Source organism: Lampris incognitus, chromosome 2, assembly GCF_029633865.1.
Source record: "Lampris incognitus isolate fLamInc1 chromosome 2, fLamInc1.hap2, whole genome shotgun sequence".
NCBI classification, from domain to species: Eukaryota; Metazoa; Chordata; class Actinopteri; order Lampriformes; family Lampridae; genus Lampris; species Lampris incognitus.
Genome location: NC_079212.1, coordinates 99950111 through 100022199, shown reverse-complemented (window position 1 = coordinate 100022199; position 72089 = coordinate 99950111).

Here is a 72089-nt window from a genome sequence, read left to right as displayed (position 1 = left end):
CAAGTAAATGTTCTTTGAAAAAAATCTGGTGTCTGGCTGCTCCTGGAGCTGGATTCTGATTTGAAAAAGAGCCATTCGGTTTGAATGAAACAACCAATCACCAGTAAAAGAGCGTCCCTAACTCAATGCTAATCATGTTGTGTGCTCATGCAGGAGAGACGCCCCCTCCCCAAATATACAAAATCTACTCCTGATCGAAAAAGGGATTCTTTTGTGAACATTGTGGGGGTAGCAAAGACATATGTAAAAAAAAAAAAAAAAAAATTACATACAAAAATTATCAACTGTACCCCCCCCCCAGTTCCGTATTTTATTTTATTTTCAACCTACAATAGTCCTAATATGCTGCCGTACTACTGTGATATGTTTTGCTGTCTTCATGGCATTAATATGGATCTTGGACAGAATCCCAGAAAGCTGAATCTGTCCAGATGAACTAACAACTTTCTGAGATTTCCTCACCTGGATTATTCATCATGCATCAAGAGATCTTGAACAGAGGTTATCACAGATGGTGTCAATGCTTTGGAAAAAGCAAGCTTTATAAATACTTCACCTCTACGTAAAACAATGATTTACAACAACAGTGTCGGTGTGACTAAGATTTGCTGAAAAAAAGTTTCTACATTCATAAATGATAAAGGACAATAAAAATTTTGCAAGTTGCAACAGCCATGCACACACATAAAGATGGTTTGGAGGGAGGGTGTTATGGGAGAGAAGGAGAAAGCTGTGTGTGTGTGGGGGGGATTTTTTGGGTTGTGTTATGTCAAAATTGCTCACCTCTCCAAAGTTACCAACAGCAGCTTCAAGTGCAGTTCTGATCAGGAGGGACTGACTTCATCAGTGCCAATGAAATGTTCATGGAAAGGTAGCTTAAATTAAAATCACAAACTATTAGTACTGTCCCACAGAAACTCGCATAAGGACAAAAACTAAAGTAATACTGAAGCCACATTCATTTCTAACCTAACCACCCTCATGAGGATAAAAACTGTCATGATGTCACTCAGTCCAGGTCAGTCAGCTCATAACTTCAGTCAGTGTCTCCCATTGCCTCAGTCATTCTCCCAGTTCAGTCAATTAACTCATCATAACCTTAATCTTTGTCTATTGTCTTCCCTGTTTTATTTTTACGTATTTACCTGTCTTGTCGTTTTAGTTCCTGACCTTGTTTTTGCCATCAGTCAACCCCGTGTATAGCACACCTGTTTCCCATTTCCTGATTAGCTCCCCAGCACTTTAGCCCTGCTCAGACTGCAGGCAAATTGGATTTATTTCCCAAATCAGATCTTTAAGACAGACAGCCCGCACTCTTATTTGCAAAGTGATCAGATCGGATTTGTGTGTCCAGACATCACCAACCTATCTGCATGGGTTGCTGTGGTAACGACGTAGGCGTGAGAAACTACATTAGCTGGTGACGCAGTTTACCAACGCGGAAGCGTGAGAAATGGAGATCCACCATCTCCCCCTCCAAACAATCGTGCTCTTAAGTCACAGTGCAGAACTCCTCCATCACACCAGACAAACTCAGTGATGGAGGAGGCTGGTATACATTGCAATGTTCCATGCTGCAGCCATGGCGGGATTCATTGTGTAGTGGTGCACAGTGCTAGATACAGTTTGAAATCCAATTTGGGCGACCAGAGCATCCGGACCGAGACACCTGTAGAAATCCGGTTACGTATCATCAAATTTTTTTGCTGTCCAGCCTTTCTAAAATCAGTCTGGATACAGTCAAGATATGCCAAAAACAGATTTGGTCTGACCATCTGAACAAGGCCTTATTCTCCCATGGTTTCCCTGTTCCCCTGCCAGACTTTCTTGGGTCTTTTATGTACAGCCAAGCTATCCATTGTCCATTAGCCCATGTTCTGCCTGTCTACCCTTGTTTGATTTCTTTTACCGGTTTCTGGACCTTGTTTTTCTTTCCTGCCCCTCGTCGGATCTGATCGCCTGTTTGGATTGAAAACCCCGGTAACTAGAACTTGAGCTTTGAGCCTGTCTACCTGCCCCTTGTCTATCTGGTCACCTATTGGACCAATTTCCTGTGTACTGACCCCTGCCTGTGTAATGACCACAGATGAATAGACTCGCTAGCCCTTGGCTAATGGGTCGGACCCTTTAGTTGACTGGTTAGCGCAGTTGCACATGGTGCAACATTGGTGTCAGAAGTGGTATGGTGAGGCCATTGGAAGCGCGTGCGCCCAGAGGCATGAGGGAGTTGGTATGCTGAAGCGTGGTGACACACTTCCTGAAGGAGGGCGGTAGTGTAACGACCACGGATGACTAGACTCGCTAGCCCTTGGCTAACGCGTCACACCCTTTAGTCGACTGGTTAATGTAGTCGTCTGTGGTGCGGGAGACCCGGGTTCGCGTCCCTGCTGGGGCAGATTCCTGGCTGCCCCCTGAATTCACTACACCTGCCTTGACCATTAAACTGAATGTTACTGTAACTGTAACTAGCTGCGAGTTGTGCATTTGGGTTCTCATCTGCCAGTTGCCCTGGGAAACATTACAAAAAATAACCATACAAGTTTTTACTGTAACAACAGTTTTTAGAAGAGAGGAAGAACAGCACTACTTTCCAAAGCTCGTGCAGGTAGCTGTAGCACACAGTCTGGTCCAGCGGGTCAAGAGACACTTGATCAGCCTGTCAGGCTTGGGGCTAGCCCCTTTTGGAAGGGTATGCTGACACAAGGACTTAGCTTGGACCAAGTCAGGCCAAATGTATATTGCTTTTCATGAAGATCAAAACATTAAGTGGTACAGTAAAAATGTAAAAGAGAAAGACAAACTGAAAGGTGGACTGAAATGTCACTCAGCCGAGCAAAATAAATACTGAATAATGATAAAACAATAATTTGTTTAAAGGAAGATTTGGCTAAATTAGCATTGAGGAACCTGATCGGCAGAATTATATTATTCAGAAGCCAAGAAATAAAATCAAAGCAATTAGCAGCAGGTGAAATTATGTGTCAGTGTTGTTGTGTTTGTCTACATAAATGTTGTTTGTTTGTGTGTACACATGGGCATATGCATTTTAACGTGTGAGAGATTATCTATGTATACACAATATATTTGTATTGTGTATTGATTTGTACAATGATGTTTGTATATAGTCTGTCTGCATGTATATATGTGCATGTCTGTGATCATCCGTGCATCCCCGATACTGTCATTAAGTTTTCAATTGTGTAAGTCAGCCAGCAGCATGTGATCTGAGGCCTGTTGTTCAGTTTTCTTCTGCTTCTGCTGACTTTATGCCTCTGTTCAGCTAAAATGTGAGGAAGAAGAGATGCAGAAAACATGGCCGGAATCGCACAATTTGATAATGAAAATGAACTCAACTGTAAAATGCAGAATATCTGTGAATTTGTCAAAATGTGGATGCAATTTATAAAAATCAGGGTTTCCCCTACCATTATAAACATTTCTTCCAAGGTCTTAAGCCAAAATGAACTGAAAAAAAAATATGCTGAGATTATGTCTCCACCGTGTTTTGGTGTCATTTACAGGCACACTGCTGCAGCTTCTTTTCTGTCCTCTGACACACACACACACACACACACACACACACACACACACACACACACACACACAAACACACACACACACACACACACACGCACACACAAGGATAGCTAAACATGTACACACACACACACAGTCATGTAAAAGAGGCCCACTGAGATGGCTAAGTCATCAAAAAAACAGAGGAAGTCGACACTAACATAAATTTAGAGCACAGCAATACTAAACTACTATGAGTCAGGAGAACTATTCTGTAAGTTCTGCCAACTGACTGGACCTGTAAGAGCCATTAAAAACAGAGCAGCGCACTAGCAAGAAGAGCTCATCACTTCACCAAACTCTCAGCAGTGCAGCCACATCGGCAGATGCAAGACGCTGGTTCATTGAAGACTTAGTGGCTGTATGCACGCAGTGAGATTTTGCTGGAAAAAATTAAAATACTACATCCGTTTCTAAACAAGGAAGCATTTTCACTGATAAAAAAATACTGTAATGTTGTGTAACAAATTCACTGATGTTCATTAAATTTTAAATATTTTTTTCATTGAATTGCTGAACTTTTTTTTTTTCATCCACGACATCATTAGACACTTTCTGGTGCCAAAATGTGCTTAAAACATAACAAAGATTTCAGAAAAACTAAAACAGAAATTTGGGAAAAAGTAAGATGGAATCTGGAAAAAATTAAGTGACATACATTTGTCACATAGACTGAGGTTATCCCACACTGTTGTTGCTAATTAGGTTAGCGGTAGCCTAAAGACCTAGGAAGCAACTTTACACAAGGCAATAAATAAACAGTTATGACTACACTAAGTAGATTGTAAACCTCATTTCAATGCCATATTTCTTCCTACGTTAAGCCTTGATTCACTATGTATAACTACACTGAGAGGCTGAACAGAATGAAACAAATCATCAAAATGCTGGATAAGCCAAAAGCTATCCAAAGGCTGGTTGACATACCTGGCTAGGTCTATTATGGATCCGGCTATCATATGAAGGTCCTTATTTATTCTAAAACATGTAACTGGTTGGTATGCTTGTCTTTTCTACCAGTCAGTTTGCACATAACCAGCTATTAGTTTGAGGACCTCTACCAAATCTAGTTCAGCTAGGAGAGACAAAACCTGATCTGCTATAATAAAATCTAAAAGGGTGAATAACTCAAGCTTTGCTGTGATCCTGTCACAGAATGTAAATTCAAGAGGGACGGCATGGCTAAATTAGCATAGAGGTGAAGAAATACAAACGCAGCAAATAGCACTTCACAAATTTAGATGTGGGAATCCCCTTGAAGGCATCATACTCTGTAAAACATGACTCTGGTGGTGTTGGGGCAGGGAAGCACGCGGAATTGAAATGTTATTAATTACAAATCATTTGATTTTCAATTTGACAGGTAAGAGCACAGTATTAACTGAATATAAGATAATGGGGCGGGGCAGGGCAGGACAGGTGAGCAGGAGGTCTCCCATATTAAACCTGTACTAAGGCGTGTCCGGGTAGCGTAGCGGTCTATCCCATTGCCTACCAACATGGGAATCGCCGATTTGAATCCCCGCGTTACCTCCGGCTTGGTCGGGTGTCCCTAGAGACATAATTGGCAGTGTCTGCAGGTGGGAAGCCAGATGTGGGTACGTGTCCTGGTCGCTGCACTCCTCTGGTCGGTCAGGGCGCCTGTTCAGGGGGAAGGAGGAACTAGGGGAATAGCATTATCCTCCCACGTGCTACGTCCCCCTGGTGAAACTCCTGTCAGGTGAAAAGAAGCAGTTGGCAACTCCACATGTATCGGAGGAGGCATGGTAGTCTGAAGCCCTCTCCAGATCAGCAGAGGGGGTGGAGCAGAGATCAGGACGGCTTGGAAGTGGGGTAATTGGCCCGATACTATCGGGGAGAAAAAAAAAAGGGGGGGGCTGTTCTAACATCTTCATTTGGCTGGTATAAGAAGAAAGAAAGAAAGGCACTCTATTTTGTCATTGTATTGTTACAACAAATGTGTTCTCTGCATTTAGCCCATCCTATTGTATAGGAGCAGTGGGCAGCTGCAGCAACCAGGGACCAACTCCAGTTCTTCTTTCCATTGCCTTGCTCAGGGGCACAGACAGGAGTATAAACCCTAACATGCATATCTTTTTGATGGTAGGAGGAAACTGGAGCACCTATAGCAAACCCACGCAGACAAGGGGAGAACATGCAAACCCCACACAGAAAGGACCTGGGATGGCCTGGGGTTCGAACCCAGGACCTTCTTGCTGTGAGGCAACAGTTCTAACCACTGGGCAACTGTGCCGCCAGTAAAAGAATAACATGGGTGAGGAATTAAAGTGATGATTCAGGTTTACCTTAAGGGGATATATACACACAAATGAGGAGCTTGTGTGTATGTTTCTCTACAATGAAGCATGGGTCAGCTCAGGAGCCACCTAAGTCAACCTGCAGCTTTAATAGACCCACCTGCAACCCAACCTGCAGTTGACAAACGGACATCAATGGATCCTCAACCAGCTAATTCAGTAGACCAGTGAAGTTTGGTTATGGGAGCGTTGGGAATGGAAGCACTTACATGGATGTAAATAAGCAAAGAAATGCTGGCGTGTATTGAAAATAGAAATGGGAATGGTACCATGTAAATGAACTCAATAAAAAATTAAATACAGTTACCATAAAAATGATAAAACCACAGTAATGTTCAATGAGGTAATAACCTTGTATCAAGGAATAAAATCCTTTGTAAGTAACCTTTAAGCTCCTTAAAGTTGTACCTTTAAAGGCTATGACTTAGGGTCTATGGGCTTTAAATCCTACGGGTTTAGTTCTACAGTCGCTGCCAGTATCTGTATCTATATACCAGTCAACTCAAGTTATCAAATACAGGTTAAAGTTACAATCATCCATCCATCCATTGTCTTAACCGCTTATCCTGCTCTCAGGGTCGCTGGAGCCTTTTCCAGCAGTCATTGGGCGGCAGGCGGGGAGACACCCCGGACAGGCCGCCAAGCCATCACAGGGCCAACACACACACACACACATTCATTCCTAGGGACAATTTAGTGCGGCCAATTCACCTGACCTACATGTCTTTGGACTGTGGGAGGAAACCGGAGCCCCTGGAGGAAACCCACACAGACACGGGGAGAACAAGCAACCTCCACACAGAGGACAACCCGGGACGACCCACCAAGGTTGGACTACCCCGGAGCTCGAACCCAGGACCTTCTTGCTGTGAGGCGACCGCGCTAACCATTGAGCCACCATGCCGCGAAGTTACAATCAATAAAATTAAATCTTCATACTGAAAATAATAAACACATTTGTATCAATTCATAATAACCCTAATCAGTAGAGCCAACATGAACCCCAGGTGAGTGGAACATGTGTGAGAGTCTGGCTCCACCATGAGGTTTAGTGCAGGTGTATGTGAACTATCCTACTACACTGGTAGAAACCAATGAACTTGAGGTCAAGTGAGGCTCCAAGGACAACAAAAAGGGATGTCTCTGCATGCAAATCTTCTGGCTCAGTGGCGCACCATGCTTGGTAGATCTAGACCATGGTTTCATCAAAACAACCTGACCAAATACTATGTCCAATTGCCACATGTGCATCTTACCACCACAAAATGGTGGTACAGAACACACAGAGTGCAGTGAAATCTTGCTTGAAACAAGCACTCAAGGCAGAAGCAGGTGAAAGTGTGAGGTTGTCGGTTTCTTCTGGTCATAATTTATTCGATTTTTTTTTTGGGGTGGGTAATTACTCCACTCTTCCGAGTCGTCCTGGTTGCTGCTCCACCCCCTCTGCCGATCTGGGGACGCCTGCAGACTACCACATCTCCTCCGATACATGTGGAGTCACCAGCCGCTTCTTTTCACCTGACAGTGAGGAGTTTCGCCAGGGGGACGTAGCACGTGGGAGGATCACGCTATTCCCTCCAGTTCCCCTAACCCCCGAACAGGTGCCCCAACTGACCAGAGGAGGTGCAAGTGCAGCGACCAGGACACATACCCACATCCGGCTTCCTATCCGCAGACACGGCCAATTGTGTCTGTAGGGACGCCCGACCAAGCCGAAGGTAACACGGGGATTCGAACCCACAATTTCCGTGTTGGTAGGCAATGGAATAGACCGCCATGCTACCCGGATGCTCTCGATTTTTTTTAACTTGTATTTCCAGCTTTGCAGTAGTTTTCTGACTCAGCTGAAGCTTCAATTAGTGCTGCTCTCTTCCAAAGGCTCGAAGAAGAAAAAGGGAGTCTGGAATGAGTCATCATCTGACTGACTAGAAGTGAGCCGTAAGTCTTCATGCTTGGTGCTTGCAATTGGCCAGCTACAGATGTTATGTTCTGAGCAAAGTTAGAAAGTCTTGAACTCATGATAGATATTGCTTGGCAGAATATCTTCTTTACATTGCTTTACATTCTCTAGTGTACATGGCGCTGGGTTACACCATGCTCATTTGATAAGGTATTGGGCTATAAAGAGACTAAACCTTTAACGAAAAGAAGAATTGTCAAAGCCTGGAGAAGTGTTTATTGAATTTTCTTGTTTGTTGTTTGTTGCTCTCAAATGCGATTTAGTATGTCCTCCACAAGTAATGAAATTGATCAAAATCAGTGTGTCTGAGCAGTGCATCCGAAGCAAGATGACTGCAAATTTGTTTTGACCATTGCAAAGTTAGGCTGATATCGTCAATGTATTGTGGAACTGTGAATAACTGTGAAATCAAATGAGCTGAAAGAATGGAAAAGGCACCTCAGTCCGTTGCCATTTTTGCAACAGACCGTGCACACGTTGTGCATGCATAGGTTACTTAGGCAGGTCTACACAGGTCAGGACAAATTACACAAATGAAAACAGTGCAGGTAGCTTAGGGATATTAACTACAGATTCATTATTTCTCTCTCTCTCTCTCTCTCTCTCTCACTATACGTATCTACTCATATATTTTCGTAATGTGTGTGTGTGTGTGGTGTTAGTGTAGATAGCGGGACCGAAAACTAAAGCACTTATGATCCTAATTCTTTTTGGAGGTGGTAGGTATTGTCTCAGAGAGTAAGGGAAACATCCCAGAAAATTAAAATTATGCATAATTACGCATAATTATGCAAAATATGCATTTTTCTAAAAGTGGCTAAAAACCACTTTTCTCGGCATTTCAGATGATTCTGAGCATCTTTGATTTTTTTCACCTATATAAAAAAAATTTCTGGGACTTAGAAATATTTTGGCATTATGCAAAATATATGCATTTTTGCAAAAATGCACTTATGATCCTAATTTTTTTTGGAGGTGGTAGGTATTGTTCCAGAGAGGACCAGAAAAACAGCAGAACATTTAAATATAATTATAATAATTATGCATAATTATGCAAAATATGCATTTTCTAAAAACCACTTTTTTCGGCATTCCGGGTGATTCTGAGCATTCTGGGGGAGGGAGTTGGAGTGTGGGGGGGGTAAGGGGCAGGGGGAAGGCGGTTAGCTGGCAGGATAAAGAGGAGAGAGATTTAGACGGGTGGATAACCAAACCGCTACATTGTAGCGGGGTTCTTTTAGTATATAGTATATATACACTACCGTTCAAAAGTTTGGGATCACATTGAAATGTCCATATTTTTGAAGGAAAAGCACTGTACTTTTCAATGAAGATAACTTTAAACTAGTCTTAACTTTAAAGAAATACACTCTATACATTGCTAATGTGGTAAATGACTATTCTAGCTGCAAATGTCTGGTTTTTGGTGCAATATCTACATAGGTGTATAGAGGCCCATTTCAAGCAAGTATCACTCCAGTGTTCTAATGGTACAATGTGTTTGCTCATTGGCTCAGAAGGCTAATTGATGATTAGAAAACCCTTGTGCAATCATGTTCACACATCTGAAAACAGTTTAGCTCGTTACAGAAGCTACAAAACTGACCTTCCTTTGAGCAGATTGAGTTTCTGGAGCATCACATTTGTGGGGTCAATTAAACGCTCAAAATGGCCAGAAAAAGAGAACTTTCATCTGAAACTCGACAGTCTATTCTTGTTCTTAGAAATGAAGGCTATTCCATGCGAGAAATTGCTAAGAAATTGAAGATTTCCTACACCGGTGTGTACTACTCCCTTCAGAGGACAGCACAAACAGGCTCTAACCAGAGTAGAAAAAGAAGTGGGAGGCCGCGTTGCACAACTGAGCAAGAAGATAAGTACATTAGAGTCTCTAGTTTGAGAAACAGACGCCTCACAGGTCCCCAACTGGCATCTTCATTAAATAGTACCCGCAAAACACCAGTGTCAACATCTACAGTGAAGAGGCGGCTGCGGGATTCTGGGCTTCAGGGCAGAGTGGCAAAGAAAAAGCCATATCTGAGACTGACCAATAAAAGAAAAAGATTAAGATGGGCAAAAGAACACAGACATTGGACAGAGGAAGACTGGAAAAAAGTGTTGTGGACGGATGAATCCAAGTTTGAGGTGTTTGGATCACAAAGAAGAACGTTTGTGAGATGCAGAACAAATGAAAAGATGCTGGAAGAATGCCTGACGCCATCTGTTAAGCATGGTGGAGGTAATGTGATGGTCTGGGGTTGCTTTGGTGCTGGTAAGGTGGGAGATTTGTACAGGGTAAAAGGGATTCTGAATAAGGAAGGCTATCACTCCATTTTGCAACGCCATGCCATACCCAGTGGACAGCGCTTGATTGGAGCCAATTTCATCCTACAACAGGACAATGACCCTAAACACACCTCCAAATTGTGCAAGAACTATTTAGAGCAGAAGCAGGCAGCTGGTATTCTATCGGTAATGGAGTGGCCAGCGCAGTCACCAGATCTGAACCCCATTGAGCTGTTGTGGGAGCAGCTTGACCGTATGGTACGCAAGAAGTGCCCATCCAACCAATCCAACTTGTGGGAGCTGCTTCTGGAAGCGTGGGGTGCAATTTCTCCAGATTACCTCAACAAATTAACAGCTAGAATGCCAAAGGTCTGCAATGCTGTAATTGCTGCAAATGGAGGATTCTTTGACGAAAGCAAAGTTTGATGTAAAAAAAATCTTATTTCAAATACAAATCATTATTTCTAACCTTGTCAATGTCTTGACTCTATTTTCTATTCATTTCACAACATATGGTGGTGAATAAGTGTGACTTTTCATGGAAAACACAAAATTGTTTGGGTGATCCCAAACTTTTGAACGGTAGTGTATATATATAGTGTGAGTGTGTGTGTAACAAGGACTCTCTCTCTCTCTCTCTCTCTCTCTCTCTCTCTCTCTCTCTCTCTCTCTCTCTCTCTCTCTCTATATATATATATATATATAGTGTGTGTGTGTGTGTGTGTAACAAGGACTCTCTCTCTCTCTCTCTCTCTCTCTCTCTCTCTATATATATATATATATATGTGTGTGTGTGTGTGTGTGTGTGTGTGTGTGTGTGTGTGTGTGTGTGTGTGTAACGAGGACTCTCTCTCTCTCTCTCTCTCTCTCTCCATCTCGAGAATTTCAGCAGCGATAAGTATGCAGAGCCTTTTCGTATACTAATTGGGTCTGCAAAGAGGCTTTCTATTCACCTCACATAAAGGTGCCCGATTGACATTAACCAGACTGGAAACTCACCAGGGAGACTGTGCCTTTGACATGGTTATCAGGTTCACAGCAGGACATGAAACCACTTAACGACCTTTCTTTATCATCACTGCTGATCACTGGAAGAAGATTTAAGCTCATCTCCCAAGAAGACAAGAACTCTTTCACACCAGAGTAAAAACTTTCTCACCTCACCATATGGTGGAAACTGAAATTGTGTGCTCGAGGTTAAATGCATTTCTTTTGTCATGACAATGACTTGAATTGATCAATCCAAGTCTCACGCCATCCCCCCCCCCTCTCTCTCTCTCTCACACACACACACACACACACACACTTGCTTGCTTGCTGGTTGTCCATCGTGCCCGATGATGACCATCTTCTTCTATTTGTGGGTCCTTTGGTGGCTGAATAGTCCGATCCTGGATGCACAGTTGCGGTTGCAGACCGGGCATGTAAAAGTGGTGCTGGAGGGGGTAGTGGTAGCTTTGCGAGCATGCCTCTTTGCATGCCTTGCTACACGGTGTTGTGTGCGCTGGTTTTCCATGTACTTCACTCCCTCTGAGATGTGAGAGCGCCAGGTTGTGCGGCAGAAAGCAAGTTCCTCCAAAGAAGAGAGGTTGATCTGACATCTTTTTAGTGTGGTCTTCATTTGGTCTTTGAACTGCTTCTTCTGCCCACCAGCAGTGCGTTGACCAAGGTGTAGTTGGCCGTAGAGGACTTTTCGTGGGAGTCGTTCGCTGGGCATGCGAATAACATGCCCAAGCCACCTGAGTTGATGGTGTTTTAGGGTAGACTCCACGCTGCAGCTGCCTGCCCGCTCCAACACCTCTGTGTGTGGCACTCTGTCCTCCCAAGTAATGCCAAGGATCCTTGGGAGACATTTTACATGGAAGGCCTCCAGGCTTCTGAGATGGTGGCTGTAGATGGTCCATGCCTCACATCCATAGAGTAGTGTGGAGATGCACACTGCTCTGTAAACAAGCACTTTAGTGTGGAGATTGAGGTTGCTGTTTTGGAAAACCCTTCTCCTTAGACGGCCAAAAGATGTTGAGGCTTGTTTGAGGCGGTGCTGAATCTTATCGTCTATTTTGCAGGTGTCGGATAGCATACTTCCCAGATATTTGAAGGCAGGAACAGTGGCCAGTTGTTGCCCTTCTGCTGTGAAGGTTGTTGGGTGGTTTGGGAGGCCGGCAGTCAACTGACAGATTACCTGTCTTTTGGGTGTTGATGATCAGTCCCATTCTCCTGTATGCAGTTACAACTGCCGACAGAGTGTTTTGTAGAGCTTCTGGTGTGTGAGCTACCAGGGCACAATCGTCGGCATACTGTAGCTCAATAATGGTCTCAGAGGTCAACTTGGTGATTGCCTGAAACCTCCTGATGTTAAATAGGTTACCATCAAGCCTGAAGTCAATGGTGACTCCAGCCTGCTTCTCCAGCCTCCATCGCAACAGTGTTGTAACAGAGACTAAGAAGATATTGAACAGGACTGGGGCTAGCACACAGCCTTGTCAGACTCCAGTCTGCACACCAAAGGGCTCAGAACTGCGGTTCCCCACTACCATTCGGGCCATCATTCCTGAGTGAAACTGTCCAAGAATGGTAAGAAACTTGGGTGGACACCCAAATTTCTTCAGGACTTACCACAGCAGGGCCCTGTTAACTGTATCAAATGCCTTTCAGAAGTCTATGAATGCTATGTATAGATCCTTGTGCTGTTCTCTGCATTTCTCCTGGAGCTGGCGTGTCACAAAGATCATGTCAATGGTCCCTCTATCCTTTCGGAAGCCGCATTGCGACTCTGGTATGACCTGTTCGGCTATTGCGAGTGTTAGTCTGCGGAGCATGATCTTGGCTAGAACCTTTCCTGCAATGGCCAGCAGTGAAATACCCCTACTGTTGGAGCAGATGGATTTGTCTCCTTTGTTTTTATAAATGGCCACAATGTTGGCATCTTTCCACTGTCGGGGGACACACTCGCGACTCCACACCTCAAGGATATAGAGATACAGTGTCCTCGTACAGAGGTAGCCTCCTTCCTTGAGGATTTCAGCTGGAATATTATCAGGTCCAGGGGTTTTGTTGTTTTTTAGGGTCTTGACTCCATGTAGGATTTCTTTAAAAGATGGTGGGAGGTCTAGGTCTTGCAAGGTAGGCTGTTGAGGGAGTTCTGCCAGTACAGTTGAGTCCACTGGGGTGGGCTGGTTGAGCACGGTGTTAAAATGCTTGGCCCACCGCTCCACTAACAGGGCCTGATCCTTGATGAGAGTTGTTCCATCAGCAGACCTAACGGGTGTCAGGGAGCAGTTTCTGGGGCCATAGATGGCCTTAACTGCATCATAGAAACCATGCATGTCGTTCCTGTCTGCATGAGCCTGGATTTCGTTGGCTTTCAAAATCCACCACTCATTTTGCAGTTTCCGCAGAGTTGCTTGGGCCTCAGAGCGGAGGTCTTGCCATTTTTTCTTGAGAGGTTGGGATAGTGGGTTGCTGAGGGCAGCTCTGTGTGCCTTATGCATGTTGTCCAGGAGGGTGGAGATCGTTCCGGCATTGTCATCAAACCAGTCCTGATGTTTCTTGGTTTTGAAGCCAATGGATTGGGCTGCATTGTCAAAGAGGGTGGTGCTCAGAGAGGTCCACTTTTCATCCATCCCAGACTCTGAGTTGATCAGCTGTTCAATGTCAACTAAGCTGTCGGCTAGAGAACGACGGAAGGTGTTTCGGGTGTCGCTGTTGGATAGTCTGGCACAGTGGAGTGGTTTCTTTTTTGGCCCAGATTGGCGTCTCAAGGGTCGGACACGTACTCTGACTTTTGTCAGGATCATACGGTGGTCTGTCCAGCAGTCTGCTCGTCGGGGACTCAGATAGCAGAAGATACCTGCGCAGAGATGGTTTTTAAAGTGGCATGGGGGGTGCGCTTCTCCCAACGCCACATGACTTGATTGTAGAGGAGATGGTTCCGATGGCAAGGGGGATCCCTAGACGACCGGCACCTCCACACAACTGCAGGGGGCTGCCGTAAATCCAGTTTTTCGGGAACCGCCTCGAAGCGTGCCGCCACAGCTTGCTTTTCTGTTGGGGTAAGCTCCCTTAGCCTTATGTCTTCCAGACTCACCCACAAGGCAGCGGGGGAGTGGTTGATAGGTGCCAGGGTGTGTCCACCAGGGTGGGCCTGCACACCATATCTCTGGGGCCCACTGCTGCTCCGAGATCCCCTGCCAAGTTAGCCTGGGGCCGCAAGACCCCAGTTACCATGTGTGGCCACGGGGAGGCCTGGCAGGAGTCTTGGTGAAGGAGAAGCTATGTACTGGCAAGGGAAGGCTTACACGCTAGGATGCTTCCCTATTCGCCACAAAGGCTAGCCAGCGGCAGCAAGCTAAGGGCAGGAGGGACACAAGCGGGTTGGAAGAACACATGCACCTTCCCTCCAACTACACGCTGCTGCACTAGACGCATCACAACACCCTGTGTGTACCTACACACACACACACACACACACACACACACACACACACACACACACTTGCTTGCTTGCTGGTTGTCCATCGTGCCCGATGATGACCATCTTCTTCTATTTGTGGGTCCTTTGAGGACTCAGATAGCAGAAGATACCTGCGCAGAGATGGTTTTTAAAGTGGCATGGGGGGTGCGCTTCTCCCAACGCCACATGACTTGATTGTAGAGGAGATGGTTCCGATGGCAAGGGGGATCCCTAGACGACCGGCACCTCCACACAACTGCAGGGGGCTGCCGGAAATCCAGTTTTTCGGAAACCGCCTCGAAGCGTGCCGCCACAGCTTGCTTTTCTGTTGGGGTGAGCTCCCTTAGCCTTATGTCTTCCAGACTCACCCACAAGGCAGCGGGGCAGTGGTTGATAGGTGCCAGGGCGTGTCCACCAGGGTGGGCCTGCACACCATATCTCTGGGGCCCACTGCTGCTCCGAGATCCCCTGCCAAGTTAGCCTGGGGCCGCAAAACCCCAGTTACCATGTGTGGCCACGGGGAGGCCTGGCAGGAGTCTTGGTGAAGGAGAGGCTATGTACTGGCAAGGGAAGGCTTACACGCTAGGATGCTTCCCTATTCGCCACAAAGGCTAGCCAGCGGCAGCAAGCTAAGGGCAGGAAGGACACAAGCGGGTTGGAAGAACACATGCACCTTCCCTCCAACTACACACTGCTGCACTAGACGCATCACAACACCCTGTGTGTATGTACACACACACACACACACACACACACACACACACACACACACACACACACACACACACACACACACACACACACAAACCTCCTCTCCAGACTTTGCCAAGTGCTGGTAATCTTAAATCATGAATTCTAACATTCCCTGGAGGGCTTCAAAGTAACACTCCTCGTCTCCTTGTTTCTGTACATGTCTGAATTAACACGAATTAACCGTCTGCCCATCTAGAAAGCCAGTTAATATTACTCAGCAAAAAAAAAAAAAAAAAATGAACGATCTAACTCCCATGACTGCATTAGTTAAATTGACTGAGATATTAATTTAAGATTCTAAATGCATTTCTGCCATGTAGTTATACTGCCATCTAGTGACAGTAGGTGGTTTGGCATCTCTGATCAAATTATATTTTGTTAATTGTATTACATTATTTTACTTTACTATTTTATTCTTTTTATTTTATTGAAGTTATTCACGTTAGTCATCCCACATAAGACTGTATTTTTATCATATGATAAACAATGCATTGTTAATTAACTTCTGCTCATCTACTAATAGTCAAGTAAATTTTATTTGTATAGCCCAATATCACAAATTACAAATTTGCCTCAAGGGGCTTTACAGGAATACAAAATCCTGTCCTTAGACCCTCACATCAGATAAGGAACAACTCCCAAAAAAACCTTTTAACAGGGAGAAAAAATAGGAAGAAACCTCAGGGAGAACAACAGAGGAGAGGCCTATCTCTCCCAAGATGGACAGACATGCAATGGATGTTGTGCTTACACAATTTACAGAATACAACATTGGAAGAGGATAACAAGCGTTATAATGGAATTATGAGGGATAGTATAGGAATAGTATAGGAACTCCTCTTGCTAGATTAGTCAGATATGAATATAATTTTGGATGAGTATTTGATGTGATATGATAATTACTGTTTAATCATATGGTCTCCCGGTGTTTTATGCAATACATTGTAATATACTGTGTTGCATGTTTGTTGCCAAGAAGAACTCCAGGCAACCTTGCCCAGGAGATGCTACCTTCAACTGGTAGCGAGACATTAGCCGAGAACTTGCTGCAGCTTGACACTGTTGCTGAGCAACCATGGCTTCCCTGTGGGTGCATCCTCGCACAAAAGTTGTAAGCCTACGTTGACCACAGCTCGGCCTCCAGCTCAACCGAATCATCCCTGCATTGACGCTTCATCTAACGTAGCCTCACATACGCTACTTTTGATAAGAGGTCGAGCAGGAATCTCAAATCTTAGTTTTAAGCCTTGGAGAAATTTTAATGATTTCATAGCATCTCACCTTCGCTGGTAGGTCTGAAAATCACATACAAACACACCATTGCCAAACTAAGTCATACACTCTATTTTGCCAGTTGAAAGGGTCATTCCATTCATCCATTTGATTATGATATTACATTTATGTGTTTATTATCATTGCCTCATTTATTCATTCATTTATTCTATTGTTGTTAGACATGTAGCCATTGATAAACGTCTCTATTATTGAAAGTCGTATGTATGTTTCTCTCAAGAAAAGACAGAAATTCTTGTAATCAACCATTTACAACTTCAGCTCTGAAACTGCTTAATTTGGTTTGTCTTAATTTCCTACATTGTATGCAGTGACCCAAACTATAATTTGCCAAAATATGATAATAATAATAATTATTATTATTGTCATTATTATTATTATCAATAATAATGACATATAATTATGTGAGAACAATTATATTGTGGCGATGTATATGATATTATATATTATATTTAATTTTTATATATATATATATATATATATATATATATATCCTCTCATCTCATCTTCATCTGCTTTTTCGGGGTCAGGTCGTGGTGGCAGCAAGTTAAATAGGGCACTCCAGACGTCCCTCTCCCCAGCAACGCCCTCCAGCTCCTCCTGGGGGATCCCAAGGTGTTCCCAGGCCAGATTGGACATGTAGTCCCTCCAGCGTGTTCTGGGTCTACCCCGGGGTCTCCTCCCAGTTGGCCGTGCCCGGTAAACCTCCAAAGGAAGGTGCCCAGGAGGCATCCTAATCAGATACCTGAACCATCTCAACTGGCTCCTTTCGATGCAAAGGAGCATATATATATAGCATTTTTTTCTGAAACCGTCAATGGTGTTGTAAATGCTCAACTAATGAGCGGAATATAAACACGGATACAGGAAAAAAAAAGTTTTAATGCACTGCAGTACAGGCCTGTTTCTTTGCATAAAACTGAGCTACCCACAACCCGCCTGAACCAGCAAGGTTTTTTTGTTTCTCGACCTTGTGGTTTTAAGTCTTCCCATACATCACTAATGTCCAAAAATGTATGCTTATGTGCTAAGTATACTATATTGCACATGCTTTAGCATATTTCTAGACAATCAAATATGCATGTGCATCCCTATGGAATTTCATTTGTGTTTGCTTGTACGTGTGTCTGCATACCTTTGTTCCCTGGAAAAGAGAAATATATGTGCATTAAAAATAAACTGAGAAAAAAGCAACATCTGTGTATGTGTGACTGTGCCTCTCATATGCGCATTCACAGGAGAGCCAGACACATGCTTTGATATGTGCATTTGCCTCTGTGTCTGTTGTGTTTTTGTGAGACTACATGTGTGCCCTTGTGTCTCTGGTGTTTGTCTCAATGTATTTGCTCCTTCATCTCTAGTGTGTGTGTGTGTGTGTGTGTGTGTGTGTGTGTGTGTGTGTGTGTGTGTGTGTGTGTGTGTGTGTGTGTGTGCCCACCTCCCCTCCAGGGACAAACATGACAGTCAGCTTGTGGGTTTGTATCAGGGCAGAGTCTCGTTCAGTTTGCCTTTCCAATAACCATGACAGCTGATTTGGAATGGAGGAGGGTAGTTCTATATGAACACACAGGCGGCCCATGGGACGCGTCCCATTCCAAAACAGATTGAAAAGTAAAAACAATAAAATAATAGCGGAGGAAGTGCGGCGGCTGGAGGACGTGTCGAGAAAGGGAAGACTGAGGCTATTAGAGTACGATAAATGTTTTATTACTGGACAGAGAGAGTCAGACAGACAACAGCTAGAAAGACAAACTGACACACAGGCAAGCAGTCAGACAGGTAGGTAGACAAACGGATAGGTATGGTCAAGGAGACCAGAAGATGGACAGACAGGGAGACATAGTACAGACAGGCAGGCAGAAAGATGAGCAGAACTACAGATAAGCATGCAGACAGAGAGGCAGATAGACAGGAAGATTAAATAACAGTGATGATTGGTGGATTTGGTTTTCCAATTACAATTAAGTGATCCAGTTATTACATCCAAAACTAAAGTTCGTCATTCAGACAAGTGTGGAATGTGTATGTGTGTGTGTTTTTTTTCGTTTTGATTTTGAGATACTTTATTGATCCCCATGGGGAAATTCTTTCTCTGCATTTAACCCATGCTAGCTGTGTAGCTAGCAGCAGTGGGCAGCCGCCGTACTGCGCCCGGGGACCAACTCCAGGTTATCTTTCCTTTGCCTTGCTCAGGGGCACAGACAGGAGTATTAACCCTAACATGCACATCTTTTTGATGGTGGGGGAAACCGGAGCACCCGGAGAAAACCCACCGCAGACATGGGGAGAACATGCAAACTCCACACAGAGGACGACCTGGGAAGACCCCCCCAAGGTTGGACAACCCCGGGGTTCGAAGCCAGGACCTTCTTGCTGTGACGCGACAGCGGTAACCACTATCTTTGCATATCTATGTATGTATGTATGTATGTATGTATGTATGTATGTATGTATATATATCTATGCATTTGTTCTGGTTAGGCAATATTAAAGCACTAAGGACACAAGAGTTGCTCCTGCAGAAATGTCTGCCCATGTCGCTCTCTTTTCTCTCTCTCTCTCACATACACACACACACACACACACACACACCAAGCCTATTTCATCTCAATTAAATTTTCCATCTTAAGACAACACTTGACAAACATTTGATGAGGACAGACTGCACACATACGTACACAATCCACTCCTTTCTAACTCTTCCTCTCCATTTTTTCTTGCTTGGTCTTATTCAAAATGCACTGATGAGGCAATCTAAATTCCCTTCCACACCTGGCATTTCCTGTGTGTGTGTGTGTGTGTGTGTGTGTGTGTGTGTGTGTGTGTGTGTGTGTGTGTGTGTGTGTGTGTGTGTGTACACAGCTTCTGTCTGATTACAGATGTTATGATGAACAGGAAATATATATTCAAATCATTTAAAGTAAACACAAATCATATTCAAATAAACCACAAAATATTCACGCTAACTAGGACACAAACATCCCTCTCTCCCTTTCCTTCAACCTTCTAGTTCCCCTTCTCCTACCTCCTCTTCTGTTACTCTCACTCTCACTCTCCTTTTCTCTTCCCATCTCTCAGCTTCTCTCCTCCATTCCCCTGCTCTCCTTCCTCTTGTTCCATCTTTCATCCTCTTCTCCCCTTCCTTTCTTTCTATGCTCTTCCTTCTTCTACCACCCCCAAATCCTCTCTCCCTCTAACCTCTCTTCTTCTCTCCTTGCGTCCTCCGTCCTTCACTCCTCTCTCCACCTCTCCTTTCTCACAGCACCTTCCATCCACCTCTTTCTTTCAATGTCCTGTTTTTATATCTTTCCCAGCTCCATCTCTTTCCTCTTCCTCTCACCACCGCTTTTTTCCCTTTTATCGTCTTTATGTATAACTGTAATAATTATAAATGATATGATTGTTATTATTATTATTATCATTATTATTATTATTATTCCTTCATCTTTTTCCCCTCTGAAAAAGCAATCTCTCTCATACATTCTGACTCTACTTCCCAGTCAACTCTTTCGAATCAGATAGTGTGCAGCTAGCACCCTCATGTGGTGAATTTGTCATTGAATTGCAGGTGTAATTGCATATAATAATGATAATAATAATAATAATAATAATAATAACAATAATAATGATGAGTACCGTTTCCCAGACTTAACCAAAACTGTATACCTACAAAGACACAATAAGGCCACCACGAACCTGCACTGGAACATCTGCAAAGAATTCAACATCAACACAAAAGAAAAATGGTACGAGCCCCAAACAGTAACAGAAAAAGACGACATCACAAACTTATGGGACATGCCAGTACAGACAGATCGTGAGATAAAGGCCAACAGACCAGACATCATCATCAAGAACAAAAAAGAAAAAAGCTGCCTACTCATCGACATGTCCATCCCGACTGAAAGGAGCACCTCAGTAAAGGTAACTGAAAAACGGTCGAAATATAAAGACCTTGAAATTGAGATTGAACGAATGTGGGGAATGAGAACCACAACAATACCAGTAGTGATAGGAGCCCTGGGACTTGTAAAAAAAGGGATGGAGCAATACACCCAACGGATCCCGGGTGACATCGGAATACAAGAACTACAGAAGATCGCACTACCTGGAACATCTCATATCACAAGAAAGGCACTATCCATCACATAGACTTCTACCTCATTCTAACCCGAGGCCCAAGGAATGGGCCCGCTTATTATGTGGTATTATAGCATGAAGTTAAAGGAAATTTGTATGATAATAATAATAATATTAATAATAATAACAATAATAATAATAATACACTTTTTCTAGTAGTGTTGAAAATCCATTCTAGCCAATTTTTTTTTATTTCAAATTTTTTAAGAATTTATTTTTTGACCAGATTAGAAGAGTTTGACGAGGTTTCATTATGCTGTAAACTGATATTGGCCTGAAAAAAAAATGCCGCCACCTCGGACTGGGGCTGACTAAATCTTGGACTGGGACTTTGAATCGATTACAACGTAACAATATAAATGAAAGATCGTTTGGTCCATAGCTTTAGTATAATGTGTAGACATAAATGTTATCAGCCGTGAGTACCATTTCCCAGACTTAACCAATCATTTTTTTGCAGCCCTGGCCTTTTTTGACAGGAAACTGCCGACAGAGAAAGGAAGATGTGTGGAAAAAGTCAGTGAAAAAAGTGTATGCATTTTATCAGAAAAAGGGTGTAGGACTCACCTTGCTGAGCCATCATCATGTTCATTCCCAAACTTGTTCAACCTATTTATTGAGTTCTACAACATTTTCGAGACTGTAATATTTTCAATTTATTCACCAGACACCCCTGAGACCTGCAGTTTGGAACAATGAATCACAAAACTTTGATTTTGCAAACCAATCTGTCAATTAGCTTCCAGCTAACACGTCCACCTAATTCCTGCTGAACTCATAAAAATGTTTTGTTTCATCACTGAATTGCAAGATGTACAGGATTAGGCCATTTTCTCCTTCAAAATGAGGCCCAAAATAATTATTCCTATTATTCAAGTAGAGTGCTATAAATAATCAGTGTACAGGATCATAAAGAAAAATCTGCTCAATAATATTGCGAGATGTAATGTACTCTTGCTGTAGGCATAAAACCATCACGTGTTTTCTTTTTTTCCTGCCTCATCGCACAAAAGGAGAATGTCTTTTGAAATATTTACATATGCTTATGGTACTGTAATGGCATTGTGTCATTGTGTGATCCTTTATACTTGTCTTGTACGAAACAAATTTCTTAAGTAGCAAGTAAATATATAGTTCAACGTGAAGGGCTGACTGTAAGGATCAGCTATCATCTTCTTTTCTCTCTGTAGAAACACATCGTCTCTCTTTCTCACACACTCAAACACAAAAACACCCTCACAGACAAGAGTACAACTGGTTAAGAAAAATAAACATACTGTGGTGGCACTGGCATTTCACTGGTATCATTTGTAAAAGTCCAGGAAAAATGCAACTCGTGGCAAGGGTGGAGGCGAGAGGATCAGCTAATAGCAGCCGGTGCTGGAGTGGAGCGGCAGCAATTTCCAATCCTCACTCAAAGCATTCTGTTGTCGCTCTGCTGTTGCTCCACACCATGTTTGCTATTTTGCACTCTGCATTCACTCCCCCACAAAAGTATCCTGTTATCTCTGCTGCTACTCCACTCCATGTTTTCTATTTTGCACTCTGCATTCACTCCTCCCTAAAAGCATTCTGTCGTCACTCTGCTGTTGCTCCACTCCACGTTTTCTATTGTGCACTCTGTATTTACTCCTCCCTCATAGCATTCTGTTGTCACTCTGCTGCTACTCCACTCCATATTTAATATATTGCACCCTGCTTTCCCCCTAGTCTACTCCAGGTTTTCTATTTTGCACTCTGCATTCACTCCTCGCTCACGCACGAGAAACCTCGCTGCGTGCCCACTTAAGGGCTTGAAACCACCGATCTATTATAAAAGTGCTGAAATAAATCAGTGCTTGAAATCCATTCATATTTTCTTATGGCCACGCCAACGCACCTGTTTATCCATCACTTAACAACTTTGCTGCAAGCTATAGGCTGTCGTCTGTAAATAGCAGTAGCAGTAAGTGAACATTTATTTTGTTTCCACAAAAAATTCATATTTACATCGCTGATTGGAATATGCATACAACCCAAACAACCTGGCTTGATGTTGCCAACATAAGTGCGAGGCAAGCCCCCGCTGTGTGTACTCATCCCCTGCCATCTGCATAATGAATTTCACGTAGAATTGGCCGACAATGCAGAAGGAAATTATTTTCATTAAATAGGGCACTTCAGAAACAGAATACTGTGGATGAGTCAATTAGAAATTTTGGAAGAGAAGTGAGCATGTTTTTTTTACAGACTGTTACAGTGGTTCACATTCTTGCTAAGGGCTCAGCTTTAAGATCGGGCTATGGTGAACTGAAGACTTCGCTGATCTGAACTAACATAACATCAAACTGTCTTTAAGATTCAAGATTCAATTAGGTTGCATGCTGGGCCAGGATGGAGAAGTGTCGGAGTGATCTCTGAGCGAGGGATAAGGCCTGCGTGCTGACTTAAAAAAAAAAAGAAGCTGCTCCTTCCTTTCAGGCAAAATCAGGCCTGCTCTCACTCCACACTGCTCACATACCCTGATAGCGGCTGAGACAGTAGAGCTAGCCTATAGCATGGCGGGACTTTATCACCTTGGCCAAGGAGGCTGGTCATCTTATGCAAAGGGACACAATCCATCCATCCATTATCCAAACCGCTTATCCTGCTGCCCAGGGAAACCCCCTGGGCAGGCTGCCAGGTCATCACAGGGCCACATGGGTCAATGTTTAAAGTCTTTGAAAAGCAAATATGAGCATTTTTGATGATTGAGCGCTCCTACTGGTTAAAGAAGGAAGTGATCGTTGTTCCAGATACAAACTACCTGATTAGCTGCGGACAGCCAATCAATTTCCTTGTTCAATTTGATGAGAACACTCAGGAACTACTAAATAACCTCAAACCTTACCTTGACCACCACCTATCCTTAATCCTACACTTAACCACTACCTAACCTTAACCCTACACTTAACAACTACCTAACCCTTACCTTAACCACTACCTATCCTTAATTCTACACTTAACCACTACCTAACCTTAACCCTTACCTTAACCACTACCTAGCCTTAATCCTACGCTTAACCATAACCCTACACTTAACTACTACCTATCTTTAACCCTACACTTAACCACTACCTAACCTTAACCCTTACCTTAACCACTGCCTAACCTTAACCCTACACTTAACCACTACCTATGCTTAATCCTACACTTAACCACTACCAATCCTTAACCCCACACTTAACCGCTTCCTAACTTTAACCCTACACTTAACCATTACCTGATCTTAACCCTTATCTTAACCACTACCAAATCTTAACCCTACATTTAACAACTACATATCCTTAATCCTACATTTAACCACTACCTAACCTTAACCCTTACCTTAACAACTACGTAACCTTAACCCTACACTTAACTACTACCTATCCTTAACTCTACACTTAACTACATAACCTTAACCCTACACTTAATCACTACTTAATTTTAACCCCAAACTTAATCATGATCTAACCTTAACCAGGGACAAACACAGAGAGCATTACACACCATGCACATTATAGGCGAGCCTTTTCTAGCTGCTAGTTAAAGAGCAGAAACAGTGAAAAAAGAGACATACAATCTGAATATTTGAGTCAATCAATCTTTTTTTTTAGGTTTTTTTTTTTCTTGAATTTTCATTATCTATTTAATTGTTCTGGTTTCAATCAAATACATAATATATTCATCATCCATACATTATCCAAACCGCTTATCCTGCTCAGGCTCGTGGGGATGCTGGAGCCTATCCCAACAGTCATTGGGCAGGAGGAGGGGAGACACCCTGGACCGCCAGGCCACCACAGGGCTGAGACACACACACACACACACACACACACACACACACACACACACACACACACACACACACACACACACACACACACATCCATACCTAGGGACAATTTAGTATGGCCGAGTCACCTGACCTTCATGTCTTTGGACTGTGGGAGGAAACCGGAGCCCCCGGAGGAAACCCACGCAGACACGGGGAGAACATGCAAACTCCAAACAGAGGACTACCCAGGACGACCCCCAAGGTTGGACTACCCCGGGGCTCAAACCCAGAACCTTCTTGCTGTGAGGCGACCGCGCTAACCACTGCACCATCATGCCGGCCATATTCAAACTAATCCGATACAAAAAAATGTTCTCTTTAATTTATTTTTTATAGGACTATTTTATATGATTCACCTGTATCTTATTGAGCATAAACGCTTTGGCAATATTATCAATGAATAATTTATGCTTAAAAGAGTAAATCTATTTGAATTGAGTTAAGAAAAGGGAAGAGGGAGAAGAGGAAACTAAAGAAGGACAGAGATCCAAAACCATGCTCAATATTGGTGTGTTGGTTCTGTAACCAAACAGAGCGAGAGAGAGAGAGAGAGAGAGAGAGAGAGACTATAAGCTTTCACATCTGCTCTCTAGGAATGCATCACTCTCTCTCCATCTCTCTGTCTCCACCTCCAAACTAAGCAACATCTCTAGGTGTGTCACTGTGGGACTGAGTCATGCCCCAACCCTGACTAAGCCTGACAAATAGGCTTAATGTAGCCTACATTACACATGAAGGTGTCTACAACCCAAAATCCACAGACTGCTTTAATTCTACAAGCTATCTACATTTTAGTGGGGTCAGGAGGGAAGGACTAGCATTCAGGTTTCCACTAAGGTAAATTTAAAGGTAAAAAAAAGAGGAAATGTTTATACGACAAGAGTCCTGGTTCAGGTAACGCTTTGGTTTTTCATCAAACATAAAATTGTGTCAGTAATTTTGGGAATACTTCTAAATACTTCATAAATATGTGAATGTGAGAACATGGCACTGTTCCCAGCAGTTTTAAGACAGCTGTGGTTAAACATCTGCTTAAAAAACTGCACCTTGATCCAGGGTCTCTTAATAACTATCGGCCAGTCCCTAATCTTCCATTCTTCTCTAAAGTACTAGAGAGAGTTGTGTATCGACAACGTTTGACCCATATAAAAGAAAACCATCTATATGAACCTTTTCAGTTGGCTTTCAGGCCCTGTCACTCCACTGAAACTGCTCTAACCAGAGTGGTAAATGATCTTTTACTGGCTATCGACTCTGATTCCACTTCTGTGCTTCTACTACTGGACCTCAGTGCAGCCTTTGACACCACTGATCACTGTAACTTTTAGATAGATTAAATTGTGATTTTGGTGTCTCTGGCTTAGCTCTCTCTTGGCTGAAGTCCTACTTATCTGGAAGAACACATTGTATCTGCTATAATAATATTATATCAAAATTTTCTGACGTTAAATATGGTGTGCCTCAGGGCTCAGTTCTTGGCCCTCTACTTTTCTCTCTTTACATTACACCTCTTGGCCAAATTATACACAGTTATGGAATAAATTTCCATTGCTATGCTGATGATACTCAGTTGTATGTGCCTATAAGGGCTGATGATCATACTCAAATCACTAACTTAGAGGCCTGCTTGGCTACTGTGAAAAATTGGATGTCACTTAACTTTCTGCTTTTAAATTCAGATAAAACCGAGATGCTAGTCATTGGCCCTGCTAGACACAGACACCAATTTGATCAAGTAACGATAACAATCGACAACTCTGTGGTTTCACAAAGTGTGGCAGCCAAAAATCTTGGTGTTACGTTTGATCCCAGCCTTTCCTTTGATAAGCACATTAAAGAAACCACCAAGACTGCCTTTTTTCACTTACGTAACATAGCTAAAATTCAGTCTTTTCTCTCCATGGCTGATGCAGATATTCTAATACATGCATTTGTTTCATCCAGACTTGATTACTGTAATGTTCTGTTCTCAGGTCTGCCACATTCTAGTACTAAAAGTCTTCAGATGGTTCAGAATGCTGCTGCTAGAATCCTAACTAAAACTAGGAAATGTGACCATATTACACCAATTCTTGCCTCCCTTCATTAGTTTCCTATCCATGTTAGATCAGAATACAAGGTGCTTCTGCTGACTTATAAAATCCTAAATGGGCTTGCCCCATCCTACCTGTCTGATCTCCTTAAACCTTACATGCCATCTCGAGCTCTTTGTTCTCAAAATACAGGGCTCCTGTGTGTACCCAAAGTTAAAAAGAAGTCAGCTGGTGGAAGGGCCTTTTCCTATCGGGCTCCATTGTTGTAGAATAACCTGCCTGCTGCCATCAGACAATCAGAGTCTGTTGAGTCCTTTAAATCCAAACTTAAAACTCATCTTTTTGCCTTAGCTTACAATTAGTTGCCTTTAAGTTGAGTGCTTCACAACCTGTACTGGATGGCGGGTTGGTTTTCTGTCTCAATGAATTTACCAACCACTCTTCTGCCGACGAGATTACCGAGTATAGATTACAGAGTATAGATAATGACTAATCAATGACTTAATTGATTATGGCTAATGGCTATTGCAAACTGTTCTCTTCTCTAACATGTCTTTTCTCTCTCTCTGAATGATGTCTTCTCCTTTCTCTTTTTCTGTGTTTGAATGGTGTCATGTGAGTCTCTCTTGCATGCATGTGCAGTCGGTTCTCCTCCCAGGCCTCTGTGGTGATGGTGGTCGCCATTTGGATGCTTCCTGTCCTCACATAAGTTTTTATTTTTTTACATGATGATGCTGGTAGCGTGGCTTGGGTCCTGGACTGTTCCGTTAGCGTGTGGACACTGCTTGGCATCCTGTGCATCATGTTCTTCATAAATTCTATGTCCATTATAATTCTGTTATCCACTTTCAATGTTGTATTATGTAAATTGTGTGAACACAACATCCATTGCATGCTGTCCATCTTGGGAGAGAGATCCCTCCTCTGTTGCTCTCCCTGAGGTTTCTTCCTATTTTTTCTCCCTGTTAAAAGTTTTTTTTTAGGGAGTTGTTCCTTATCCGATGAGAGGGTCTAAGGACAGGATGTTGTGTTGCTGTTAAGCCCACTGAGGCAAATTTGTAATTTGTGATATAAAAATAAACTTGATTTGACTTGATTTGATTTGAAGATAGAAGTTGTTTCAATAGCATGACAGTTCCCCTGGTAACATCCAATTTTTGTGAAAATAACGAATCAGTGATAAACAGATGAATAAATACACAAAATACGTCAACAAAAAATGAATGAATAAGCAAACAGATGGATTAATGAATTAATTCATGAAATAATAATGAAATTAATGAAATGACCGATTGTCTGTGTAGTTGATTAATTAATCCATTAACCTTGTTATTACTTATTACTATGATACTGCTTAATAAATAACGGACATGATTGGCAGAATATTTCTCTCTTTAATGTTGTATTCTAGGACTAGATGTAGAAGTGGGAACCCGCCATATTCCCAGCTACTATATCCCTCCGGTATCCCCGTAACTCGGACTTTACCGTCTGATGACCATAGGGGCTTGGTGAAAATTATGACAGGTTAAAACAAGGCTAAATAGTCACTATGACTACTTTCTCACACACACACACACACACACACACACACACACACACACACACACACACACACACACACACACACACACACACACACACACAGGTATTAGCCTTCCCCCTTCCCCAAAGAAACGGTATTCCCTGGGGTCTACTGGAAAGCCAGGCAGTGACAACCGCCTCCATCTGAGACCAAAACACACAACACACAGCTGTTAACTGGCTCCTGCTAATGGACCAGAGCTACTCAGAACTGGCACACACACACACACACACACACACACACACACACACACACACACACACACACACACACACACACACACACACACAAATAGCCACATTCACAAGAACGGTCGGTCTCCTGCACCAGAGCTCAGACCAGAGCACACAGCAGACAGACAGCCTGAGGACACCAACCAGTCCAGATACAGAAGATCATATCACTCATCGGACTTGGTTACCACTAAACAACAGCCTACAGCACTGGGCGCTGACATTTAAACATCCCATTCCTACAGCGGAAAGAAGTAAATGCGACGTACCGAACCATTCCTAAATAAGTGGTATTTAAATGTAAACATCTAAAGTTGCTGGGCAATTCTCTAGCTTTCCGGAACAACGTGACAACTAAATATCAGTGGGGGTTGCTGCATGGCACTTATTGAAGCAAAGTAAATGACTCACCCCCCACCCCCATCCGCCGTAAATGTCTGCATCTCAAAACGCTGCAGCCTGGACGGCTGAGTCGGTTGTGTTGTCTGACATTCTGAGCACTCGCGGTCCTTAGTTAACCATGCAGCGATGGCAGCGACCAATATATTCGGAGACCATTCGAAAATGGAAGCCGTCGCACAGTGCTTTGCATCTGCTGCTTTTATTTTCCAATTTGTTTACCTTGCTTCATTTGGTGCCGCGTTGTTCACGCGGCTGAACAATAGCAGCTGGAATTCAAGTGGTTTTACTCAGCACCTTTCAAAGGGATGTGTCTCATTTCTGCTTGAGCGTTCGCTCCACTCAAAATAATCTCGATATATAACAGATTCAAGTGCAAAATTAAACAGCGACACAAAGTGAAAACATAAGAGCAGCATTATAAACTAACTCTGCCTGGTTGGGACTGGCATTAATGAATGAAAGCCACTTCATTCGACATTGTGTTCTTACAACGGATTGTATGTTTACAATGATTTGTCTCTGCAGTCAACCCAGCCTATTGTATAGGAGCAGTGGGCAGCTGCAGCGCCCGGGGACCAACTCCAGTTCTTCTTTCCGCTGCCTTGCTCGGGGGCACAGACAGGAGTATTAACCCTAACATGCATGTCTTTTTGATGGTGGGAGGAAACCGGAGCACCCGGAGGGAACCCCCATAGACACGAGGAGAACATGCAAACTCCACACAGAAAAGGCCTGGGATGGCCTAGGGTTCAAACCCAGGACCTTCTTGCTGTGAGGCATCAGTGCTAACCACTGGGCCACTGTGCTGCTGAAGTGGAGGAAGACTAGTAAACTAGTTTAGACTGGTTGAAGAAGTGCGGCATGGTGGCGCAGTGGTTAGCACGGTCGCCTCACAGTAAGAAGATCCTGGGTTCGAGCCCCGGGGTAGTCCAACCTTGGGGGTCGTCCCGGGTCATCTTGTGTGGAGTTTGCATGTTCTCCCCATGTCTGTGTGGGTTTCCTGCAGGGGATGCGGTTTCCTCCCAAAGACATGTAGGTCAGGTGAATCGGCTGTACAAAATTGTCCCTAGGTATGAATGTGTGTGTGTATATGACGGCTCTGTGTGATAGTCTGGCAGCCTGTCCAGGGTGTCTCCCCGCCTGCTGCCCAATGACTGCTGGGCTAGGCTCCAGTATCCCCACAACCCTGAGAGCAGGATAAGCGGTGCGAAAAATGGACGGATGGTTGGAGAATTTACATCTGATGGTGAAAGCATCAAGTTATGCAACAAGCAGCTGTCTTGGTTCAATATTGAAAGTGATTGCATATATTTTTCATATGTCTTGGCAAAATGCATGATACAATTATTGTCTATCTAATCAAAAACATGGTATCCAAATAAAACAAATACGCTGCAAAGAAGGATTTTCAAGAGAATATATGATATTACGACATTCCCTTTACAATATTACATACAATCCAATCACATTCTTTGTGGTACGTAAAACCTTATCTTATGACGTGCTGTGGCATGTGGGGTCTGGTTTAGAGCATTCTTTTGGAGACATGGAGGTTAAGGCGCCATGGTGGCCCAGTTCGAACCCCGGGGTTGTCCAACCTTGGGGGTCATCCCCAGGTCGTCCTCTGTGTGGCGTTTTCATGTTCTCTCCATGTCTGCATGGGTTTCCTTCGGGTGCCCCGGTTTCTTCCACCATCAAAAAGGCATGCATGTTAGGGTTAATACTCCTGTCTGTGTCCTTGACCAAGGCATGGAGAGACAAACTGAAGTCGGTCCCCAGGCACTGCAGGGCAGCTGTACACTCCTCCTAGCTACACAGCCAGGGTGGTTTAAATGCAGAGAAGGAATTTTCCCCTAAGGGAATAATCCATCCATCCATCTATCCATCCATTCATTACCCAAACCGCTAATCCTGCTCTCAGGGTCGCAGGGATGCTGGAGCCTATCCTGGCCGTCATTGGGCAGCAGGCGGGGAGACACGCTGGACATGCTGCCAGGACATCACAGGGCCAACACATTCACACACACTCATACCTAGGGACAATTTAGTACGGCCGAGTCACCTGACCCACATGTCTTTGGACTGCGGGAGGAAACCGGAGCCCCCGGAGGAAACCCACACAGACACGGGGAATACATGCAAACTCCACCAGAGGACAATCCAGGATGACCCCCAAGGTTGGACTACACCAGGGCTCGAACCCAGGACCTTCTTGCTGTGAGGCAACAACGCTAACCACTGGGCCACCATGCCATCTGCATTTTGGAATTGATTTTAAAATTTCAATGATTACTTTTCAAGCTTGTTTGGGGTCAGCCCCTATTTATATCACTGACTTACTAACTAACCCCTTATGAGCCCGAATGCAGCCTAAGAGCCTCCTGCAGAGGTCTGTCAGTAATTAGTAGGGAATAATAAATAAGTATTAAAAAAAGGAGTGACTCTGGACAATGAAGGAGCAATGAAGGACACTCGTATGCGAAAGATTCATCTGCCTATATGTGTGACTACGTTTCATCAGCGAGACACAGAGTCCCAGGGTATTGCTGACAAGCTGGGCAGTGTGCATGTTTATCCATGAGAACTGTTTTTACTTTCACTTTCAGCCTCTGCAAAGGGATTATCTATGACTGTGGACCGCTCCCAAAAAAAAAAAAAAACGGAGCTAGGGTTAAATCTTGCACAAACCCCACTGCTGTTCCCGGAGTGTCCTTCCATTTAAGCACCTGATCCCGCTTCCACATTCACCATGGGACACAAATCAAGATCTGATAACATTCGACACAGAGCAGAATATAAAAAAAATAAAAAAAGAGAGAGAAAAAAGACATTGTAACAGTCCCTCTGTGGTACATAAAATATGATGTAGTGGCGTTCCCTCTAGAATATTGAATAACATCCTTGTGAAACATAAAATATAAGCTGATAACATTCCCAAGTGAAGAGCAACTACGATCCTGTAGCGTTCCTAATGAGACAGAAAACATGATTTAGTTCAATTCCTTGAGGAACGTAAAGCACAAAGTAGTCTCATGTCCCGTGTAACGGGAAAGACGATCCAGTTCCATCTCACACAGGATGAGCTCAGACTCCCTCTCCTGGTCTCTCAACACCAGTTGTGTCAGTAAGAAGGCACAACAAAGACTGTACTTTCTGAGATGTCTTGAAAAATTCAGAATGTCCACAAAAACCCTGGTCAGTTTCTAACAGACGACCACAGAGAGCATCCTCACAGGAAGCATGCTGGTGTGGTTTGGCAACCTGACTGAAACGGACCACAAACAACTGAGTAGGACAGTAAAAACTGCTTCAAAAATCATTGGAACAGCACTGCCACAGCTTCAGGACATTTACACCACCCGTTGCAGAAAGAAGGCCCTATGTATGATGGAGGACACCAGCCACCCAGCACATGGTCTGTTCTCCTCCTTCCCTCAGGGCAATGCTTACAGAGCATCAGCGCTCGAACCAGCCGGCCTCAAAGACAGATTCTACCCTCAGGCCATCAGAGCAATGAACAGTAGGCTCCTTACATAACTTCAGTGATTTATTATTTTGTGGGATTTCTTTTCTTTTTTTTGGGAGGGGGGGTGGGATTTTTCCTCCATTTTCTCCTCAATTACACTCGGCCAATTACCCCAATCTTCCGAGCGGTCCCAGTCGCTGCTCCACCCCCTCTGCCGATCCGGGGAGGGCTGCAGACTACCACATGCCTCCTCCAATACATGTGGAGTCGCCAGCCGCTTCTTTTCACCTGACAGTGAGGAGTTTCGCATTGGGGACGTAGCACGTGGGAGGATCACACTATTCCGCCCACTTCCCCCTCCCCCTGAACAGGCGCCCCGACTGACCAGAGGAGGCGCTAGTGCAGTGACCAGGACACATACCCACATCCGGCTTCCCACCAGCAGACACGGCCAATTGTGTCTGTACGGACGCCCAACCAAGTCAAGTCAAGTCAATTTTATTTGTTTGGCCCATTATCACAAATCCGGAGGTAACATGGGGATTCAAACCGGTGAGCCCCATGTTGGTAGAAAATGGAATAGACTGCTACGCTACCTCGATGCCCCATTTTGTGGGACTTCTAATTTATTGTTTTTGTTACTATTTATTATTTCCTTATAGTACAGTAGAGCAAACTTTATCATTCCTGAGGGGAAATTTGTCTTGGGCACATCACTATATAATAAAACATCACTATATATATATATATGACATACACACACATACACACACACACACACACACACACACACACACACACATACATATATATATATATATATATATACATTTTTTAAGGGCTGCAAGTGCCAGGTAATACATTGCATTGGAAGGTACATGGTACTTTTTATATGTGTATGACAATATCGTGAAAGTTGAACTTGAACTTGAGAATGAAAACTATGATCTTAAAACGTCTCCTGTGGAAAATGAACGACTCCATGTAGTAACACAGTGGTGGACAAAGGAACGTGTCAGGGCTGCTGACGCTTCAGCTCTCTCAGCTGCTGTGTTGCAGAGGAAGTGTTGAATTAAGAGCCGGTAATGACTTGTGACAATTAGCTGAGATGATGCATTGCGGCCCTCAGGACCAACATTGATGAGCATATTGATGAGCAAATGTAAGGATTATCCTTTACGCTTAACGGTATTATCAAATAAATCTTCTGTTTCCTTCTTTTTCTCACCTTCTTCACTAAGATAACCAAGATCATTTGACAGAAAGAATAATAAAGTCCAGGCAGTATCAGCTGTGCACTGCTGTCTTTTCTTCACCTATCTGATTGACAGTTGGCTCTGGCCTGGCCCCCCCCCTTCTCCACACTTTGTTTCCTACCTGATGAAGCAGAGAAAGCGGCTATCGATCATCAGCTAGATAATCATCACAAGACATGAATGAGTCAGCCCACAAGGCTAGTTTGCTGCGGTTACTCGGACTCTCCAGTTCAGTTGTTTTGCTTCATTTTTTTATATCTCTCAAATATTAACTAGTATCTATATCTGTGCATAGAAAACAACTGAGCTCATACATGAAACCTTTTTTATTTTTTTATTTTCACCATCACTGAAAATATGATGTGAAAATTGTGCCATACTCCTGGGAAAACATTAAAATATCTGACAAATGATCCGTGAATTTTAAATATATCATGTGAATTGATTATTTTTTGAACTTGGCAGAGAATTGTGAAAAAGCATTGTGGTGATCGGCTAGATATTCGTAAGACAAAAAACTGAAAGCCACCATTTGTCACTGTGCTGATCAGAGCCCAACCGGCCTCAAACCAGAAGTGACATTACTGTATGTGCACCCTGCTCCAGCGAAATGTCAAAACAAATGGGAGGTTTTCTTGCTTTCGCTAGAACCGGAATATTTACATTAAAAATAATTTGGTAAATATAGACATCTAGAAGTGGTTAATCATCCAAAAAAATAATACATTTTTTGTGGATTTTTCCCTCTTTTTCTCCCCAATTGTATCCGTCCAATTACCTCACTCTTCCAAGCCGTCCCGGCCACTGCTCCACCCCTTCTGCCGATCTGGGGAGGGCTGCAGACTACCACGTCTCCTCCTATATGTGTGGAGTCAGCTGCCAGGCTCTTCTTTTCACCTGACAGTGAGGAGTTTCACCAGGGGGGCGTAGCATCTGGGAGGATCACGCTACCCCCCCAAACAGGTGTCCCGACTGACCAGAAGAGGCGTTAGTGCAGCAACCAGGACACACACCCACATCCGGCTTCCCACCCACAGACACGGCCAATTGTGTCTGTAGGGATGCCCGACCAAGCCGGTGGTAACAAGGGGATTTGAACCGGCGACCCCTGTGTTGGTAGGCAACAGAATAGACCACTACGCCACCCAGACTCCCCCTCAATATAATTTATAAGGAAAAGTGCTATTCTTAAATTACTACCACTGCTTAAGTCGAGCACAACTCTCAGTCTGGGACCGCCTATGCTCTAGCACCTATCTGTGAGGATCCCACACCTCTGTGGTAAGCAAAGATAACATTGTATGAAATGGTATAATCTAAATAAAAAGATAATTTTTTTTGCTATTAGGTAGTATAAATAATTTATAAAGAACGCTTACCCCTACATTTCATGTCACTGGTATCATCATATAAATATATTTATATGATTGAAATTAACCAAATCTTCAAAGAAATTCTTCCAAAGCCAAAGCTCAGAAGCAAGGACAACACTAAGGAGCACATGATGAGTCAACTCACACTTTTTGCAATTTTATACATTTATGCTTAATTTCATTTTTTCATTCGTGGCCTTTTAATTCATCATTGGTTTTAGTCGTTTTGACATCAGAACCACTATTGCTCCTACCATTTATTTATTTTTTCGGGGGGGGGGGTTCTTCTGAGTCATTTTGACATCAGAGGAAAAACAGAAAAATGTTTTGTTATTAGAAAACTATGAATTCACTTGAATTATTGATATGTGCATGAGTCATGAAATGATCTGAGACTTTGGCATCAATCAAACTTCATGCCAACTTGTCACTGGTGTATCAGCTCTGCTTGTGACAGCGATGGCCATCACTCAGTGATACTAATGACAACTTTTTATGACTCATCAAAGATTCAGAATTTATTAAATAAAATTATCTCTTTGATTTCATCATACAGTGAGCGGATTATATTAATTTAAATGTGGCAGCTATGGAAAAGCTGAGTACAGCAGAACGAGGCTGAACAGGCAACAAAGAGGTACAGACCCACTAGAAAGTGTAGCATATCTTCAGAAAAATGAGCAGAAATATATTGATGATCTAAACATTGGGAAAATAAAGGGAATAAATAGCCTCTCAAAGAGGGACCAGAGATATCAGCGCAGCAGATGGAGGGAAAATCAGATCTGACAGAGAGTGGGAGAGGCAGTGTTGACCCCAGCATCATCTCCAGACAGTATACAAGTGAAGGTGTATTGAGGTCAGAAAAGGTAATTCAGGATAGGAACGTCACTGTTCTGTGAATGAAAAGTACTAAACAGTTTGGCATGCAGAATTTCTGTATGTAGACCTGGTGGCAGAGTCACATGAGTCTGGCCTCTCATTTATGACAACTAGAGAAAGTGGTCTGTGAAACCAGCTCACAGATATTCATGCATCCTATCTTTGAAATGCAACTAATATTTCTTCTAAGGACACAAAACGTGCAGGTGAATGCATACAGGTAAGGAAAGACTGAAAAGTTGCAAGGAGCTAAAGAAAAATACAAGGAAGTGTGAAATACACAAGAAACAGTTCCAAAAATAACTTCCCCTTGCTTTTTTCAGGGATCTAAAAGGAAAATACAAAGCAGCCAAAGAAAATAAACCGGAAAAAAAAAGTTTAGTTCTTAACAGGGAAACGACTAAAAGAATACAAATGCAAGAAACTGTGCCAGCAGACTATCGGATTTTCCTACAAAGAAAAGCGAGAATCAAATTAGGACAAAGATCGAGAAACATGCTTTGCTGCAACTAAAATGAAGCCGAAAGAAGTTTACCAAAGAGAAGATGTCAGCTTACTGCTAACTAGGAAGAAAACCACCATTACCTTATGCAAAATAAAGAAGCAGAGGAGGCAGCTGGGTGATTCTCTACTCAATCTCCACCAAAGATTCAGTGCAGAAAATGGAAAGTGATATCTTATATGCCAGCTTCTGCAGAGGTCCTTTTGGTGAACGTAAAATGCAACTGCAAAACACATGAGAACCTTCAGTTTATGGCTGATAAACTGTATAAACCTGGCCTCACAAATTCAAAAAAAAAATGCAGTTGCTGCAACTACCACTTAAAATGAGTCAAAAGAGTGTTCCAAGGGGGGATGTACAGAGTGTGACTGCACCCTTAATAGATACTTAATAAATCCCCATCAGATATAGAAATAACTGTATCACAGAGGTGCCGGGAAATGAATTTCCACACAAAGTTGAGCGACAAAAATTGGAAAACAAGCTGCTATAAATCAAGTCTGACCATGATGGAGGAAGAGCTTGTTTCTCAATTTTATGACAGGATGTACAAATCAAGGGAGCACATCTTTAACATCCGGAGGCAGTACCAAGAAAAAGATGACTTCCTATGTCTTATACACGTAGACTTGTACAAACTGTAACTGTAAATATAGAAGTGAAATACACTCTGTCCATTTTGGTGGTTCACATAAAATAGTGACCCCGCCCCCTATGTGGTCCTCTACATGATGGGTCAGCCCGCTATGTCCCTCTGCACCATCTCCCAAAACAGAAGCCATGATCCTGCAGCAATCCGAACAGAACTAAATCCCATGCTGGATATTGTGAGAGCCGAAATCTTGAATGTTTGTAATTTCCATTTCTTCAGTGATAGCCCTGCCACCTAGTATTGGCAAGTATCCCTCTAAAATCTGTATCGGTATCAGTCTCAAAAAACCCATATCAGTCGGGTTCTAACACACACACACACACACACACACACACACACACACACACACACACACACACACACACCGTCATGCTGGCAGCTCATGTTAATTTAGCTATCGCTAGCTAACCTAGCTTAAGTAACGTTAGTTGCTAAAGCTAGTTACATTAATCCTAAACAAAGAATCCTGTGCTAAATAATGCATTACCACTCTCTCTCTCACACACGCACACATCATGCTAGCAGGCTAAGCTAAAGTTAGCTTACCCAGATAGCAAAAATTGTTGATTCAATATTGAGTTATGGTCAAAATGGTTGTTTTTGGTTGAGGCTCAGAAATCAATATTGATTCAACATTTAATAACAGACACAGTTTAAACGTTCAAAAAAACAATGTTGAATCAACATTGCAATAAGGGTTAGGTTTTCAGGCTTGAAATGGCAACATTGAATCAATGTTGTTTCAATATGCACAATGCCCGCCTGGCTGTGATTGGCTAGACTGCTTTCTCTGTTGGCGCTCAATTGATTTGAATTGTTTGTTAGTTGATTGACGCATGTCATGCAGCAGAACGTGAGCTTGCAAGATCATTTTCAGAGGCTGCTCATCAACATGACCAAAAGATGTTGGAGCTGAACTTCAGCGATGTCATCAAGAAATGGCTGTGTTATGCACCAGAGAGAGGAGGTGGGATAAAGAGGACTGACGGAAGAAAAGGAAGTTAAAGACTATTTTGTTTATATTACATGTCATGCTTGGATTGTTGTTGTCTCAACATGACGATTCTTGATTGTTCCGTTTCAAATTTGCACGGAGATAGCTTACGGGTCAATGAGTAAATGTTTTGGAAAGCTCTTGAGCAATAGCTATCTAAAATAGTTAAAATAAACTTTAGATTTTATCATTGGTTTATCATTTAGCATTGTTTCATGTGCTCTTGGCTTGTGGGTGGATAATTTGACCGCCTGGATGGTTCTGGAGTTTCTGATTAAAAATTCACTTTGCACTAATAACTTACATGTATATTATCTTATAGCCCATGTTAAAACCAGTGGTGTAGTAGTGACTGAAGAAGTGTATACGATAAAAGAAAATATTTGGAATTTGTTGTTTTAATAGTGTGGAATCGCAAGGTGTTTGCCTCAGGTTCAAATCGATTTCAACTTAAAATTGTACAATAAAGAAAAAATGATGATTCTTCTGTTTCTTTTAGTATTGCCTAGGCCAGACGAAGAACATGCTGTAGAGCATATAAATGATTATTATAGCATTGTTTCAATGTCAAATAAACTAAATTTAACCTTTTAGATAATAGCTGAATCAATATTGATTCAATATCAGCCATGATTGAAAATTCAGCATTATTTCAACAGTGAACATACCGAGCACTTTCGACATATAATCGATGTCGGAAATCAATGAACATTCGATGGCATTTCAACATTGAACATATCGAGCACTTTCAACAGTGAATCCACGTCGTAAATCAATGTGGATTTAATGCCTCTGCCTGGCAACATTTCAATGTTTATTCAATGGCATTTTGCTATCTGTGTACCAGTTTGATGCACCATTTTAGGGGGCACAAACTTGGTAATTAATGTACAGGTAATCATGAAGTAATGATTTAGTACTCAGTAATCATGCAATATGATGCACCACTCTAGCGGACACAAACTTGGTAAGTAATGAACAGGTAATGATTCAGTAACAGCACCGTATGGTGCACCACTTTATTTGAGGAGACACAAAAATAGAAACTAATAAGTGGGTAATAATGAAGCAATGATTTGTTATTGGTTAAGTGCTGCTTAGTGCATTATTCAAAAGTAATCAAGAGCAATGTATTAAGATACCCATGAAGAATGAATTACACATTAGTTCATTGACATAATATCTAACAGTCATTTCTCAATTAAGTACTCAATAGCTCCTCTATAAAATCTGATTAGGAGTTACTCATGAACTGCCTGTTAACTAATGGCTTACTAGCAGTTAGTTCCCCATTCCTTCCTCATTTTTTTCCCTGGTAACTACGCAAAATTTTGAGTGCCTTATTGTAAAGTGTTACTGGCAAGAAAGCAAATGTTTACCTGACCTGTACAGAGACATACAAAATGGGCTTCCACAACACAACATGGAGCTTCTTTGAAACAAGTTAATGAAAAGGTGCTCTGGATGGGGTCGGAGACACTGAAGAGGATGACACCCTGGTCTGCCAGGGGGAGGGGTATCCCTGATGCAGAATCCTTTTTCAGTACAATAGTGAATCTGTTTTATATAAGTGACCGGGATGTGGAGAGCACGCCACAGAGAATGCTGAAGGTGCCACTTGTCAGAATAAAAGGGGCCAATGAAAATCCATAAAGCAAGCAAAACACCTAGCATCATCAAGTACAGGGACATAAGTTGTTTCTGCAACACAAGTGAAAACGTGGGATTGTCAATGTTATGGGCTTCAAGATGTCACCCCGTGATACATTGGAGGCACTTTCCCTGAATGTACAGGATTTCTCAGCTCCTAATTGACCAGAGGATATTGAATCTCACCACCGCGGTCAATAGTGCATTGTGAATTATGACGAACATGTGAACCCTGGCATAATACTGGCCACTGAAGAGAAAAACATCCAAGTAAAATGTAAACACAGGAACAGTGTGACCACGTTTTTCTGAACAAGTCCAAGAGAGGATTTTAACTGGTACAATGACAGCCAGAATGTTTACCAGATTGACCTTAAGATCTGGAAGTACCTGGAGAATCATTAACAAATGTGAATAAGAAGTTAATGATATTCTATCAATGCTGAGCTCTTACTTTGTGGAGTCAAAGTGAAAAGCTTCTGGATTTAGGCATTTGAAACTCACCTGTTAGAATAATGAGTTCAGGTTTTAGTTGATTGTTCCCAAATTTCCAATGATCATTTTGATGTTTTTAATTGGTCAAATTTTAAATACTCGGGCATCCGGGTAGCATGGTGGTCTATTCTGTTGCCTACCAACATGGGGATCAGTGGTTCAAATCCCCATGTTACCTCCGGCTTAGTCAGGCATCCCTACAGATACAATTGGCTGTGTCTATGGGCGGGAAGCCAGATGTGGGTATGTGTCCTGGTCGCCGCACTAGCGCTTCCTCTGGTCGGTTGGGGCGCCTGTTCGGGGGGGAGGGGGAACTGGGGGGAATAGTGGCATCCTCCCACGTGCTACGTCCCCAATGCGAAACTCCTCATTGTCAGGTGAAAAGAAGCGGCTGGTGACTCCACATGTATCGGAGGAGGCATGTGGTAGTCTGCAGCCCTCCCCAGACAAGCAGAGAGGGTGGAGCAGTGACTGGGACGGCTCAGAAGAATGGGTAATTGGCCAAGTAATTTGGGAGAAAAAGGGGAAAAATCCCCCCCCCCCAAAAAAACCCCAAAAAAATGAAATAAACAATTTTCATTACAGATTACTAGTTTATTACTCTCATGGCAGATTACTTCTATTAGGAATAACAAGAACACTAGCCTGCATTTTTTACTCAATCAGTTCGGAATCTTGACAAAGGGTTTCAATGGCATAAGAAATAACAATTTTTATATGTTTAATTGTAATGTTTAATTCGTTGTTACGTCCTTGACTTCATAACCATTTTTTACTGCATTGAGTTGTTGTATTTCAAATAGTAGGACAAATACATTTCAAATTGGTTCAGGAAAAAAAACAGATCGAATAAAATGACATTTGAAATAATGTGTTGTGACGTCACTTGTGTACTGTGTCACTAGTGTACTGTGTCACTGGTGTTACAGGATGGTTTTATCGGGTTTCAGCATCACAAATGACAAAATTGATAAAGGTAAATTATTGATGTTTAAAGCCCCACATATTGTTTTTATGTGGTAGTCTGCAGCCCTCCCAGGATCGGCAGAGGGGGTGAAGCAGTGACCGGGACAGCTCGGAAGAGTGGGGTAATTTGCCAAGTACAACTGGGGAGAAAAAGGGCGGGGAAAAAACAATCAAAAAAAGAAAAGAAAAGAAAAGAGAAATAACTCCTGGGCCAAGGCCAGGACGTAAGGGGCCAAGGCCGACTGGCTTCGGTTCAGGCAGCCGAACAACTGCTGCACAGCTCTCAATAAAAGTGCAAAATCAGATTTTCATCTTCACTGACTACCGAAAATCTCTATCATCCAAGGAAATTCTGGAAAATGATGATAAAGTCACTCTCTGCTAACTGAAACACCAATGAGCTTGCACTGTGCAAGCTAATTCGTGAAAAGTCTCAGACAAAGCTGAGATATTAGATTGTTCATGCCTTCTAAATCACATATTTTGTTGAAAAATTGTAATATTATTAATAGCTGCTTGCCTGCAAAAGAGAAAAAACTTAGTCAAAGTTTACCAACCTTTTGCTAGTGTTACTTTCTCGATCCTGGTTAGAATTGATCGGTCTGAGAAAGAAATATTCAGCACAATCAGCAGGATATATTGATAAAGGGAGGGGGAGGGGGCGGAAAACTGAGAAAATTAAAGAAAAAGGAATGCAGAGTAGGGAGAGAGAATGATAAAAGAGGGAGGAGCTGTGATGGAGAGCATGGGAGAAGAGGGTAGAAGGGTAGAGAAGAGCAGGAGTCGAAATGAGAGAGTGGGCGGGAGAAAGCAAGAAAGATGGATATAGAATTAAAGAGACAGAGACTCAGTGACAAAGTGAAAGGGAGGAATGAAAGAGAGAGAAAGGGAGAGAAAAGAGAGTGTGTGTGTGTGGGGGGGGGCAAAGCCTAGTGTAAAAATCAATTCATATAAGGAGCTGTATTTGTGCTGCAGTCTTAATCACAGCTCCGGCAGGGGATTGTTAATTACATCCTGCTGTGTGAAGAGGCTCTCATTCACCAAGCTGTCAGCCACCATACCAGCACACGGCACTGGCACACGGCACCAGAAAACGGCACCAGCACCAGTACATGGCACCAGAACATGGCACAGCACACGGCACCAGCACATGGCACAGCACACCACATGGCACCAGCACATGGCACCGGCACACGGCACCAGCACAGCACACGGCACCAGCAACAGGAGGCACTGCTCACTGGCAGATAATGGAAGGAATGGAGAGATAGTAAAACGGTGTGTGTGTTTGTGTGTGTGTGTGTGCGTGCATGCAACGAATGTGTGTTCACGTATATGTGTGCATGTGTATTACGTAAGTGCGTGCATGTATCATGCATTTGCTAGTGTGTCTACATGCATATTTGTGTTTGCATGTACGGTTTAAACATGTGAATTTTGCCCATAACACACAACCAATGTTTAGGATTGTCTTGTGTGTGTGTGTGTGTGTGTGTGTGTGTGTGTCCCCCAGGGAGTTACCATTTCCATACCTTGAAGCAGAAAGACTAAAAACATTAAAAATGTCCCCTGAGACACCAGCTACAATACACTTCTCTCTGCACACAAAACATTACAACTATCTCTCTCTCTCTCTCTCTCTCTCTCTCTCTCTCTCTCTCTCTCTCTCTCTCTCTCTCCTCTCTCTCTCTCTCACACACACACACACACAATATGTCTCTGTCTCTCTCTCTTGGCCTGTCCATCTCTCTTCCTGACATGCAGCACAGCCTTGGGCTATGTAGATACAGCCACCAGCCTCCACCGTCTCCTCCTCACTTTCCTCCTCTCTCCCATTGTTACTTTTCTCTTCTTTCCTTTCTCATCTTTTCTTCTTCTCTACCTTACTTTACCATGCTGTTTCTCTCTCTCTCCCTCTTCTTTTCCTCTGTCCTTTTCTCATGCAGTATGCAGAGACCCCCTCTATAATAGAGATATCCAAACCCCCACCCCCCCTTCACATCCCACCATACCACCCCATCTTGCCTTCTCCTCCTTTCCCCCGATCTCTTCCAGCTGTATCCCCTCTGTATTTTTTACCATCCATTTCTACTCTCTCCATTTCTCTAACTCATCCTTTCTTCCCTCCATTCTCCTTCCTGCATTTTACATCTCTCTCTCTCATCCTCTCACTAACCTCTCGTTCCCATGTTCTCTCTCCTTAAATGGCTTATTCTCCAACTCTCTCTCTCTCTCTCTGAACAAACAGCCCCAAGCTAAGTTTATCCCTCTTGCCTTTCTATCTACAGACCTCCCCCACCCCCCTTCGCTCTAAGGGGTCTGTATCCTGGGGGATCAAGGTAGGCTATGTGTACATCTATCCCCTCTGTTCTTGACACATATAGCCTGTGGCTGTCTCCATCAGCGATAATATCTGAATGCCCAAAGATCTTCAATAATTCAGCCCTCTCTGATGGCAACAGGCTGCCAAACTAAATGGCTGTAAGACTGGCTAGCTCACTGACTATCTATCCTAATTGTCCAACTGGCTGACTGACAGGTTGGATGACAGGATGAATGATGGCTGGGCTGGTGGACTGATGGACCAACTGACCCACTGGTGGACAGGCAGATGGACTGAATAGCTGGTTGGTTGGTTTTGCCAGCTCTGTGGCTGGCTAAATGTGTCTTCACAATGTATTCCAGACATGGTATGATGTAAGTTCACTGAACACTTTACAATTCTATTCTGTGCTTTTAGCGCATTGCCATAATTAAAAAGCAGGAAGTAAGAGAAAGCAAAAGGTGAAAGGTAAGTAGTCTGACAACAGGTGTAATAAATAAACCTGTATCAACCTCTAAGATGATTTTGTATGAGAGAGAAGGGTCTGGTAAGGAAATAGCCACCAGAGATGGGGACTCGAGTCATTGCGACTTGGACTCGGGTCGACTCGAGTCACTGTTTTGATGACTTGTGACTTGACAAAAAAATAAAAGACTTGAGACTCGACTTGGACTTGGAAGTTAAAGACCCGGGACTTGACTTGAGACATGATGGCTTGAATGAGTTGATTGTGTTCATTTTATGTTTTCAGTTTAAAGATAAATATAAAACAAGTGTCTGTGTAATGTTACCCAGTATGCGAGTGCACCCTGGGAATGGCATTGCCATGATTGGATGACTACCCTGTCAGTCAGTCAGGCTCCTCACTACCTTACGTTTTATTCTCATTGAGAAGCACACCCTCTCAGATCAGACTGGCATTGTCATGTCGGCTGGAGTGGTGCCAAGAGTCATCGCTTTCAGATTTTAAAAAATTCACACGTGAAGGAAAATGGCAAACTGCTGAATGCAAGACGTGCTCAGTATAGATTTCTGACAGCCAGGCTACAACATCAAACTTTGTTCGCCATTTGAAGACCCATTCAGACCTTCGCCAGCGGCTAAGACAAATAGGATAATGTCAGTTTTGAAACCACAAGGACACTGCACCGGGAAGAACAGCAAATAATTAATCTAGCCTGGATAAGCCTGCCATATGGACTGCAATTGGCTCATTTTCTATTTTAAAAGAATGCTGTATGCTCATCAGATCGGTTATTTCAGGGAGAATAACCCACACCTGTCTGACATTTGATTTACAATCCACTTGGCCGACACTTTTCCAAAGCATAACACAGTACCAGGGGTGTAGCCTTTTCGCATAGCGTAAGGCCTGAGTGGGAATGCAACCCCTTTCCTTGGTGGAGTTAGTACCCAGCTTTCATCTTCCTGCTTGTTACGGCCCTAGCGCCGCGTGTCTGATTCCCCCTCTCCAGGTAATGCCCCACCTCCTGTGGAACTGCTGACTGAGCCCAGGTGACCCCAATTCCTCATCAGCCGGGTACAGACCTTGGAGAGAGACACCCAACAGGGCCAGTGGGCCATTGTTGTCAACCAGAGAGCAAGCTCTTGTGTCCGTACTCCATACTCCTTGAGAAGGAGGGTGAAACCTGTAGTGTTCTTGTTTGTTTTTATTTTCATTTTTTTGGTTTGATCGGAGTTTGTTTTGTTAGCTAAGCCTGGTTAGGTAAGAGCCAGCATCTTCGGTTGCCTTTTTTATTCTATATTTTGACTTAGGGTTGATTTTTGTTAATAAATCCGTTTGTTTTTACACCTGGTTCCTGCCTCCCATCTTTCTTATTCCCCCTGGGACACTTTTATTTTCCTTGTTACTTCCCCTCATCCCCTGGACCTTTTAACGGGGAACGTAACGCTGCTGAATAAAACCCCTCACCCCTCAGTACCGTCATCTGCCCACTAAACTACATGGGGAATACAACCCATAACCACAATATGACTATACAGCCTAAATTACAAGACCGGTCTGCTGCACAGGACCACACTACAAACCTTGCTGCTACCAAAAGGAACATTTCCAGAGGCGGGCGGCTCTGGTGTAACTGGGCCAACACCACTACCCGCTTCCATTAATTATTCATTGATTTTGCACCACCTTGCAGATTGTTTAATTACACACAACATAAAGTGGAACGCCCTCTCTGCACTGGTAACAAACATTGACATTTATGGAGGTGACCAGGCATGGGCTCATCGCTCACTGCATCAATAATTCATGAAGGCAACCCCAACGCCTTTCAACGCAAAACGAGGAAAGCTACAGAAATGACAAAATCGTTCATTAATTATTTCATCCATTCATTCATCGGTTCACACAGTGATGTTACTGTAAATCTGGATATTTTGCATTTCAATATGGTGAACCTTTTCCCAGTCTCTTTCCCTTTCATTTCCCAGTTTGCATCTCTCAGTGTGTGTGTGTGTGTTTATGTGTGTGTGTGTGTGTGTGTGTGTGAGGAAGGGGGATTCACCCTGGCAGTGTTTTGATCTTCCTGTTTCATTCATTCATTCATTGACCAAGTGCATTCCATACAATAAATGAGTTTTCTGGGTTTGCATTTTAACAAGGTAAGCATGCACTCTTTCATAACCATCCCTACACACACACACACACACACTAACATTTACAAACTCACACGCCTCCAAGCCTCTCATTTTCCGTACGATAGTGAAATACTTATTTTCCGGGGGCGACGGCTGGAATTCACGGTAACTTTCCCTCAGAAGAGCTTTCCATTTCCCAGGCCTTTGTTGAGATATTACCACGACTAATCCTGAAGGCAAAACTCTCACAACCGCCAGAGAGAGAGACAGAGAGAGAGAGCGAGGGAGACAGAGAGACAGAGAGAGAGAGTGTGTGTGTAAGTGTGAAAGAGTGTGTGTTTGTGTGTATTTGTATGTATGTGTGTGTTAGAAAAAGAAAAGAGACAGGGTGCGTGTGTGTGACTGCAAATACAGGGGAGGGGGCGTGAGGGTGTAAAGATGGAGAGAATTTACAGGAGAAGAGAGGGAGGGGAGTGAAGGCAAAATGAAGGCAAAATGAAAAAGAAAATACAATAGAAAGAAAAGAGAGGGAGGATGAGAGAAAGAGAAAGAGTATGTTTGGGTAAATGTGATTGTTTATTAAGGAAAGAGTTGACGGGAAGGGATGTGTGCATGTGTGTGTGTGTGTGTGTGTGTGTGTGTTTGTGCGTCTTACGACTTCTGCAACCTGGTGAGAACAGTATTCATCCTTGCCAAACTGCTGCCACTGTGTGTGTTTGTGTTCGAGGGTGTGTGTAAGTGTATGTGAAAGTGTGTACGAGAGAGAGAGAGAGAGAGAGAGAGAGAGAGAGAGAGAGAGAGAGAGAGAGAGAGAGAGAGCGAGAGAGAGAGAGAGAGAGAGAGAGAGAGAGAGAGAGAGAGAACGAAAAGGTGAGCACAAACAAGAGCACACATGAATGTGTGTGTGTGTGTGTGTGTGTGTGTGATAAGCACTGACTGACTGAATCCCATTCAGCAAAATACAGGGGGAGGTTATCCCTCTGCTGCAGGGGCTGGACACACACATGCACACCCTCACAGAGAAAACACACACACACACACACAAACACACACACACACACACACACACACACACACACAAACACACACACACACCTTATCCATTTCTGCCTCCGTTAGTTACACACATTACCTCTGGTTGTCTGTGTTTTACTGTCTCTCTCTAGCTCTCTCACCAACACACAGAGCCACGGCGGCTTGGCAGGAAGGTCTGCTGCAGTGGCAGGGCACCCAGATTAGATTTTGTTGGGATTTACGCACACATGTGTGTGGGCTCTCACCCTTTCTCTCACATTCTCGCTCTCTTTTCCGTCACCATCTATTTGTTGGGGTATTCTCGCGCTGTGCGTTTCCTGCTTATGTTTCTACCTTTTTTCCCTCTATTGTCCATTCTTTCTTTCTCTATATCCGTTTCTCTCTCTCTCAAACACACACACACACACACACACACACACACACACACACACACACACACACACACACACACACACACACACACACACACACACACACACACACACACACACACAGCCCAGCATGCAGGCACGCAGCTAGGCAGGACCACTGCAGCATTAGCCTGGCTGCAGTAAAGGAATCTAACATTTCGTTCACCAGAAGGTGAGGCTGTTATTTCACCCTCCATTGACCAATAGGATTACAGCAGCAGCAGCCCAGCCCCAGCAAAAGTGCCCCAAACCCACGCCAGTGGAGCGGGGCTGACATCACTGCTAGCCCCCCAAGTCTGAATGGACTTATTTATGTAATGTCTGACTGGGTAGCCTGGTAAAAACTAATAAGGTGGAGGGGGAGGAAGCACAAGGGCAATGCGGGGGATACAGAAGATACACTACATGGCCAAAACTATGTGGACACCCCTTCTAGTAACCGGGTTCAGCTGTTTCAGCCACTTCCACATCCACTGTTGCATAAAATCAAGCACACAGCCATGCAGTCTCTATAGACAAACGTTGGCAGTAGAATGGGTCACACTGAAGAGCTCAGTGACTTTCAACGTGGCTCTGTCATAGGACGCCACCTTTCCATCAAGTCAGTTGGTCAAATTTCTGCTCCGCCAGATCTGCCCTGGTTTAACTGTCAAGTCTGTCATTGTGAACTGGAAATGTCTCGGAGCAACAACAGCTCACCATGATGGCAGGCCACACAAGCTCACAGAACGGGACCGCCGAGTGATGAAGCATGTATTTCGTAAAAAAAAATAAAAATCATCTGTTCTCAGTTGCAACACTCACTACTGAGTCTCACTGCCGCCTCTGGAAGCAACACCAGCACAAGAACTCTTCATCAGGAGCTTCATGAAATGGGTTTCCATGGCCGAGCAGCCGGACACAACCCTAAGATCACCATGCGCAACGCCATGCGTCAGCTGGAGTGGTGTAAAGCACACCGCCATTGGACTCTGGAGCAGTGGAAACTAGTTCTCTGGAGTGATGAATCACACTTCACTATCTGGCAGTCTGATGGACCAATCTGGGTTTGGCGGATGCCAGCAGAATGCTACCTGCTCAAAAGCATAGTGCCATCTGTAAAGTTTGGTGGAGGAGGAATAATGGTCTGGAGCTGTTTTTCATGGTTTGGGCAAGGCCCCTTAGTTCCAGTGAAGGGAAATCTTAATGCTACCCATACAATGACATTCTGGAGAATTGAGTGCCTCTAACTTTGTGGTAACAGTTTGGGGGAGGCCCTTTCCTGTTTCATCGTGTCAATGCCCCCATGCACAAAGTGAGGTCCATTAAGACATAGTTTGCCAAGTTTGATGGGGAAGAACTTGACTCGCCTGCACAGAGCCCTGACCTCAACCCCATCCAACACCTCTGGGGCGAATGTGAATGTCGACTGTGAGCCGGGCCGTCTCCCCAACAACAGTGCCCGGCCTCACTAATGCTCTTGTGTCTGAATGGGAGTGAATCCCAGCAGCCATGTTCCAAACTCTAGTGGAAAGCCTTCCCAGACGAGTGGAGGCGGTTCTAGCAGCAAAGAGGGTCAACTCCATATTGATGCCCGTGGTTTTTGGAATGAGAAGTTCAACAAACACATATGGGTGTGATGTTCTACTGTCCACATACTTTTGGCCATGTAGTATAGACAGATAGATAGATAGATAGATAGATAGATAGATAGATAGATAGATAGATAGATAGATAGATAGATAGATAGATAGATAGATAGATAGATAGATAGATAGACAGATAGACAGATAGATAGACAGATAGATAGATAGATAGATAGATAGATAGATAGATAGATAGATAGATAGATAGATAGAGTGTCTGTAGTATGTGTGTGTGTGTGTGTGTGTGTGTGTGTGTGTGTGTGTGTGTGTGTGTGTGTGTGTGTGACCTACGCCAGAGCACTTTTGGCAAAGTTAAGATGTTAACAAAGAGAGACAGGCTGCCAGCTCCCTCAGCTGCTTGACAATCATTCGCACACACACACCCTCACACACACAGACACACACACACACACACACATATCTATGCACATACACACACAAAAACACAAACACACAAAATCATAGAAAGCAACATGTGCAAACACATGCCCACACACATTTTCATTACCCCTCTATGCTTAAAGATGCCCACACAATTATAGGTCAGCCCATCAATTCCAACACAGACACAAACATTTATACACACACACACACACACACACACATGCCAGAATGCCCACATATCTGCAAAACGAAAATGTCCGCATGTCCGCTGACAGAGAGAAGAACACGTTCTCTTTGCTGAGTCCTTAGAACCTGCTAATTGTTTTCAGACGTGTCTGATATAGAGAAGACAAGAGAAGAGGAGAGGAGAGGAGAGGAGAGGAGAGGAGAGGAGAGGAGAGGAGAGGAGAGGAGAGGAGAGGAGAGGAGAGGAGAGGAGAGGAGAGGAGAGGAGAGGAGAGGAGAGGAGAGGAGAGAAGAGAAGAGAAGAGAAGAGAAGAGAAGAGAAGAGAAGAGAAGAGAAGAGAAGAGAAGAGAAGAGAAGGGAAGAGGAGAGAAGAGAAGAAGAGAAGAGAAGAGGAGAGAAAAGAAGAGGAGAGAAGAGAAGAGCAGAAAGCAAGAAAGAAGGATGCGGTCTTGCAAAGTGCAGAGGAGAGCAGCATAGAGGAAAGGACTGCATAGGAGAGGAGAGCTGAGAAGACGAAAGAAGAGGGGAAAAGAGAAAAAGAGAAAAAAACAAAGAAGCGAGAAAAGGTTGAGAAGAACTGATGGAAGGGAGGGTGGAAGAGAGGATGAGCAGAGAAATGAGGACAGGGGAATGAGTAAGAAGAGGGGAGGAGGGAAGAACAGACAGGAAAGACAAGAGAATAAATTATTGAAATACTGTGCAGCAATGCTCAGCAATTGGGGAATCAACATATTGATGATTAAAACATTACAATACATTTGCACATCTTTTTTTTATAAACAGATTATGCTGTTTACTAAGGATTAAACCATTCTGCTGGGAAGAGCAGCACAACTAGCTATTAAAAAAGTTTTTTTCCCAAAAGGATTTTGTTATTGATCTTTGTTCAATAAATATTTTCTCCATACTTTGTCATTCAAAAACAGGAATAATGAGACTACATTTTCTGCTGTATCGTTATGAGGTTATTAGGCCTGAGTGGCTATTGAGGTCGATAACTGTATTTCGGAAAAGTAAAGTACATTTAATTTAAGAGTCTATCCATAGCTAAGTGCCTTAAGCAGGTGGCGGCTGGAATGAATGGCTTGGTCTTGTGCACTGCCAAAATTATCCAATCATTTAAGTCGCATGCAAGAATTAAACAACACATGGGAACAAATTAATTGAGGCCACGAATTATATCTCTTTATGAATTGGTAAATTGTGGCCTCATCTCTCTCTCTCTCTCTCTCTCTCTCTCTCTCTCTCTCTCTCTCTCTATATATATATATATATATATATATATATCCATCCATCCATTATCTAAACTACTTATCCTGCTCTCAGGGTTGCAGGGATGCTGGAGCCTATCCCAGCATTCATTGGGCAGCAGGTGGGGAGACACCCTGGACAGGCCGCCAGGCCACTAACTACAGGGCACGCACACACACACACACACACACACACACACACACACACACACACACACACACATTCATACCTGACCTACATGTCTTTGGACTGTGGGAGGAAACCGGAGCCCCCAGAGGAAACCCATGCAGACACGGGGAGAACATGCAAACTCCACACAGAGGATGACCCACCGAGGTTGGACTATCACGGCACTCGAACCCAGGACCTTCTTGCTGTGAGGCGACCGTGCTAACCACTGTGTGACCGTGCAACTATATTATTATATATATAAAAGATTTTGGAGCGTGTCTGTGTGAATTTTTGCCCATTCATCCAGAAGAGCATTTGTGAGGTCAGGCAGTGATGTCGGACGAGAAGACCTGGCTCTCAATCTCCATTCTAGTTCATCCCAAAGGTGTTCAACGGGGATGAGGTCAGGGCTCTGTGCGGGCCAGTCAAGTTCTTTCACACCAAACTCACCCAACCATGTCTTAATGGGCCTTGCTTTGTGCACTGGGGCACAGTCATGCTGGAACAGAAAAGGGTCCTCCCAAACTGTTCCCACAAAGTTGGAAGCATAGAATTGTCCAAAATGTCTTGGTATGCTGAAGCATTAAGATTTCCCTTCACTGGAACTAAGGGGCCTAGTCCAACCCCCCCTAAACTACCCCAAAACCTTATCCCTCCTCCACCAAACTTTACAGTTGGCACATGCAGTCAGCAGGTAACGTTCTCCTGGCATTCGCCAAACTCAGACTCATCCATCAGACTGCCAGACAGAGAAGCGTGATTTGTCACTCCACAGAATACGTTTCCACTGCTCCAGAGTCCAGTGGCAGTGTGCTTTACACCACTCCATCCGACGCTTGGCATTGTGCTTGGTGATGTAAGGCTTCCATGCAGCTGCTCGGCCATGGAAACCCATTCCATGAAGCTCCCAGCGCACTGTTTTTGTGCCGATGTTAATGCCATAGGCAGTTTGGAGCTCTGCAGTTATTGAGTCAACAGAGCGACTTTTATGCACTATGCGCCTCAGCACTCGTTGACCCCGCTGTGTGACTTTACGTGGTCTGCCAATTTGTGGCTGAGTTGCTGTTGTTCCTAAACGCTTCCACTTTTCAATAATACCACTTACACCTGACTGTGGAATATCTAGCAGGGAAGAAATTTCACAAACTGACTTATTCCAAAGGTGGCATCCTATGAGAATACCACACCTGAATTCACTGAGCTCATCACAAATGTTTGTAAATGCAGACTGCATGGCTAGCTGCTTGATTTTATACACCTGAGGTAAAGAGTCTGAATAAAACTCTTGAATTCAAAGATTAAGAGGTTGTCCCAATACTTTTGTCCATAGAGTATACATATATCTATATATATCCACACACACAAATCCATTATCCCAACCACTTATCCTTATTCTAGGTCATGGGGAGGCTGGAACCTATCCCAGCAGTCATTGGGCAGAAGGCGGGGAGACACCCTGGACAGGCCGCCAGGCCATCACAGGCCTTACACACACACACACACACACACACACACACATTCACACCTAGGGACAATTTAGTATGGCCCATTCACCTGACCTACATGTCTTTGGCCTGTGGGAGGAAACCGGAGCCCCCAGAGGAAAGCCACGCAGACATGTGAGAACACGCACACTTCACACACACACACACACACACACACACACACACACACACACACACACACACACACACATATATATATATGTGTGTGTGTGTGTGTGTATATATATGTGTGTGTATATACAGTGCATCCGGAAAGTATTCACATCCCCTCACTTTCCCCACATTTTGATATGTTACAGCCTTATTCCAAAATGGATTAAATTCCTTTTTTTCTCATCAATCTACACACAATACCCCTCAATGACAAAGCAAAAAAGATTTTGTAGAAATTTTTGAAAATTTATTAAAAATAAAAAACTAAAATATTGCATGTACATAAGTATTCACACCCTTTACTCAGTACTTGGTTGAGGCACCCTTGGCAGCGGTTACAGCCTCAAGTCTTTTTGGGTATGAAGCTACAAGCTTGGAACACCTATATTTGGGGTATTTCTCCCATTCTTATCTGCTGATCCTCTCGAGCTCTGTAAGGTTAGAAGGGGAGCGTCGCTGCACAGCTATTTTCAGGTCTTTCCAGAGATGTTCAATGGGGTTCAAGTCTGGGCTCTGGCTGGGCCACTCAAGGACATTCACAGACTTGTCCCGAAGCCACTCCTTCGTTGTCTTGGCTGTGTGCTTAGGGTCGTTGTCGTGTTGAAAGGTCAACCTTCGCCCCAGTCTGAGGTGCTGATCACTCTGGAGTAGGTTTTCATCAAGGATCTCTCTGTACTTTGCTCCATTCATCTTTCCCTCGATCGTGACTAGTCTCCCAGTTCCTGCCACTGAAGAACATCCTCACAGCATGATGCTGCCACCACCATGCTTCACTGTAGGGATGGTATTACCAAGGTGATGAGAGGTGCCTGGTTTCCTCCAGACGTGATGTTTGGCATTCCGGCCAAAGAGTTCAATCTTGGTTTCATCAGACCAGAGAATCTTGTTTCTCATGGTCTGAGAGTCCTTTAGGTGCTTTCTGGCAAACTCCAAGCGGTCTGTCATGTGCCTTTTACTGAGCAGAGGCTTCTGTCTGGCCACTCTACCATAAAGGCCTGATTGGTGGAGTGCTGCAGAGATGGTTGTCCTTCTGGAAGGTTGTCTCATCTCCACAGAGGAACGCTGGAGCTCTGTCAGAGTGACCATCCGGTTCTTGGTCACCTCCCTGACCAAGGCCCTTCTCCCCCGATTGGTCAGTTTCGCTGGGCGGCCAGCTCTAGGAAGAGTCCTGATGGATCCAAACTTCTTCCATTTACGAATGATAGAGACCACTGTGCTCTTCGAGACCTTCAAAGCTGTAGAACATTTTTTTTGTACCCTTCGCCAGATCTGTGCCTTGATACAATCCTGTCTCAGAGGTCCACACACAATTCTTTTGACTTCGTGGCTTGGTTTCTGCTCTGACATGCACTGTCAACAGTGGGACCTTATATAGACAGGTGTGTGCCTTTCCAAATCATGTCCAATCAATTGAATTTACTAGAGGTGGACTCCAATCCAGATGTAGAAACATCTCAAGGATGGTCAGTGGAAACAGGATGAACCTGAGCTCAATTTTGAGTGCCATAGCAAAGGGTGTGAATACTTATGTACATGCAATATTTCGGTTTTTTATTTTTAATAAATTTGCAAAAATTTCTACAAAACCTTTTTCACTTTGTCATTATGGGGTATTGTGTGCAGATTGATGAGAAAAAAAAGGGAATTTAATCCATTTTGGAATAAGGCTGTAACATAACAAAATGTGGGGAAAGTGAAGGGGTGTGAATACTTTCCGGATGCACTGTATATATATAAATACATACATATACACTACCGTTCAAAAGTTTGGGATCACCCAAACAATTTCGTGTTTTCCATGAAAAGTCACACTTATTCACCACCATATGTTGTGAAATGAATAGAAAATAGAGTCAAGACATTGACAAGGTTAGAAATAATGATTTGTATTTGAAATAAGATTTTTTTTACATCAAACTTTGCTTTCGTCAAAGAATCCTCCATTTGCAGCAATTACAGCATTGCAGACCTTTGGCATTCTAGCTGTTAATTTGTTGAGGTAATCTGGAGAAATTGCACCCCACGCTCCCAGAAGCAGCTCCCACAAGTCGGATTGGTTGGATGGGCACTTCTTTGAGCAGATTGAGTTTCTGGAGCATCACATTTGTGGGGTCAATTAAACGCTCAAAATGGCCAGAAAAAGAGAACTTTCATCTGAAACTCGACAATCTATTCTTGTTCTTAGAAATGAAGGCTATTCCATGCGAGAAATTGCTAAGAAATTGAAGATTTCCTACACCGGTGTGTACTACTCCCTTCAGAGGACAGCACAAACAGGCTCTAACAGGTACTATTTAATGAATATGCCAGTTGGGGACCTGTGAGGCGTCTGTTTCTCAAACTAGAGACTCTAATGTACTTATCTTCTTGCTCAGTTGTGCAACGCCGCCTCCCACTTCTTTTTCTACTCTGGTTAGAGCCTGTTTGTGCTGTCCTCTGAAGGGAGTAGTACACACCGGTGTAGGAAATCTTCAATTTCTTAGCAATTTCTCGCATGGAATAGCCTTAATTTCTAAGAACAAGAATAGACTGTCGAGTTTCAGATGAAAGTTCTCTTTTTCTGGCCATTTTGAGCGTTTAATTGACCCCACAAATGTGATGCTCCAGAAACTCGATCTGCTCAACGAAGTGCCCATCCAACCAATCCAACTTGTGGGAGCTGCTTCTGGAAGCGTGGGGTGCAATTTCTCCAGATTACCTCAACAAATTAACAGCTAGAATGCCAAAGGTCTGCAATGCTGTAATTGCTGCAAATGGAGGATTCTTTGACGAAAGCAAAGTTTGATGTAAAAAAAATCTTATTTCAAATACAAATCATTATTTCTAACCTTGTCAATGTCTTGACTCTATTTTCTATTCATTTCACAACATATGGTGGTGAATAAGTGTGACTTTTCATGGAAAACACAAAATTGTTTGGGTGATCCCAAACTTTTGAACGGTAGTGTATATACATACACATATACATACATACACACACACACACACACATATATATGTATTTATTTATTTATTTATTCTCTCTATGGCCACTCCCAGTTTCCATAAAGATGTATTAGTTTATTTATTTATTTTTCTATTGTCAAATGAGACAGTCTGGGACAGACTGGGACAACATAATTCCTGCCAAGAAGATTAACCACCAACCCACATCACAGCATGAAGATGTGACATCATACAATACCTTTATGTATGTTCACACACTTTACTGCAGATAAACTTGACTATATGTTAACATGACATTACGCAGCCATGTGTGAATGTAAGAAGAATGGTGCCACTATCAGAGGGGTGCATGACTACCAGTTACCACAAAGAGCTGTTTGTCAGTAAATAAGCAATAATACCTTGCAGCATTTAAGCCTTTCAGCACTACGAATGAAAAATAGTGACATGCAATATGTGTGTATCAGAACAGCGACTCTACACACACAATGGCCTCTTGTACATATAACAACCAACCAACAAGCGGTGAAAAGGGCAACAATAACTCAAATCTGCAGTCCAACCAGGAGCAGTGTCATCCATACATTATAAATATTGCAATAGAGGAAGGATTGCGAACAAGTGAGCAATGGTAAATTTATGATCTAAAACAAAGTCACGAAACTGCACGATTCTTAGTACGCTTCTATTTAGATTAGAGACAGAGGATTTATTAACTCATCTCTTAAAAGTTATTGAGCATAACCAGAAGAGCCCAATGTCCAGAAGTTGTCAGGAGAGAGAAAGAGAGAGAGAGAGAGAGAGAGAGAGAGAGAGAGAGAGAGAGAGAGAGAGAGAGAGAGAGAGAGAGAATTTGAATTTTAAACCAAGTCTTTATTTAACAGAAAAATTTAGACAAAAAGCAGACTTGAAATCCCTCCGAACATAAACAATACTTGTCGAGGTATAAACAATCAATAAGCATTTTTTACAAGCCCAAAAGAACAATCATTCACCGACAACTCAAAAAATAAAAAACAGGTAAGACCTCTTTTATCCAAGTTCTTTAGAAAAGACCAGCTCATCTTTTATGGTGGAACACAGCAGCCCTTTATAACACCACAAGGTTGTGAATGTGACCAGGTCTTTCATTGCCTTGTAGTAATTGAAGTCTACTTTTATCCTGGCCTTGACCATCCTGCAGAACAACAGTTCAACATGACATTCTATACATTCTTTAATTCTCTTTTTACGGCTCACATAGATAGCCATCTTTGCCTGCCCTGAAATAAAATTTAAGAGTTGACATTTAAATTTTACACGTTGACTATATTTGAAACCAAAAATGAAATTCTGTTTGCAGAAACTTTCCCCAGATGATCTAAATAAGCGGTCTAGTAGCAGGAACAGGGGTGTAAGCCTCACACATTCTGAAAAGCAATGAAACACTGTTTCTCTCTGGGCACAATAGGGACAGTTGTCATTCACATTAGGGTCTAGCACAGAAACAAAAGCATTGGCCGCCACTATGCCATGCAAGACCCTCCACTGCAGATCACCAGCTTTCTTAATTAACGGTGGTTTGTATAAGCCCCTCCAGACTGGCTTCACATTCTCCCCCAATCCCAGCTGGGCCCTCCAGGGTGTATCAGTCCGACCACTCAGTTTATCTTTATTCAAGACCTTTACATGCATATTATACATGGTCTTACCTTTAAGTACATTCAGCCTTTCATTAAGAGCATTTCCCAAATCCAAAAGTGGCCCCATACAATTTTTCAGATCAGGAACAACCTTTAAAACAGGAAATGGATCCTCAAAATTGGGATGAGTAGAACCACTGCAGTACGATGTCAAAAGCCCCCGTTCTACTGCTGTGAGCTGACCGTTCCACTTAAGTAGTACCCGACTAAGGAGGCGCGTAGATTTCACTCCCAGGTGAGATGCTAGAGTGGCAGCGTTGTCAAGATTGGGCCCAGCCAGCTCCACCACCTGACCCAATGTGACGACCTTTGCCTGGCAGAACAGCTTTGATACCGTGGGTCCAAAGTCGCAGAAGGTGTCCATATGCCCGCCATACACCACCGGCTCTTTTAGAAGCCAGCTCAGAGAGTCAGAACAGCCCATTCTCTCCTTCTTAAACATATTCCACACTCTCATGAGCCCACGATAAAATCCAGGCAATCCGTTGAGGTCTGAGTTCTTAATAGCCATTAGGAACAAGGGCAGGTCTATTCCGAGTCCACAACACCGTCGAAGTATTGCACAGGCTGCTGGTCGCCACACTAGATCTCTAGGCCCAGTGAGCAATCTTTGAATGAACTGGAGGCGGAAGGCTGCACCCCTGCTGGCCAGATGGACTAGCCCTTGACCCCCCTCATCTTTAGGAAGGTACAGCACACTCTGAGGAATCCAGTGCAAGTTGTCCCAGAAAAAGTTCACCAGCACAGCCTGAATCTTGGCCAGGAGGTTGGTTGGAGGATCAACGCATGTTAATCGATGCCATAGCGTTGATGACACCAGGTTGTTGATTACTAACATGCGCCCCCTATACGACAGTTGTGGTAGAATCCATTTCCACTTCCTAAGACGCCCTTCAACTTTTTCCAAGACATTCTCCCAATTCTTATTTGAGAAGGTGTCATTCCCCACAAACACTCCCAGATATTTCATCCCTCCCCTTTTCCATGTCAATCCCCCAGGTAACATGAGTTTACTGTTCAGTCCCTCTCCTACCATCAGTGCCTCACTTTTTCCCCAGTTTACCCTAGCCGATGATATCTGACCAAACTTGATAACATTTTTTACTAAGACATCAATATCTCTTTGGTCCTTTACAAAAACAGCTACATCATCGGCATAGGCAGAGAGCTTAAAAGTTGTGCCGCAACTCCAGACAACTCACACCTCAATTTATGCAACAGGGGCTCAATGGCCAGGGAGTACAACATTCCAGACAAAGAACATCCCTGCCTGATTCCCCTTTGAACCTTAAAAGGAGCGCTCAAACCACCGTTAATTTTAAGTACACTCTCAATGTCACTGTACAAAACCTTGATCGTAGCTATAAAACCTGGGCTGAGACCGAAAGCTTTCATGGTTTGCCACAAGTGCTGGTGTTCAACCCGGTCAAAAGCCTTTTCCTGATCTATGGAAATAAGACCAGTTTCAACTCCCAATGAACTAGAGATGTCCAAAACGTCCCTAATTAATGCAATGTTGTCAGTGATCAGCCTACCGGGCACACAGTAAGTCTGGTCAACATGGATGACCTCCTTCATCACCTTTCTCAGTCTGTTTGCTAGCACCTTAGAAAAGATCTTGTAATCGGTGCAGAGCAAGGACACTGGCCGCCAGTTCTTAATGTCCTGCAGATCCCCTTTCTTCGGCAAGAGAGTAATGACGGCCCTTCTGCAACTCTGAGGCAATCGCCCCTCAGTTGCACTATTCCTCAGTACAGTCAACAAATCCCCTCCGAGCACCGGCCAAAAAGACTTATAGAAGTCAACAGGTAACCCGTCTATACCAGGTGCCTTGCCACTTTCCAGACTTTGCAGGGCGTCATGGAGTTCTTCAGGGGACAGTTGAGCCTCGAGGTCTGTATTGAGCGCTACCTCAACCCTTTTTAGCCCATGATAGAATGACTCAGCCCCCAGCACATCCTGCCTGAGTTCGCTCTTATAGAGGTCACTGTAGAACCCTGCTGCGTATTTCAGAATTCCAGAAAAATCTGACAGCTGCACACCAGTGTTAGTACGCAGAGAGTGAATGGTTTTTCTCTGCCCATTCTTGCGCTCTAGACTAAAGAAAAAGTGAGAAGGAGCATCCATATGTGTGGCGTTCAGAAAGCACGAGCGGACCAGTGCCCCCTGTGCTGTAATACCCAGCAGGCTAGCCAAAGCAGACTTTCTGGATTTGAGAGCTTCTACATGGCCTCTGTCTCCTGTGGAATCTGCCAAATTCTGTAGTTCCACCATTTCATCCTCTAGATCTCTCATAGATCTGGCTATGTCTCTGGTGACATTGCGAGTGTACTGCTGGCAAAACTGCTTTATCTGACACTTGCCAATGTCCCACCATTGCTGCATAGAAATAAATTCAGACCTTCGGCTCCTATATTGGCCCCAGAAAAACTTAAAAGCATCTCTAAAGTTGTTATCATTTAGGAGGCCTGTGTTAAAATGCCAGAAAGCACTATTTGTTTTAACACTTCGTATGAAAACCGAGCACTGTACAAGAGAGTGGTCAGAGAAACAAACTGGAAGCATGTTACATTGTTTAAACACATTAAAATGATGTTTAAAACAATAAAACCGATCAAGCCGTGCCATGGATAGTGCGTTATCTTTTAGATGTGTCCATGTATACTGCCTCTGGGTCCCATAAAAAGCTCTCCAAACATCTGTCAGTTCACACGAATTAACCAAGCGTGTGAGCCGACTAAGAGATGCAGGATGTGGTTCCTGATGGTTCCTGTCCAACTTGCAATTCTCTGTACAGTTAAAGTCCCCTCCCAGAAATAAATACTCCTCACTGTCACATTTACTAATAACATCAGATAACACATCCAGAAAAACTACTCTTTCAGGGCCAAGGGTTGGACCATAAACATTTATAAAAACCAGTGTTGCGTTGTCATACTGTGCCCTTACTTTCAGTAGCCGGCCTTCGACTACTTCCTCTACCTCAAGGGAGCATGGCAAAAAATCTCTTGAGAAAAGAATCCCGACCCCACCACTAATATTGGATTTATGACTGAGAATCAATTTTCCAGTCCAATCCCTCTTCCATTCAGTTTCATTATCTGCTGTGCTATGTGTTTCTTGCACAAGCAAGACATCTATTTTCTTCAGCTCAACCAGTTTAAACACAGCAGCTCTTTTCATGTCATCCCTTGCTCCATTCGGATTTAAAGTGCCTAATTGTATATTACACATGAGGAGAGTGGGGCTGAACTGTGCCAGAAACAAGCGTACACTGACCAAAAAGATAACAATACCCAAACGTGGCTTAATCATCATCATGAAGTTGCAGTTTTACCTTCTGTACAAGTTTTTTCAGTCTGAAGACTTCCTGCTCAGTGAATGTGTTCACCTCCAAGTCCCCTGTGTTATTCATAAAGCATTTAACTGATTCAATAAAAAGCTGCAAGTCTGGAAAATAATTTTCCACCTTGACCGCCCTCAAACCCTTGGTAACCTGCAAAAACTTCCTGATCTTCAGAAAGGCATAGCTGCCTTCTGTGTCCACCTGTGTACGAGGAGAGGAACCTAACTCACACTCACTTTCGTCTGTGTTCTCATCAGACAAAGAGGAGGATGGCTTTTTATCTTTTGAAGCCCTCTTCACTTTTAAATTTTCCTGTCTACCTTCAGTCGGCTTCCTTTTAATTGACTTTTTTGATTTTATTTCATCGTCCAACATAATCTCTGCCTCTTCTTCGAGTACAGACTCTGCCACTCTAACAGCAGTCTGCTGTATTTGCGTCCTCCGACCACCACTCGTATCTGGCCCAGCCAATTTGCTATGATCCCTGGTCTCGCTGTTTTCCTCTTCCGTTACATTCCGTTCAACCTCCCCTACCTGCTCATCCTGGCCATCAGCTGTGACCTGCCCAAGTTCTGTCACCTTCTCAGTGTGCTCAACGGTTTTAATATGCTGAGCCTGTACACCTCCTTCTCCTGCCTGCTCAGTCCGTCCATTTTCCTCACGTTCCCCAGCCTCGGTCTTTTTCTGTGTCACCACCTGGTCTGTTTCTCCCACCCCTCGCTCCCCAGCCTTCTGTCTGCCCTGTGCCGACTCGGCCGCGCCGTCTCCAGCCGGAGATGCGCCGCTGGCGGCGGCATCGGTGGACGAAGGCGGCCCTTGAGGCTCAGATCTACCCTCACTCCTTTCGGGACAAGACCTTACTAAATGCCCCTCTGACCCACAGCCAAAACATTTCATCATACCAGAAGTAACAAATACAATATAATCAAAGTCATCAATCCTGAATTTCAGCTTCAGATCCAAATCCTCTGCATTATTTTTCAAAATCATGAAACCTTGCCTCCTATGGGACACAACGTGTTTCAAGTGAGGAGACTGGCAACCGGAGGAGACCATTTTTATGGGGGACACTAGTTGTCCGTATCTTGCAAGCTCCTTCTCAAAAGCTGCATTTCTCATGAACGGGGGAGCATTGGAAATGGTGATTCTCTTGGCTGGGTAACCAGCGGCAGAACGGGAGTCAACATGTCCCTAATCACCACACCACTTTCCACCACCTGGTTGACCTTATCAATACTGTCAATAAACATAACTACTGCACCGTTCATTCTGGACGCCGATTTGATGCTTCCATAGCCCACATGCTCACCTACCGCGAGGCAGCACTCCTCCACCGAGCATTTGACCACCGGAGCCACTTTTATCGCGTGCCGGCGTGTCAACTTTTCGAACGCCGTTCCTCCACCTCCCACAGCGGCCATATTGCCCCGCCGGGCCGGTGGCAGCGTTACCGAAAATAAAACTCCGCTTAAACCTACCACCGAGAAAAACGAACTAAAAACTAAACAACAACAAACCCACAGAAAGCACGTGAAAGGGACCAGACAAAAAAGTCCAAAATTCAGAAACTCACTCACACCGAAACAACACGCTGCTGCTCCGTACACTCACTCGCACTTCCGCTCAGAGAGAGAGAGAGAGAGAGAGAGAGAGAGAGAGAGAGAGAGAGAGAGAGAGAGAGAGAGAGAGAGAGAGAGAGAGAGAGAGAGAGAGAGAGAGAGAGAGAGAGAGAGAGACCTTTCTGTGAAACCAGTCTACAAGCACAGTCAGTGGACTCAGTGCAATTAAAACTTAATCCTAGCTATTTTATACGCATAAATCCAACCCTATTGGGGTGAATATCATGACTATCATTTCTGATTATATGTAATCGACTGTAACAGGCAGTTGGGCTTATCAATTTCAAACCACCAGCCTAAGTTCTAAAAAAAAAATAAGATAGAAACAATAGAAAATAAAAATCAAATGGACTGGCCCAGTGTGATCGCAGCCCCAAAAAATCCTGCTGCTGCTCATGGCCGTCCGTGCCCGGGAGCCGTACAGGTTGAGGCAATACGCTCAGGATACCACCACAAGACTTAATTCACACTGAACTGGATCGTGATTTGTTCAAACCCAGTTCTTTTTCTTATTTTGCCCACCACCTATGCTCAAAGAAGGCTTGCCGTCATGCGTAATCGATTCATGAACGAACGCCATTCAGAGTTAAACGCACGCCACAGAACAGATTTGAGCAGATAAAAAGTTTCTTGAATCTGACATTGATTTCTTTTACATAATTCTCGTCTGAAGAGATGAAACAGAAATACAAGAAAAAGTGGAGAAAATAGTATTGCAGGAAGCCAAATTCCTGTTAATCCTGTCAACTTTTTTTTTTGGATTATTTTTGAGCAAATTAGACTTTTAGAACAGAATAGAGCCTTCCAAATGATTACTGGTTACTTGACAAAATGGCTGAAGACTAAAACATACCTGACAACTACCCCCCCCCTTCCTCCCCAATTGTACTTGGCCAATTGCCCTATTTTCTGAGCCGTCCCGGTCGCTGCTCCACCCCCTCTGCCAATCCGGGGACTACCACATGCCTCCTCCGATACATGTGGAGTCGCCTGTCGCTTCTTTTCACCTGACAGTGAGGCGTTTCACCAGGGGAATGTAGCACGTGGGAGGATCACACTATTCCCCCTAGTTCCCCCTTCCCCCCCGAACTGGTGTCCCGACCAACCAGAGGAGGCGCTAGTGCAGTGACCAGGACACATACCCACATCTGGCTTCTCACCCGAAGACACGGCCAATTGTGTCTGTAGGGACGCCTGACCAAACTAGAGGTAACACAGGGATTCGAACCAGCGACCCCTGTGGTGGTAGGCAACGGAAAAGACCACTACACTATCCGGGCACCTAGCATAGATGATCACCTCCTAACAAGAAGGTAATGCTCTCTGTGACTTACAGGCTACTGCAATGAGAGCGAGAGAGAGAGAGAGAGAGAGAGAGAGAGAGAGAGAGAGAGAGAGAGAGAGAGAGAGAGAGAGAGAGAGTTTGGACAAATGTGCGTGTGTGTGTGTGTGTGTGCGTGTGTGTGTGTATACACACTCAAGTGCATATGTGCATAGAGAATACACCTACATGCGTGATCGGTTATCAATGAAACTGCCACTTGACCACAAGATCAAATTGACACAGAGGATGGGAGGCGAAGAATACTGTGTCAGCAAAATGACAGTCATTTCCTCTCCAAAATGGACTTACTGTCATCCTGCTGCACCTATCTCTCTACTCTGTCTTCACTTCTGCTTTTTTCTCCAAGTCCTGTCCTCTTGATTTTTTTTCCTGAACAACAACGTGATGACTATTGATGCATGACAGAGCTGTGCCAAGATTACTGCTATTAACCGACAGCCAGTAGCTGAGCAGTCCTTTGTTTGAGTGTACTCACATGCAAAGACATACAGTACACGTGGGTGTGCCTGCAGACACACATACTGTATGCACACATGAATCCATATGTTACGTCGATGTGCGCACATACACTACCGTTCAAAAGTTTGGGATCACATTGAAATGTCCATATTTTTGAAGGAAAAGCACTGTACTTTTCAATGAAGATAACTTTAAACTAGTCTTAACTTTAAAGAAACACACTCTATACATTGCTAATGTGGTAAATGACTATTCTAGCTGCAAATGTCTGGTTTTTGGTGCAATATCTACATAGGTGTATAGAGGCCCATTTCAAGCAACTATCACTCCAGTGTTCTAATGGTACAATGTGTTTGCTCATTGGCTCAGAAGGCTAATTGATGATTAGAAAACCCTTGTGCAATCATGTTCACACATCTGAAAACAGTTTAGCTCGTTACAGAAGCTACAAAACTGACCTTCCTTTGAGCAGATTGAGTTTCTGGAGCATCACATTTGTGGGGTCAATTAAACGCTCAAAATGGCCAGAAAAAGAGAACTTTCATCTGAAACTCGACAGTCTATTCTTGTTCTTAGAAATGAAGGCTATTCCATGCGAGAAATTGCTAAGAAATTGAAGATTTCCTACACCGGTGTGTACTACTCCCTTCAGAGGACAGCACAAACAGGCTCTAACCAGAGTAGAAAAAGAAGTGGGAGGCCGCGTTGCACAACTGAGCAAGAAGATAAGTACATTAGAGTCTCTAGTTTGAGAAACAGACGCCTCACAGGTCCCCAACTGGTATCTTCATTAAATAGTACCCGCAAAACACCAGCGTCAACATCTACAGTGAAGAGGCGGCTGCGGGATTCTGGGCTTCAGGGGCAGAGTGGCAAAGAAAAAGCCATATCTGAGACTGACCAATAAAAGAAAAAGATTAAGATGGGCAAAAGAACACAGACATTGGACAGAGGAAGACTGGAAAAAAGTGTTGTGGACGGATGAATCCAAGTTTGAGGTGTTTGGATCACAAAGAAGAACGTTTGTGAGACGCAGAACAAATGAAAAGATGCTGGAAGAATGCCTGACGCCATCTGTTAAGCATGGTGGAGGTAATGTGATGGTCTGGGGTTGCTTTGGTGCTGGTAAGGTGGGAGATTTGTACAGGGTAAAAGGGATTCTGAATAAGGAAGGCTATCACTCCATTTTGCAACGCCATGCCATACCCAGTGGACAGCGCTTGATTGGAGCCAATTTCATCCTACAACAGGACAATGACCCTAAACACACCTCCAAATTGTGCAAGAACTATTTAGAGCAGAAGCAGGCAGCTGGTATTCTATCGGTAATGGAGTGGCCAGCGCAGTCACCAGATCTGAACCCCATTGAGCTGTTGTGGGAGCAGCTTGACCGTATGGTATGCAAGAAGTGCCCATCCAACCAATCCAACTTGTGGGAGCTGCTTCTGGAAGCGTGGGGTGCAATTTCTCCAGATTACCTCAACAAATTAACAGCTAGAATGCCAAAGGTCTGCAATGCTGTAATTGCTGCAAATGGAGGATTCTTTGACGAAAGCAAAGTTTGATGTAAAAAAAATCTTATTTCAAATACAAATCATTATTTCTAACCTTGTCAATGTCTTGACTCTATTTTCTATTCATTTCACAACATATGGTGGTGAATAAGTGTGACTTTTCATGGAAAACACAAAATTGTTTGGGTGATCCCAAACTTTTGAACGGTAGTGTATACACAAAAATATATTTGGAAGTTGGCGAAATCATTCTAAGCATTATTTTGTGTTTCCCTGAACTGTCGCTGGGCCACTTGCACCCAGGCTAGGAAACTGAAGGGTCTTTCACACTGAACCAACAATATCCACCCCTGCACCATAAAACCCATTACACTTTGTGTTGTGCCACAGAAACAGATTTGTGCTGTGTCGAGCAAAACACAGCTGTAGGGACAAATGATTACTGTACATTATTAGCTACGGTAATCTCTAGCCATATTTGTTCTTGTGAGGACTCCATTGTCGAGCGTAGATAACTAGTGTTTCCGAATAGAAAATGCTAAAACTGCATAAGAAAGACATGGACTTTCCCTCATGCTTCTGATCAAGACAAGGACATTATTAAATGGGTAAGTTAGATCTGAAATAAAAAACACAAGCTTCTGTATAGGAACATAGTCGAGCGTAAATGTGTTAGCAATGACCAACACGCAACGTGAGACGGTACAAGTGCCATGATGGGACACAGAAAAAGACAGCAAGTCTATCAGTAGTGGCAGTTTTTGTAAGAAAGAGTTGACCGATGAATCACATGGTTTTTATGCATATATTTTTGTATTGAATGGCTTTTTATGCCCGCAGCAATACCAATATGTACCCCGGCTCTGCCAAATGATGGAAGCTAAGCACGTATATGAACTTGGCTAGTACTTGGATGGGAAACCTCCAAGGAAAACTGAGTTGCTGCCAGATGTGGTGTTGGTTGACCAGTAGGGGGAAGTCTTCCCCCTGGTCCTAATAAAACAACAAATATCAACGCCCCAGTGCAGTGATGGGGACATTGCGCTGTAGGAGATGTTGTCCTTTGGATGAGATGTTAAACTGAGGTCCTGACTCACTGTGGTCATTAAAGACCCCATGGCACTTAGAGAGTAGGGGGTTTCCTGGTGTCCTGGCAAAATTCCCAACCAGGCTCTCTCCATCTGCCCGCCTAATCATCCCCCCATGTAATTGGCTCAATGATTCCTCCCCCTCCACCTCAAGCTGATTTGTGGTGAGGGCTCTGGTGCAAAATGGCTGCTGTGCATCACCCAGGTGGGTGCTACACATTAGTGGTGGTTGGAGTTACCCTCTTTAATATGAAGTGCTTTGGCTGTCTAGAAAAGCGCTATATTAAGAATTATTATTATTATTATTGTTATGTGAAATTTGATAGTGGGTGTGGTTTCTCTAATGAATGTAAGGACTTATTGTGTAGAAGCACTTTGTCAGCTACCATGATGTTACAAAATGTTCTTTGTTCTCCAAAAGCAAAATTGAAGAAAGCCCTTGGCCAGATAAAAGTCCAGGAAAACTATTCAAAGTATGTTCTGAGCAACTGTGTGGATTTTCCTGTTAACTGTTTAATGTGTCCTTGAATACGCTCCTTTAAAAAGCTGGATGACTTCAAGACTGACAGTGTTGATTGTTATGGTCATGATGTCACCTGTGAGGCTGATGAAATAAAAGCTCATCAGCAGGGTAGAGGGTCTACCTGACCATATGCAGTTTGCTTATGCTGTAAATATGGGTGTGGCAGATGTGACAACCCATCTACAAAATTATCTGTATAAGACAATGTATTTATAGAAGGCACAAAAACTCATGAAAGACTTTAAACTTGCTGGCTTTTCTTCTGCTTTTTTTTTATAAATCCCAGCCACACATGCTACCACTTTAAAAACTTTATTTTAGCTCTGTAAAGTAGTGTTGAATTTCTGACATGCAATACCCAGAAGGTCTGGGTCAATGGCATCCTGTCACAGCAGCATTTATCTTGCACAAGCTCAACAAAGGGCTCCGTCTTATTCCCGGTTTTTTACGGTCTTCAAACCAATAACTTCAGGAGTCTGTTTGGGGACAGGCATGTCATTAAATATGCAGACGACTCTGTAGTCGTTTGCCTGCTTCAGGATGGGGACAAGGCTCATGAGCCTGTGGTTACTGAGTTTGTGAGGTGATGCAGAGATCGCTTTCTAAGGTTAAATATCTCAAAAACAAAATATATGGTTATTAATTTTAGAAGAGCATTATCTCATCCATCCTACCAGACTGTACTAAAGAGCTTGGAGTAAAATTTGTAGAGACTTACAAGTACCTGGGAACTTTTATTGTGTTTTGATTTTGTAAACTGAAATGCGATTTGTGTATTCATTGCTGTGGTCTTTGCCAACCCTGCCTATGTTGCGTGCCGTTTTGACAGAAAGCAAGTAGCATGATGAACTGCAATGCTGCAAGCACAGCACATACCACATTCAGTGTAAAAAACCCATAAGGGCCAATGTACACAACAAGCAATTTTGGTGCGGTGTGTGTACACTTCATCTTTCATTATAACTAGTAGAGGTACATTTGAATATTGTAATTCCATGGTAAATCAGTCACTAAAGGAAACGAAGCCCCACCATTCAACTAGCTGGCTAAGTTTAAGGAGCCAGGGGAGGAATAATGATGATTTCAACACAATTAAGTGAGTTTGCAAGCGCAAGTAATTTGTGGATTCTTGAATATTTTAGACAATAGCATACAGTTCAGGGATCACAAATATGATTGGAAAAAAAAGGTGCATCCCTGATTCTAACTACAGCAGTTGACATACCAATCCGCATATCATCACAACACAATCCATGGCAACCCGGCTTCCTCCAACCTATTTAAATGTTAATCAATCCATTACAGCGAACATCATTATACTCCCATTGCAGTTCACTACAAACCATGTCAAGCCACACATATACCCCCGACTGAGAGACAGAGAGGGGGTGGCTGAGAGGCAAAGATTATAGCTTTTAAATTAGGTTTGATTGAATTCTTGCTCTAATTTTATGACGAGGGGTTTCGAAATTATTTCTCCCTTTTCCTCTCTCCTCCTTTCACTTTCTCTCTCTACCTTCTACTTTCTCCTCCTACCGATCTCTCTATCAATCGCTCTCTCTCTGAGGCAGGGCTGCACAACTAAAAATTTGATTTTTTTCCAAATGTCATAGTTATAATTACTTAATCATTATTCTTTCTGCCTCTGCTGCTAACACTGTTAATTGGAGTGATGATATATTGTATTATTTGATGGACCCAATGATTTCACAGTGCCTGAGATAGCCTGAAAGATGGGAAGCGTCACTGTTCAGCCTTCCCATTATGGACACTTGTGTAGCAGTTAAATGACGGGGACAAATCGTTGTCTTACTCTTGACCTTGGTGCACTTGTCATATTGGATTTTGTGATGGTTCTTGAGGCCCCTAAATAAATTGGTGTTATTACTTCCAGGAGCAGGAACAGCCCGGCCGCAACATCTGCAATACGTGGACTTCATTCCCATACTTGGCTTACACCAGATCTATTTCCTCATTGGTGAAGATAATTACCATTCAGAGTCATAAGTGCAGACACCCCTCCTTTCTCAGAGAGTTTATCATTCTCCCTGCTGATATATGTCGTTCCTGTGATTAGTTTGCTCTTTACACCCAGTCGGGGCAACGCTTTGCTTCTGAATGATGCCAGCAAAGCGGTTATGATGAGCTGCAGCACACAGTCTGAACAGTTTGAAAACATCACTGGGAGCCTCTGGTCTCAAAAGAAACCGCGTTGAAATTATACTTTAGAATATTAGCCGGTTCAAAGATTATTTATGGAGATTACTGATACGTGATATAGAAATAGGCCTTTAAACATGTTAATGTGCACCTATACATTGAGTGTAATGAGAGACAGCTGGAGAGAGAGACGGAGAAAAGATGGTAATGTGTTCAAAACACACACACACACACGCGCACACACAAATCCTCAGAGGTGTACTCACACATTAGCAATAACAGGTGACACAGTCCAGAGAAAATTATCTCTCCATTAATTAATTACAGTGTCTAAAAGCATGCTAATATCTGTTGTGGTTGGGGATTTGGGTGGTGTTGCAGAGTGGAGGACTGGCCTCAAAACTGGCTGCAGAAACCAGCGATGGAGTCGCTCTCATACAGTGGCATTCTAACTCCAGCTTAATTATTATGCTAATCAAGCTTCCCGAAAGCCTCAGTAAAGTCATGTAATGGCCAGAAATAAATAAATGCAGCAGCAGTTTCACAGTGTTTCACTCAAATTTGAATTTGTTCATTTGTGTTTTTTCGGTTTATTGGATTATTGTTCTTTCTCCCCCCCAGCCGATTTAGTCAGACAAAAGAATGTTTAGAGAGATGGAGAAAGAGAGGGAAGCGGGGGAGAAAAGCAGGAAGTCAACATTCAAACCCATAGTCAGAGGGGGGTAAATTGTTTTTTTTTTAATACCATGGGAACTTTATTTATTTATCCATAATATCGGGGTTTTTTTAGAAATCATTTTGTCGTCTACGGAGTTACCATTGCAGAAGTTTTCTTTAATGAATATTTTGATATTGTGCACTAGTGCTGCATCCGGTTTTGTTCATCATAATAGAAAAATAAATAGCACACTGTGAAACTAAATTTAGTGCATTCAACCAACAAGTCACCACACAGTAAAACCCCCCGTGTCAAGTAAACCCTGTGACTTCTTTTTACAGCGTATCCCTCTCTCCCCATGCTCTAGTGTGGAGGTGAGGGGCCATGACCCTTGACCTCCTTGCCATTAGGTTGGTTTTAATGTTGGCAATCTACAAAGTGAGACCCTGAATATGAGTATGATGGGCTGAGGTATCATGGAGGGAATGTCAACTAGACCATTAATTGCTATGAACTGTAGATGGCAAGCTGGTAGGAAGGATGACTGTGAAAATGAAACCTACCAATGTACTATGTGAGCGACAAGTATTAAAAAGAGATAGAATTGGGGCATCCAGGTAGCGCAGTGGTCTATTCTGTTGCCTACCAACATGGGGATTGCTGAGTCGAATCCCCACGGTACCTCCGGCTTGGTCGGGCGTCCCCTACAGGCACAACTGGCCGCGTGTGCCGATGGGAAGCCGGATGTGGGTGTGTATCCTGGTCGCTGCACTAGCGCCTCCTCTAGTCGGTCAGGGCGCCTATTTGGGGGGGAGGGGGAACTGGGGGGGAATAGCGTGATCCTCCTACGTGCTACGTCCACCTGGTGAAACGCCTCACTGTCAGGTGAAAAGAGGCACCTGGCGACTCCACATGTATCAGAGGAAGCATGTGGCAGTCCGCAGCCCTCCCCGGGTCGGCAGAGGGGGTGGAGCAGGATACAATTTGGGAGAAAAAAAAAAGGGGGGGGGGATAGAGGTAGAATAAAAAAAATAAACTCAACTATGCCTTTAATGCACTTCTATTGTGGGCTAATTATTTTCTGCTACGGCTCATTGAGTTGTAGCTGTATGCTGTCACGTAGTCAATTTTTATTTTCTTTGAAAAAAAGTTGTTTTTCAGTTGTATTTTTCAATAGTTTCTGCTGCTATGTTACGCACTCCTGGGCCACCATAGAGGGATGACAAAAATGTGAGTGAAACCTACAATTTAATAGCGGATGGTACGTGTCTCTGTCCACTCAAGTAGCAAGCCATAAGCTCCTGTCTGGCCTGCTCCTAACCTTTGAAACAGATTCCAGCAATGGGCAGCCCACTCACACTCTGTTTTTCTGTGGGGTCGAGCAGGGTTAGTGTGGAAATAGAAAAGAGCAAAGGTCGAGTAGCCATGCACTTTGTGTAAATGAAACAGCAGCCACTGCCAATAAACACAGTTCTGTAAACGGAAACTCTGGGTGTGTGTCTGTTTGCGTATTTCCTATAAATGCTGATTATAATGTGGAATGTCTCAACTTATGCACGCCCATGGGCTAATATGAGTGTGTGTTTATGTCCGGGTCAACTGATGTCTGGATGCCTGCACACACACATGCACATACACACTCTCTCTCTCTGCATATATATAATCCAGTGAGTCAAGAAAATTATTTATGAGACAATACAAGCCTGTTTCATGTCATAAGCAATGATCAGCTGATTGCTTATGACAAGTGATGATTGCTTATGGCATGAAACAGGCTTGTACTGTCTCATAAAGAATTTAATTGACTCACTGGATTATTTTGCTCCTTATTTGTTGAGCACGTCCACTACCATTGAGTGTTTCTTTTAAAAAAGTTTATATATATATAATCTCCCTCTCACACATGCATTTATATATATATTGACAGCTGATGATTGCTTATGGCATGAAACAGGCTTGTACTGTCTCATAAAGAATTTAATTGACTCACTGGATTAT